At 33.4% G+C, this 60,948-nt stretch overlaps 4 protein-coding genes across 4 annotated transcripts; 3 read left to right on the plus strand and 1 right to left on the minus strand.

Annotated features, from left to right (window-relative positions):
• Positions 1-3,696: 3,696 nt before the first annotated feature.
• LOC142644015 (squamosa promoter-binding-like protein 14) lies at positions 3,697-9,712 on the plus strand. The gene is made up of 11 exons (XM_075818707.1): positions 3,697-4,236; positions 4,568-5,255; positions 5,378-5,571; positions 5,652-6,487; positions 6,626-6,700; positions 6,813-6,920; positions 7,004-7,121; positions 7,375-7,510; positions 7,594-7,738; positions 7,849-8,451; positions 8,605-9,712. The coding sequence occupies exons 2-11, from the start codon at positions 4,627-4,629 to the stop codon at positions 9,028-9,030; spliced, it is 3,270 nt and encodes a 1,089-aa protein (XP_075674822.1). The 5' UTR covers positions 3,697-4,236; positions 4,568-4,626; the 3' UTR covers positions 9,031-9,712.
• A 6,983-nt stretch (positions 9,713-16,695) lies between these two features.
• LOC142621948 (protein VACUOLELESS GAMETOPHYTES) lies at positions 16,696-18,003 on the minus strand. The gene is made up of 2 exons (XM_075795332.1): positions 17,589-18,003; positions 16,696-17,411 (listed from the first exon to the last, which is right to left on the minus strand). The coding sequence occupies exons 1-2, from the start codon at positions 17,938-17,940 to the stop codon at positions 16,921-16,923; spliced, it is 843 nt and encodes a 280-aa protein (XP_075651447.1). The 5' UTR covers positions 17,941-18,003; the 3' UTR covers positions 16,696-16,920.
• A 19,665-nt stretch (positions 18,004-37,668) lies between these two features.
• Positions 37,669-40,163, plus strand: LOC142622012 (galactan beta-1,4-galactosyltransferase GALS1). The gene is made up of 2 exons (XM_075795457.1): positions 37,669-39,008; positions 39,367-40,163. The coding sequence occupies exons 1-2, from the start codon at positions 37,873-37,875 to the stop codon at positions 39,719-39,721; spliced, it is 1,491 nt and encodes a 496-aa protein (XP_075651572.1). The 5' UTR covers positions 37,669-37,872; the 3' UTR covers positions 39,722-40,163.
• Positions 40,164-49,974: 9,811 nt separating this feature from the next.
• LOC142620388 (uncharacterized) lies at positions 49,975-50,820 on the plus strand. The gene has a single exon (XM_075793784.1). The coding sequence runs from the start codon at positions 49,975-49,977 to the stop codon at positions 50,818-50,820; it is 846 nt and encodes a 281-aa protein (XP_075649899.1).
• Positions 50,821-60,948: the final 10,128 nt, after the last annotated feature.

The raw sequence follows: 60,948 nt of genomic DNA on the forward strand, positions 1-60,948 counted from the left end.
ATACTGAGAAGAACAGCATCGAATTTAATAAAAATAAATAAACAAAAATAATTTCATACAAGGCAAGCCATTTGTGTCCTCCTATATAGGACTATACTCCCAATCCAATTATCTAATTATATTCACTGAAAAAAAAAAAAAACATCGCTTATTTGTTTTTTTTTTTAATTCATAAAAATGGTTGGTGTAACGCTCATATTTATACATTTTAATATATTGTACACAGTTTGAATAAATTCTACCTAAGAAAAATAAGTGTTTAAAGTTTAGCTTTTATATTTTTGGTTCAACATTGAAATTATTAAAACCTGGCCCTTCTGCTAAAGACATGTTTTCATAGTTTAGGGAATATGGCAAGGTATCAAATCCCTTACGCACGTTAAGAAAAGATACTACTAGGTGTTTTCTCTTTTTGGGTCCCTGATATGATATGATATGAGGTTAGATCAATTTTGAAACAGCTAAGATTTAAGAAACATCCAGTTAGCTAGCTCTGACATGCCAAACTGACATGTTCATGAATTGAGTTGTTAGGTAGGTTTCAAAAAATGAGAGAGTATTAATGAGTTTCTGGTCTATTCATGAAAAAATAATTGATGCCATGCAAGCAATTTTATTGAGCTACGTAATTGGTAAAAATTAAAATCATCTTGTAAATGGTTTTTTTTTTTGGATTGTCTTCAAACCAAATCATTAAGTACTCCCAAAGTATTATAAATGTGTATTTTTTTTTCACATGAATAGTGAGTCTCACTATGAATTTAATTAATAAGATTCACCATTCATGTGAGAAGAAAAATACACATCTATAATATTTTGGGAGTATACAATAATTTTTCCAAACAAAGTTAGTCCCATTTATGACCTACACAGTAGTTATTTTTGATAGAACATTACAGGTACATCAATTAAAGCTCCTATAAAATCTTGCAGATATTGTTTTGGTAACTTAAAAGCATAAATTTATTTTTGCCAGTTCATTAACTGTGAAGTTTTCCTCGATAAATAAATCAGAGGTTCTCTTGTTTGTTCATATATATATATATATAAAAGTTTAATTATTCTACGAGAAGTATGTGGAAATAACTTTTTCTTTTTTGATAAAATGTAGAAATGACTTTTAGGGCATAGTAATTTTTTTAAGATGATAAGTTGTACTAGTTAGTGGATAAAAAAGTGTATTGATAATGACTGTGTAATAATGATTATATATATATAAAAGTTTAATTATTCTACGAGAAGTATGTGGAAATAACTTTTTCTTTTTTGATAAAATGTAGAAATGACTTTTAGGGCATAGTAATTTTTTTAAGATGATAAGTTGTACTAGTTAGTGGGTAAAAAAGTGTATTGATAATGACTGTGTAATAATGATTATATATATATAAAAGTTTAATTATTCTACGAGAAGTATGTGGAAATAACTTTTTCTTTTTTGATAAAATGTAGAAATGACATTTAGGGCATAGTAATTTTTTTAAGATGATAAGTTGTACTAGTTAGTGGGTAAAAAAGTGTATTGATAATGACTGTGTAATAATGATTGTAGATTGATTATGATTTGAATATATAAAAAAATGTACAAAAAGCAAATCTATGGATTATTAATGCAAATAAAATTTAATAAACAAGTAAAAAGTCTCAATGCGCTTGAACTTGGGAGCCGTTTGATATAATTAAAAAAAGAGAGGATGATTTTAGAAATAGATTCCTATTATTGTAACTTGTGTATGTTTGATGCATTTATAATGTGATAAAAAATTTGAGACTTTAAAATGTAAGTGTACAAGGAAGACATTGAGAAAATATTCACATGCTGTTAACTTAAGCATTAACAGTCTTCTTCCTAAAAAAAAAAAAAAAAAAAAAGTTTTGGCCGATACAACATTGGTGTCAATTCAAAATCTTTTGTAATCTTTCATGCATCTCTTCCACAACCCCAATAGTACATGTACATCATCAATCACTAGAGATAAAAAAGAAGAAGATAGGGTATCTACTTAGATATATTTGAGAGATATTTTTTATCTTCTATTTGACTATTTTACCCGGTATCTTTTATTTTATTAATTTATCTTTTAAATTAAGTTTCAATATAATTTTATCCTTAATTTGTTCTTTTGAAAAAAAATTCAAATAATATACATTAATAAAAAAAAGAATATTAAAAAGTCCTATTCCAATTATACCTTTAGGAGAAAAATAAGTTCATTTAAGATAAAACATTTTGGGGACCTCACCTATTAATTTCTTAGGTTAGGTTGTAATTTCAACAATATTACAAACATAAAAAAATTTATAATTTTTTTTCAACAAAATTTGAGATTATAAATGGTAATTAATGTAGTATTACTTTTAGATGCAAATCTTGTACATTAACCACAACAAGAAAAACAAGTTACAAAATTTGTTGTGTGTCTTCAAGACTTAGAGTCCGTTTGGATAGAACTTATTGCTGAAAACTGAAAATACTGTACAAAAATAATTTTTTAATGTGTAAAAATTACTGTTCATCCCAAAAAGTACTGTTCATTGTCCTAAAATCACTGTTCATGGCCAATGAACAGTGACACATGCGCGTGGAAAAAAAAAAAAAAAAAAAAAAAACTGGCCAGACGTGGACGCAGCCTCCTATCCAAACGCATTCTTAGTGTCAGTTTTAGATGAATTTATAAGCCAGTTTATTATTTATTTTTGCTATTATTTGTGAGTTCCACATAAGTCACTTATTTATTTTATTTGGCTTTTATTTATTATCTACAATATTTTCAATAAATATTTAAATAAATTGTTCTCAAACGAATACTTATTATAGTATTTTCTCACTTGTCGTTTATTATAAATGTTGTTTTAAAAACTGGATAGACCATTTGGTTCAACCACAAATTAAATTAGTACAAATTGGAAAAACTAGGAAAAAAAATGTCAAAATTATGAAAAATTAGTAACAGTCTCTTTTTCGATTATTTGATCCCGTTTTAAAATCATAATTATAAACATAGTTCTAATTTATAAGCTTAAATTCTATCCTATCTTTAATCAAATTATTTTATTTTATTTTATCATATCTTATAAAAAAAATGGTAAAATGCAAAACTGACCCTCTAACTTTCTTCAGATGTCATTTCAGTCCTCTAACTTTATTTTTGTTCATTTCAGTCCTTTATTTTTCAAGTTTATTCAATCAAATCATTTCTATCAACTTTTGTTATATGTTGTGGTTAATTATTAAATTTTATAAATCTTTTTTCAAATATTTTAAATTAAAAAATTTAATTAATGATTGAAAATATTTTCCAGAATTTTTTTTTCAAAAAATTTTAACAAAAGTTAAAAAAAAGACCTTAATTAAATAGATCTGAAACTTAGAGGACTGAAATGAATAAAACTAAACTTATAGGACTAAAATAAAATCTGAAGAAAATTAGAAGATGAGTTTTATATTAAAAAAAAAAGAAAAAAGAAAAAAAAGACACACTCTTTGGAATTAGTGTGTGACGTGAGTCGGATGGGAAGCGATAAGGGTCGTAAAATATTGTCCGTAACAAAGGCTTGGTTTACTTTTACTACTCACATTCCTATGGAGTATACGGACTACTACGGACTGTTATCATGTTGTGTGTGAACGTCAAAGCCTTTTTTGTTTTTAACGCATTCTTTAATTTTATTTATTTTTCTCAAATATTTTTAAAAAGTAAAAGTTTATTTAGTAAAGGTGTTAGATTCTTCGTCTGTATTGGGCGGCCCCTACTAAAACCTCAATCTTTCATCAATTTACGGTTTCTGCCAACACCGAACGAAAAAGAAAGAGTTTGTTAGAAGGCAAGGACAGGAAAAAAAAAGTTGAAAAGCAAAAGTAAAACATAGTTGCGGAAGAGTTTTTATTTTTATGTGTTTTTGGGTGTGACTCTCTCTGTGTTTCAGTTTCTACAGTTCTACTGGATCGGTTTTTTTTTTTCTTTTTTTTTTCTTTTCTCATTTTCTGCTAAAAAATCTGTGATGGTTTCGGAGTGGCATATGAGCACAGCTCTTACAGTTTTAGATTTCAGATTCGAAGGTTATTTGTTTTAGTTACAATTTGAAAAGACAAAAAAAAAAAAATACAAAACATAGATCTGGGTTCGGTTAATACATAGGAAAAGTTTGGGTTTTTTTTTGGTTATTATGATGATGAATTTCAAGATTCCTCTTTTTTCTCGCTAAGGACATGTGGCTGAAGCTTACAATTCTGTGAAGGTAAGCAGTTGTGAGTTTCGTTTTGTTTATCTTTTTAGCTATTTATTCTCGTTACATATATATAATCCTGTACTGTAGTTAGGACTTAGAATCTTTGTGTGACCGTGTTAATAGCCGTGAAATTATGTCGTCGATTGGGTTTTTCTTATTTTTGTATTCTTAACTCTTAAAGCTCTGGTCTTTGTTATCTCCGTTTGTGTTTGCCATAATTTATTTTTCAGTTTTTTGTTTTTTTTTGTTTTTTTTTGAGGTTGAATTTGTTTTAGCAAGAACACATGTATGGATAAATTTCTTGACTTTTTTTTTTTTTCTTTTCTTTTGTAACATATAGGTAGCTCTGTGGAGGGTTGCGTTTAGAGTTTAGAGAGAGAGAGAGAGAGAGAGAGAGATATGGAGGAGGCAGGTGCACAGGTTGCTCCGCCCCTTTTCATACACCACCACCAGCACCAGGCACTGGCGAGTCGGTATACCATGGCGAAGAAGCGTGATCTGCCTAATTATCAAGCACAACAACGATTTACACAACCACCAACTGGGCTTCAAAACACTAGGGATAACTGGAATCCTAAGGTTTGGGATTGGGATAGTGTCGGATTCGTTGCGAAACCAGTCGATGCTGAGGAGTTACTGCGGTTGGGAACTCCTGCTGTTGCTGCTCAAATGGAGCAGAAAAGGAAAGAAGAGTCTATGGCGTTGACTGTGGATGAAGAAGAGGATGAGCGGCTTCGGTTGAACTTGAATCTTTGGGGTGGCTTGAATTCTGTGGAGGAGCCTGGGCAGGATGCGGCTGGGCCGGTCCCTGCGTCTAGGCCGAACAAAAGGGTCCGGTCCGGATCTCCCAGTGGCGGTGGCGGTGGCGGAGGAGGGAACTATCCCATGTGTCAGGTGGATAACTGTAAGGAGGATCTGTCAACTGCGAAAGACTATCACCGCCGCCATAAGGTGTGTGAGGTTCACAGCAAAGCTACTAGAGCCCTTGTTGCCAATCAGATGCAGAGGTTCTGCCAGCAGTGTAGCAGGTTGGACAAGGACGAGCTCCCCTTTTTGGATTTTTTGGTTGTTTATGGTAATGACTTATGAGTGGTTTCAAAATTGTTGTGTTGCTGTGTTTAATCTCTTTGTTGCTTGGCGTTTTTTGCAGGTTTCATCCCCTTTCTGAGTTCGACGAGGGCAAGAGGAGCTGTAGGCGTAGACTTGCTGGGCATAATCGACGAAGAAGGAAAACCCAACCAGAGGATGTTACCTCACGCTTGTTACTCCCAGGAAATCGTGATAATGGAACCAGTGCAAATTTGGATATTGTCAACTTGTTGACCGCTTTAGCTCGTGTGCAAGGTAAATGACACTGGTTAAGTTGATGCATGACTTTCTCGAATCTAAATATTATGCTCATTCTATGTAATTTTGAATTATAGGGAAAAATCAGGACAAGAATATCAATTGCTCTTCTGTACCAGATAGAGACCAGCTCATTCAGATTCTTGGTAAGATAAATTCGCTACCTTTGCCGGTGGACCTTGCAGCAAAGTTGCCCAATTTAGGAAGTTTGAATAGGAAAGTTCCTGATCATAATTCATTGGAACATCAAAACAAATTGAATGGGAACCCATCTTCTCCGTCAACAATGGACTTGCTTACTGTTCTATCAACTACTCTAGCAACATCTGCTCCTGATGCTCTTACAATGCTATCTCAAAAGAGCAGCCAGAGCAGTGACAGCGAGAAGATGACTAGCCGTGACCAGGCTACTGGTTCCAATTTGCAAAAGATTTCTCCTCTTGAGTTCCCATCAGTTGGAGGGGCAAGAAGTAGTAGCAGTTACCAGTCTCCTATGGAAGATTCAGATGGTCAGGTTCAAGAAATGCCAGTAAATTTACCTTTACAGCTATTCAGCTCCTCACCCGAGAATGATAGCCCGCCCAAACTGGCATCTTCTAGGAAGTATTTCTCATCTGACAGCAGTAATCCGATTGAAGAGAGGTCTCCTTCGTCTTCTCCTCCTGCTGTTCCAAAGCTATTCCCAATGCAGCACAAAAAGGAAACTACGAAGCCTGAGAAAATGTTAATAAGTGGAGGGGTTAATGCAAATGTTGTAGCTAGCAGAGCTCGTGATTGTAATAGGCCTTTTGATCTTTTTAGAGGATCAAATACAGGAGGTGAAGCTGGTTCATTTCAAAGTTTTCCCTATCAAGCTGGGTATACTTCTTCTGGATCTGATCATTCACCTTCTAGTCTGAATTCTGATACACAGGTAGCTTGACACTGGATGCTTTTTTTTGAGCTTTATAAGTACTTGGTTGCTGCTCCTTTCTTTTCTTCTTAGGGTGTCTGAAATTTAGTTTGTCAAATGTCTTATGGGTATGGAATGGTTGTATGGTTCCTCCTGCAGGATCGTACTGGTCGAATACTTTTTAAGCTATTTGATAAGGATCCAAGTCATTTCCCAGGGTCTCTGCGGACACAGGTGAGGAGTTTATGGTATATTTTTAACTTGTTCATGTTGTTATTTCGATTGGCATGGAGACTTAATAATGTTTTTGGTGACTGTTAATAATATAATTGTTTTTCTTGTTTAGATATACAATTGGCTCTCTAACAGTCCATCAGAAATGGAGAGCTACATAAGACCTGGTTGCGTGGTTCTATCAATTTATGTGTCTATGTCATCCGCTTCCTGGGAACAAGTGAGTGAACTGTTGTAATGCCAGTTATAACATTTATGTAACCACTTTGCTGACCACTTGCAGGGTGTATGTATTCTTTGCAGCTTGAACAAAGCCTTCTTGAGCGTGTCACTTCTCTTGTTCAATCTTCAGACTCTGATTTTTGGAGAAGTGGGAGGTTTATAGTTCATGCAGGGAGCCAATTAGCATCACATAAAGATGGTGAGTGCTAATGGTGGTGTTGGATAATTTTTTTTTTTGAAAGGTTATGGACTCTGCTTTTTGATAAATGTATTCCTCTGAATTCTGAAGTTGGGATTTTATAAAATGTATTTGAATTGTGAAATGATGTTATACCATCCAGATGAACATATATGAAAAAAAATTGTTTCATTTTGATGATTCATAAATAAAATTGATATTTGGATAATTTCCCTGTGATTGTTTACACCTTGATATTTATATCGTTCTGCAGGAAAGATACGTTTATGCAAATCCTGGAGAACATGGAGTTCCCCGGAGTTGATTTTGGTGTCCCCTTTGGCAGTTGTGGGTGGGCAAGAAACTTCTCTTCTATTAAAGGGGAGAAATTTGTCTAATCATGGCACCAAGTAAGTAAGATGTGCTTCTTGTGTGAAGATATGTCTGTTAATTTGTGTCTGTTTTTAGCAACAATAGTTTATAAATTGTGCAGGATTCACTGCACTTATATGGGTGGCTACACATCAAAGGAAATTACGGGATCAACCTATCAAGACACTGCATGTGATGAGATAAACTTGGTTGATTTTAAAATTCACAATGCATCTCCTGGTGTTGTTGGTCGCTGTTTCATTGAGGTAATACTCTTTAAAAATTCTTCCGTTTATGTTAGTTTTCCATTCAGAACTCTGAATAGAATCCTTGAAAAATCTCCATCCTACATAACCTACACCAATATTATGAACAGGTAGAAAATGGTTTCAAGGGCAACTGTTTTCCTGTGATAATAGCTAATTCTATCATATGTAAAGAATTGAGGCTCCTTGAATCTGAGATTGATTTGGAGACAAAAGATTGTGATTTCATTTTAGAAGACAATACTAATGATTTTGGGCAGCCAAGATCACGGGAGGAGATTCTGCACTTCTTGAATGAACTTGGATGGCTTTTCCAAAGGAAAGGGAACTCTTCTTTGCTTGGGGGTCCTGATTATTCACTTAGCCGGCTCAAATTTTTACTTACATTCTCTGTTGAAAGGGACTGTTGTGCTTTGGTGAAAACACTGCTAGACATGCTGGTTGAAAGAAACTTGGATGGGGATGAGCTGTCAAAGGAATCTATGGAGACACTATCTGAGATTCAGCTCTTGAACCGGGCAGTTAAAAGGAGGTGCAGGAAGATGGTTGATGTGCTCATCCATTATTTTATTATTAGCAGTAACGATGCCTCCAAGAAATATATTTTTCCACCAAATTATACAGGACCTGGTGGTGTTACACCTTTACATCTGGCTGCTTGTACATCAGGTTCGGACGAGATGATAGATGCTTTGACAAGTGATCCACTGGAGGTATTCTACTACTTCTACCAGTACTTTTGTAATTTAGATGGCCTGTCTTGATCACTGAACATTAAAAGAAAAGCAAAGCTGCTGAGATATATGGGTTTGCATTTTCTCTTTTGGATTCTTATTTATCCTTTTTGTTTTTCCTTACTCTTGTAGATTGGATTGAGCTGCTGGAATTCTCTTCTGGATGCAACTGGGCAGTCGCCATATGCTTATGCTATGACGAGGAGTAATCACTCTTACAACAAGCTGGTGGCTCGTAAACTTGCTGACAGAAAGAATGGTCAAGTTTCAGTAACAATCAGTAATGAGATAGAGCAACCACAGTTGACAATGGAGCAGCAGCATAAGATTTCCCAATTCAAACAAGGGTCCAGATCTTGTGCTAGGTGTGCTGTAAAGGCAACAAAGTACGACATGAGGATTGCAGGTTCACAAGGACTGCTTCAGCGTCCCTTCATTCACTCAATGCTTGCCATAGCTGCTGTTTGCGTATGTGTCTGTGTGTTTTTCCGAGGCTCGCCAGACATTGGCTCAGTTGCTCCGTTCAAGTGGGAGAATTTAGATTATGGTACACAATAGTGTTAACAGGAAATGAATATTGGATAAAGAAGAAAACAAGCAACTAACAACTCAGGGTCAGACAAAAGTGCAAGTTGATTCAGATATCTAATGCAGATTACTTATTGAAAATGGGACCTAGGAGTTGAACAGGAGCAGCATGGCTGAACTGAGAAACAAGGACATTAAAGCAGATTCAGGTATGGCATGATCCAGATGCGGCATATTTCTTCCTAACAAATTTAAGAGCTGGGATATCATAGACTGTGAACCCTTTTTTTCAGTTGAGTTGTGCTGAAAAATTGGTGATATTTCTTTTGACTTTGGAATTTATAAATCTTCAACTCTTAAGACGCTATAGACTATGACATTCCTTAGGAGAGTGAAAGCGAGGAGAAGGATGGAAAGTTTCATTGATGACAAGGTGTTGGATTGAGATGGAGGGAAATAGAGAAGTTGAGAAGATGTAAGCATGTATAGTGTCATTAGAGGTTTAATTTGGTTAATTTATGTGGTTTTTCCCCCCTTTTTTGTTTATTGTATAAGTCATGGCATCATAATTCTAGGTTTTACTATGTAAATTTGTCACTAAAAAGTTGATTGTTTGGGTCAATGTCATTAGTGACAATCTCACATGATTTAATAGTGAAATATTTGTTCAATTATATTTAAAATAAGAGGCATTTGGTCTATACTTTGCCCACTTGCTTTGGGGACTTGGACTTTTCTAAGTTGTATTCTTTTCCATTGAAAAGTGAAGAAACTTCATAGTAAGGCCTGATGATTACCCAGTCTATAGCTTACTAATTCAGCAATCGAAAGCAGTAAAACAGTCCTGGTTCTCTTGATGTGTTTGGACTTTTGGAGTACATAAATCTTAGTGCTTCACGTGGAAATTGAAGACGATGCTAGTTAGCCAGACTAGAAGATATGCTCATCTCTTTTTCTTTTTACCCTTTTGACTTTTAGCTCCATATTAGAACATGGTTAGTGAACTACTTTATTCTAAAACGTATTATCAGCTTTTCTAAAGCATTAACCTCTGGCATTATGAACTCGTTTACCAAATATTACCAACTGTTAAAACTTAGAAGGCATTTTTTATGCAGTCCACACCCAAAGTTTTACTCATTGATCCTACATGGGCGCCAATGGTTGCATCATGTATTTTTGTCGAATTCAATAGTTAGGGATAAGGGGAATTGAAACTTGAATGTCTTTATTGGAAACACTAGAAGATGCTAGCCAGTTAAGCTACAAGGCTATTGACAGTTGTATCATGTTTAATTGATTACTATTACTGGTTAGTGTACTCTATCGCGGAATTGGTTACTCAGTAAACGTGGTATTACCGACTTTATAACTAACCTAAGAATTATGAGGAAGCAACTCTAGCATGCTCCCATTTTTATTGAAAGGTTACATGTATCATGCTGCGCATTTGAATACTAACTAAAATCCTTAACAAGATGCTGATAAAATTTGTGTCTACAACTTGAGTGCTGACCTTCGGAGGTCCAAAAAAGGCAAAATGGAACTTTCAGAACCGTTCCGCATGGTTGTTCCACCCTTGTATTTCCCAGTTAATGCATTATTGTAAGGGTGAATTGATAACAGTAACTTTTGGTTATAAGATTAGACCATAGTCTCATAATGCTTGACTTCTTACACTATCAAAAACTATATCTTCAAGGATTTGAAAATGGCAATTTTGTCGCAATGAAATAAAAAAAAGAGGAAGGTCTCTTTATGCTTCCGATCTCTCAAATCATATTGGCATTTCTGCAATTAACAATTCTATTAGAATCACTCCAAAAGAAACAAACGTCACTCTTTTCTGCCCATTGGCTCGTTAATTTGAATGTTTCGGTTTGATTGGAAATTTTCTGGGTCTAAATACTGATATATAAATATATATATATAAAGTCATGTAGATCATTAGACTTTCTATTAATCATATAAAAAAATTAGTGAAGTCTCAAGTCAGATATAAGCAATGGGGTTGGGCTTTAATTTCTATTTCTTAATTAACTTGACTGTCTACTATATTTAAATTTAAGCAATTATGGCACGGGTTATTTCTTCGAGTGATCTGTCATGATTCTTGTCTGCTATTGATATATGTTGGGGGGGTCCAAGCTTGGTTCATTAGTCATTACAATTTTGGCTCCCCTTGGCCGGCACCATATTCTAGCAGTTGAAATAATAATTGGCCTTAAGCCCTTAATAAATGAAGTCATCAGTGTCAAAACTTTAGGAACTAGAAATACAAATATACAAAACATATAAATGTACAGCCATTTTAGCAACAAAAAGTGAACATGAGGGTGTAACTACCAGTACTAGGCCTGGATAGCAACGTACCGGCTCCAAACAAATCATTGCAAGTAATTTTGCTAGACATAGAAAAATTCACATATCTCTCACAAACTCACTTCATTGGTATGTACTTGTTAAGAATTTAGCCTAACTCCTAGTACCTATGAGAAGCAAAAAAATAGAAAAGAACACAAAGAATCACATGACATTCCCATAAAAAAAAAAAAAAAATACAATCACATGACACAAGACTTATGTGATTCGACAATTTGCCTACGTCCATGAAGTTACAGTGATTTTTATTATGTCACAGAAAATAATACATGAGTAATAATACAGTACGATGATACATCAAATAACTATAACTATAATTTTGAAGCGACAAATATATATCCCAAACAAGCGGTCCATGGACTAAGCTTCACAAAAAATCCCATTTAAAACCATAACTCTTCCAAGTTAAGTTGAGTCACAAACTAGATCGAATACAAAATCAGATTCCACATAGACACAAAAGACACAAGTTTCGGTGAAAAAGTTGATGACAATTTCATTGTCACCAGACTTTTCCCATTGCTTTGTGGGGGGTTTCTCATGACTGTTGCAATGAGTCAGGAGCAAGCTTTGATCACTTTAACTAGTCCATCACACTTGGACAAGTTTATTCCTCCTCTAATACTAAAAGCAAATTCAAATTTGCATCTCTTGTATGTGATAAACGTGCCTTCATGTGTGATCCTACTGGTCAGATCTTTCATATTGGGTAAATCCATGCAGCTATATGCGGCCTATGCCTTCCTTGCTGATCAAGACTCGCTCAAATTCATTGCATCAGATCCCAAGAATAATAGACTGAGTTTCAGAAACAAAACCTGTTCGCCGGTTATATTGTGAAAATAGAAAAGAACATTTGAGTTTTTCACTGTAAAAGCATCTCTATTTTTACTTTTATGTATTGTTGGGGTATATGTACAAGAAAGAGTTGACTTAGGTATCTTGATTATGTCTTGAATAAGGGTTAATTGATATGCGTTGATTTAAATCATATATATATTTTGACTGAAAAGATAGAAATTTAAATCAGAATTGAAGACTGACTATATATATAATAAATATAATACATACGTTGAATGACTAGATGAGCTTAAAGAATAACACGGAACTAAGAGACCACAACGTTTTTAGTGATGTTTATCCAACTTCAATGGCAATGCAAAGCCTTATGGAGAAGATGGATTTTATTGCAATTTCAGTTAGAACTATTATTAAAAATGATTAAATTCACAATTTTTTAATAGTTTAAATTTTTAGAAAAATAGGTAATTTAACAATATCCATTACAAAAATAATACAGAAATATGTCAAACTAATAGAGAATTCATTACAACGAGGGAATATATGCATATAGATTTTAACGGAAGAAATTTTATTCATTTGAAGTACAACTGTTGAGTCAGTGCAAAATACAAGAGGCAAGGGATCTAAAATTTGTTTATTCACCAAAAAACATTTACAAAAATGTGTGATGTTGTTCGATGTGACACAACAAACCGGCTCATTGGGAAGAAGAATTGTTTTACTTGCTACGTATAATCACAGGAAGTCCAGAGTACATAGTACAAAATTAGGAAGATGCAATGGCAATAATATATAGATGAAAAAGTCAGGTTTATTAGTCAAAATCCAAGGTGGAAATTCAGATTTATTACTCTATATAGATAGATTTGAAATTCAGATTTATTTATTATTTTTTCTTCAAAAAAAAAATTCAGATTTATTTATTGCATTCATATACAGCAAATCCAAATGGTCAGAAATCCAAAATTTTTTATATGAGATTATTTGTCAAAATCCTGAGGGTAGACAAGATATACAAACTACGTGTATTTTATTAGAGATAGTACAAGGTCAACCCTTACTACTATTCCTCTAGTGCTAATTAAGTTCTCAGCTATCTCTGATATACAAGTACAGAATCGTTTATAGCTTCTATGACATTGTTAATTTATCTCTTTCTTTAATCTTGCTTAAACCGATTTTTTCACGACACAGAGGATGTACAACTTCTTAAAGATTTGAGATCCCCATTAATGATCAATTTACTTGAGAAGGCCAACATGTGATATTAAGCAAGGTATACAATTACGTGTAATTAAAATCAAGCTAGGTTAATTGACTAGGGATGGTACTATTTCTCTATTACTAATTAAGTGCTTAGCTATCTCTGATATACGAGTACAAAATTGTTTATTGTTTCAATGACTATGTTAATTAATCTCTTCTTTAATCTCGCTTAAACCAAATTTTCACATCACTGGAGGATGTACAACTTATTAAAGATCTGAGACCCCCATTAATGATTAATCCACTTGAGAATGCCAACACGTGGTATTAAACAAGGACCCAAGTTGCTGAGCTAATTTTTCAAGCAAGTTTGATAATTTGGGATGAAGCACCAATGGATCATAGATATGCATTTGAAGCAGTAAACAGGATATTCAAAGACATATTTATCTTTAATGATCAAAGCTATGCACACAAACCATTTAGAGGAAAACAAGAGTCTGATTTGGTGGAGATTTCAGGCAATTTTTGCCATTGGTTCCTAAGCGAAGGAGGGAGAACATTATCAAAGCACCAGTTTAACAAATCATATTTGAGAAATAGTTGCAAAGCTTTCTTCTCACTCTAATCAGAGTTCAAAAAATAGAACTCAATCACTTCTACGTAAGGCTTCAAAAAATGGATCCTAGAAATGGGACTATGGGGGACTAAAAACTTGAGACTGTTTGGAGAGAGATAGTTAGAGGAGTACTGGATTAAGGCTAATATTTTTCACTTTTCCAGAACAAGAAATTAGTTTTGCCATAAAATTAGCAATGGTATTTGATGACTACAAAGTGCATTAAAAAAAATGGAGTGAAGTGATTAGCTATCAAAGAAATTGTTTTTTCACAATAGATAAGGTGACATGTTATGACTTATGATTGGTGCACAATAAAAGTTTGTTAAGATGAGTCTATATATACACACACACACATGAGAGAGCAATATTGCAACAAGCATAACTTACAACCTTACCAAGTTTTGAGAAAAATTATGTCCCAAGCATTGTTTTTTATAACTACACTATTGTTGCCGACTGAACCACTAATCCTACATATATTATTTGAGATGTAGTGCATGTGTATTCAACACACCAACTTGACAAAACTAGCCCAACTCAACTCAACAGGACATTCTGAATTGGTTTTTTGTGGATTTGGGTTGGGTTCTATTTTTTGTTTTTGTTTTGTATTATTATTATTTTTTTGAAGCTGGGATTGGGTTTAAATTAGCACAATTTTCATCCCTATTAAACCAACCCAACCCAATCCACACGCTATTAATAATTTAAGAACTGTATGTATTTTGAATTTGTTAGATTGATTTATATTAGAGTTTGAGGCTTTGTTTAAATTTGTTAGTTTAATATATTTTGGTATTTTGAGATTTAATTTTGATAAAGTTGGAAGTATAGAATATTTGGTCTAGTTGTGTAAATCCTAATTTTTTTTTTATTGAATAGTGAGTTTAAATAGTTTGCTCCTGGGCTCGAGCATAAATTTCTTAGTCCATTAGGAGTGAATGCACCTAGTATGGTGGGTGAGGTCACATGAGTTGCTCATACGTTTTAGCTACTGACTAAAGACGACTAATGGATCTTTTTTAGAAAGATTTCCTATGTTTTATATATATATATATATAAGTTAAAAAAAAAAAACTCAATTTTTCTTAAGGCTTTGACAAAATGGCTCAACCTAACAACCCAACTTGATCCCTATAGGTTGGGTTGCATTAGTTTTTAGAATTTCCGTAAATTGAGCTGGATTAAAGATTTCTTAACATGAAAATGTTGGATTGGGTTGAAAAAATATCTCAAACCCCATTTTAATCCGATCCATACACACCCTTATATATCATCATTAGGAAGCAATCTTCTATATCTTTGAGAAAGAATTTTGCTTCTAAAGGCATCTTATTTTTAATGATTTTAGCTTTTCAAGATGGTTTTCCATCAAAAAAAAAAAACAAAAAATTTAGAGTGATAGCTAGGTCCCACTGTTTTTAAGTTTCTAAGATGCATGCTAACACAATTAAATTGGATCAGTACCTAAACGCTTTTTCCGATCACCGTTGCATTATACACTGATTGATACTCTTGAGAAATGCTAATTTCTTGTACAATTATTAGCTTTGGTTCATTGAAATGGAGGCAGAACTTTTATTTATAAGAACCATAAACTATCGGTTAAATCCTGTCTTGTCACACCCTCACAATCCACATTCAAGAATGGTATGTATTTGCGGCTGAACTTAATTAATTAATCAAGTGCTACCTTTAATGAAACCTACTACGCTACCACACTTCAGTTTTGGAACTTGAAAAAAAAAGGGAGAAAATTATTTCTTAGCAAAATATCACCATGCACCTTTGGAAAACATAATATTTCTGGTATAACAAATAAAAAAATAAAAAGTGCTAAAATCTATCATTTTTTTTTTTTTTGGTGCTGAAAAGGGGTGATAATATTTAAATCTATCATATTCTTTCCTAGTCAAGGAGAGAGAAATCATATATACTTATGTTTTAGGATATTTTAATTTCCTTGGGTATAAACTTTATAGTCTGTAGTATTCTACTAGACACTGGAGCTTATAAAATTTGCATCTTCTTGAATTGAGGGTTCTCCAACAAAACCACAAAGTTGTTCTTTTATCATTTTTGAAAATTCTCTTAGAATTTCATCATGGCGCCAAGAAAATTACTTAACAAAGGAATTTTTTGGGCTTTGCTTTCTTCTGATTTTTCCCACTGCTTTAGCTAAGGTATCTCCTTGAAGTATAACTGCAACATAATCAAGAAATTTTGCTTTTGTTCTAGTAGTTTTATAATTAGTAATTATAATTGATAAAAATTGAGCCTATTCATTAATAGCTTTTATATTTGATTTTTAAAGGGTAAATCAGTACACTATACACATAACATTCATAATTTCACACCTAAAATTCGTATATCAAAAGTAAGATGTGTACGATAGATAAATAATAACTAAATAATAACGACTAACAAGTTATGAAATAATTATTGTAAAAAAATAAAACATATGGGAAAATTAATACGGTTATGTAAGGTAGGTACGATCAGTGTGGTCACACAACCGAGCCTTAGCATTGAAGCCGACGAGAGGTGGGTTTTAATTATGCATGCATAATCCGATTATAAGGAATGGATTATATAAGATAAGCAGGTATTTAAAGAACATTTTTTCACTGTCAGAGCCTAGCTTTTCTGTTCGAAATATGAAAGTTCTGCAAGCAAATACAATTAATTAAAATAGTTTTCTTGAATATATTTGCTGACTGCAAAGCGCACACAATTTTAACATACTTCAAATTAGTTTAGCAGTTAACCCTTAATAATAACAAATTAAGAAACCCCATCAGCTATATACAAGCTGCATACTATAAACAATCATAATACAGAGAACAAGCACATTGATCCATCTTAGATACAGAAGCTTAATTATAATAGAGTTTATATAGGTAACTTTAATCAGCTCTTCTGGTAGTGCCACTAGTTCCCTTTCCTTTGATAATATCTTGAGCAAAGGCTTGTCCAACACCTTCGCCAAGACCTTCAATTATTCCTCCAATGAACTCTACGAAAACATGAGATGCAAATCGAGCCGCAGTTCCTAGCATGCTTGGCTTTTCGACTCCCTTGATGCCATTGTCATGGAGCCCATTAATCATATCTTTAGCACAAACCGCGTGGAGATGGTAATCACAAACAGTGCAATGGTATTCTCGGCCTGACCTCTTCCTCTGGCACTCACCACACACAAAACCAAGGTCGCCATTTGATATCATAGTGGCAGGTAAAAGCCTAAGGGTATGTACATGGCCCGGGGTGTTAAAGGTTGTGGATAGCATAGCGCAGGAAGGGTGCATCTGGAAACTACAGGCATTGCATCTGAAAGCAAACCCTTTGATGGGCTTACTACAGATATCACACTTCGATTTTGAACTTCCACCTTTCACTAAAATGAAAAATATTAAGCAGAGAATTAACGTAGTTAGCATTAAAATCAATTTGGTATGGCAAAATTTGATAGCTATAGTTATCAAGAGCCTTGTAGCTAAATTGGTTAATATTTCCAACATGTATATGAATACAAGTCATTTGTTTCATTTTTTATTTTAATTCTTATACTTACCTGGTTTAGAATAGAAAGAAAGTTGGTGGTGGGAGTGGAAAGGGTGGCCCTTGAGAGCATCAGGAGCCCTGGCACAAAACTCATGGAGCTGAAATTCACATTGTTGGCAAGTGAACCTCATGCCTGCCCCAAACTCCTTGCAGCCCGAACAGGTGAAGAGGTCAGGCAGGTTCACTAGCGACAGAGGATGCTGTGGGTGACTGAAATGAAGTATCTCTTGCCCAAAGATTAGTTGAGGAGAGGCGGGGAATTCAATGAGAGGAGACTTTGTTGGGTGATATGTTGCGGCTTGAGGAGGGTTTTGGAAACCCATTGAAGTTGTCTTCTTCAAGGTTCTGTTATTCATCATCATGGTATTGTTTTGTTTGGTTTGGTTTAACCCTCCTGCTCTAGACCTCCTTAGCTCGTTTGAAGCTGCTATGAAAAAACGATACGGTGTTTATCGGTTTATATAAGCTATAAAAGTTCACTATTTTAGGTGTGGAAAGCAGCTGCCATGAAGCCACCTTGAATAAATTGTGTGTCCGCTAATATGACTGCAATTAGTGTTAAGCATTAATGATACTACCGATTTTATGACTTACTATATTAATAAGTTGTGATTTGAGTAACATTACTTTTACTAAAATATGTATGTCACAAATTAAATTTATTATCTTACTCTTTGCGCTCTACTTTATGTTTATAATTCAATTGCAATCTATCACATGTTTTTTTTTTCCTTACAAAGTAACTAAAATTAAAAAAATAATAATAAAAAAGGCCCAAACACAGTATATTGCAGCAGTGGAGTATAAATTGGAATACACGTAGTAAGACAGGATTTTATTTGGCTACCACTTACACAATTTTTAATAGGTACTAATTCTAATAAGTTGTATCAAGTATCGTGTTCCTATATATATTAAAATGGTATTAATTGTACTATTGTACTATTGAAAATAGGGAGGAAATTAAAACATTTCTAAAAGGAGGTTGGGGGGAGTTCTCCAAATCTATATACGTAGCTAAAAAGAGGGAATGAACCATGTGTTTCATATGAAATAGACCTATTTTTCTTTTTTCTTTTTTAGGGCTGCAATTAGTTAATTTATGTTCGAAAATAGTGATTTTTTTTTTCTTCTTTTTACGCTGACTGCTGTTGTGAAGAACCTTCAAATTTTACTTGACATGTCACTATTTAAGAGTGCTTATAATTAGAATGATAGGAGAGACCAAAGGTTTTACCATCTTTTTTACAACTATTGATCAATGTGGCAAGTGACCCACTATTACACTACTTTTATTTAGCACCAATTACAAACATGTCATCATAGTTGTTACAAAAGAATTTATAATTCTAAACTTATTGTTATTATTCATATTAAATTTTTTTTGTTAATATATATCACCCTAAAATATGTATTTATCATTTAGAAGATATCCATAAGCAATGCTCATCATGGGTATAGAACACTATAGACTAAATTGTAAATTGCCCCCTTTAAGTATAGAGTTATTTTTTATTGTCCCTTAAAATTTAAAATTTTGATTTTTAGACCTTGATGTTAAATAGCTTTGATTTGAAATATAGTCATTCTATACATACATACATACATAAAGATTAATAGAAATGTATGTGTGTATATATATATAAAGATTATATGGATTAATATAAATGTGTTGATATAGTTTAATTATGACTCAAAACGATTATATGGTTTGAGCTTAAGTTCATAAAATAAATTTTTAAAAAATGTTTTGAGCTTATGTGGCAACAGTCATTTCAACAATATACATGGATGGAAGGACTAAAATCAAAGCACTATATTAAAATGACACATACTTTGCGGGTGTCATTTACAATTTAATCAAAATGATGACAATATTAAAAGAAAAAAAAAAAGCTGAGTTTTAATAAATTGAGTCCATGTTTCTCCCAAAGCCAGCATGAGAATATAAATGGGGCCCAAGAAAACAATGTTGATTCCTGATAGGGTCGATATTTCAAGGTTTTCTTTTAGCTTTCATGAGCAAATACACTAATATATTTCTTCACTTTTCCATCTCAAACTACTGTAACCCGAATCCGTAATCCCCAAGGCAGTTCCAATATTCGATTTAAAGCGAAATCATTGAAAATATTGCAGCATTTTTTGTTATTTATGTAAATTGAATTCTGCCAGATTCATGGCAGATTGAGATGTGCACTCATATATCCGTGTCTTAAATTTCTCTATGTTGTGAGTTGTAAGGCATTTTATGACAATTTTTTAATCGGATGCCTTTCTGAATCATTTTGACTAATAGTCACTGATGCCCAATTATTAGTTCAAGTTTTACAAGTGATTCCCCATCTTCAGTACTTCCTTTTTATATCCTATGGACACCAAGAAATACACAAACGAAACTACAAAGAAAAAGAAAGATATTCGTTGATGCATCTTTCTGACATTGAATGTATTTTAAACTTTTGCAAAACGAGTCAAGCTACAGACATACTATCACTAGAATTCAACCCACCCGAGCCCACCACTGGACTTATTAACCCAGATGATAGCTCCCCATACACAAGTGGTATGGGGTTGTATATTTAGTAATTATCTAGAAAGTACAGATACTTCATTTGAGGTGTCATATCTGAGTTTGATATATAACATGTTTAGAATACTTTTGTATTTGTGGCCTAACTTTGTCTTTAAATAATAAAAAAAGACAAAAATACTTTTTTTTTTAAATTCTTTTTAGATTTAATATTGAACACTTATGTAATTATCTTTTATTTACTCTTTTAGATTTATCATTCAGTTTGTATTCTAATTATAAATAGCATATATTAGTTATGAATTCACTTTAATATTTTTTATTGCTCTTAATTTGATATATATTTAACATTATATGAAAAAAAAAAATGCTTGACATTATCTATATATATATAATTAATTAATTAATATAAGTATATCCCATACTTTTGTGCTAATTTTTCAAACATTTTCTTCTTGTTGTTGTTATACCCATATCCGTGACCGATCTTGTAAGGAAATTTTTATACTTCTAAAACAGTTCCAAAAAAAAAAAGATCCACTTATGCCCACCACAACATAAAATCAGGAGAGTGGGAAATATTCGATGAATTTCAGTGTATTAACAGTTGTTTTAGATCGCCATTATCTTAGAGCAGTACTCACAAGTCACAAGGTGACTTTGTGTACTTAAAAGTTACAGGTTCCCCGAAACCCCAAACCCCAAAAGCAAAAAAGAGAATAAGAATTGGAAAGATATTAATGGTGTCCCAATGAATTGTTGCATTTCTTTTCCATGGTCCTGTTGAATTTACATTGATATGTTTTGCAATTTTTCAAAGGCTTTTATGAAATGGGAAAATGACTCATGCTCACCTGTCATCTGACACCTCTCCTTTCTCTCTCACCCCATGATTCTTTGGCCACTATAGTCTATAGTTCCAAGTCATTTTCAACTGTACTGTGATATTGTTGTCCTTTTTTTGGGGATATTAATTAATAATCTTTGTTAAGCAAGCAAGGGATATTATCGAGCATCCACACCAGTCAATTTAAAGTTTTCTAAAATGTAAAATTTACACAATTTGAGCAAAAAAACACCCATATCAATGGGTGTAAAATCATCAACGATCTACGCGGTCACTGTAGCTCGTTTATAACTTATTCTAATATTTGTTTCTCTCTCCTTCACCTCAGCTTCTCAGACTCTCACTCTCACCTCTCTCTCTTTCTTTCTCGTTTTATCTCTCCCTCAGTCTCACCGATCTCACCTTAGTCCGATCACAAAAGCTCCGATCTCACCTAGTCAGATCACATAAGCTCCGATCTTACCTAGTCCGATCACATAAGCTCTGATAACGTCGAATCCCTTCAAAAGCTCCGATCACATAAGCTCCGATCTCACATCAGTCCGATCACATTAGCTCTGATCACAAAAGCTCCGATCTCACCACTGCTGGTTTTTTTTTTTTCTGGTTTTTTGGTTGATTGTGGGTGTGGGTTAGTGGGTTTTGATCTTGATTGGCTTGTTTTTTCTGGTTCATTGGTGGGTTTTGATTATCTTGCCGCCGATTGGGTGGGTGATGAATGGGTTTGGGTGTGGGTGTGGCTCGACGGATCGGTGGGTGTGGTTTGTTGAAGGATGGGTGTGGGTGTGGCTCGACGAATCGGTGGGTGTGGTTTGTTGAAGGATGGGTGTGGGTGTGGCTCGACGCTGTGGGTGTGGCTCGGTGGGTCTGGTTTGTTGAAGGATTTTGTTAAAGGGTGGCTGGCTGGGTGTAGGTGTGGCTCGATAGAGAAGACGCAGTGAGGGAGGGAAGGAAATAATAAAAAATGTAGAAAGAATGAATATTTTATTGAATAAATGTGTAGAATAGATAAACTGATGTGAGTTTTTTGTAAAAGTAGGTTTTTTTGTGTAAAATAGATAGAAAATTTGAACGAACTGATGTGGTTGCTCTTATATCTTGATTCTTAATACAATATTTTTTTTATAGAGAGTTTCAACTTATAGCGTTCGCTCTTGATAATAGCTCTTTATTATCAGACCAAGACACCAATCAGTTTTTAGTGTAGGCGGGGATTGAACTTCAGATCTCTTATACAACCATCAAAGACTTTACCAGCAGAGCTAACTGGAACTCACATTCTTAATTAAGAATTTTACTGTGGCAGACAAGTCACATTAATGAGAGATTTTATTTTTTTCTTTTCTTTTTTTTTCTAGATGATATCCTGTCTCTCCCAACAATATCAAGGCAATTTCCCATGAATTTTGTGTTTATTTCACATAAATATAAATTAATTGAACTGTTCAGCAACCAAAAATAGAGGTCTAAACTACTATTAAAGATGATTGTGATAATTAAAGCACTAGCAATAATGGTCTAAATAGCTATATTGCTATTTTTATGGAAGTAGTCTATGGAGATTTTTGAGGATATTCAAAACTTGTATCAGAATCAACTCTGGAGAATGGGTTATTTTAAGCTGGCAAAATGACAATACACTCAGGTTCATTCCTAATTAATGTCTTCAACCAATAGGCCAACATGCTGCTGTGTTGGCATTTACAGCTTCATTCGCCCAATTCTTTCTTTAATCAGGGTTTGGGCCCAAGACACGTAAACTCTAGCTGCATTTGACAAGACAAGACGCCACAAAATGGGTATCCTAAATAGAGTAATGTGATAGTTTAGACTGCTTCTTTTGGACCCTGTTAAGTAAAGTCAGGCTTATCTTAGCCCAACTCTTCTAATAGGGCTGATGCTCTTTGTATAGATTAAGCTAAGCCCATCGAAAATACTATTCATGAATAGTGTTTGCGTGGAGATAGGCTTCATTAGTCTAGTTGAATAGTATTTGCATGGGATTCTATAGGTTTTTACTTTTTTTTTTTGAAGTGACCTATAGGTTTATAAATTAAATTACCAAGTACAAGGGGAAAAAAAAAAAAAAAAAACTACCTAGCCAATTTGGTTCTAAATTACAAATTGTATCCTCAAATTTTGGGGTATTTTGATTTGACCCCTAAGGTTTAAAATTTTGAATTTTAACCTCAAGCGTTATGTATTATTTTGAAACAAGGTTTTCCATCCATAATAAGCCTATCATATATACTAGTTGGTTATTAAACATACCATGTCAATTAATTATGCCATTTCAATTTTTTTTCTTATGCCATTTCAATTAAATAGCCTAAAAAATAATAGAAATTTAAATAAATCTAAAAAATCTAAAAATTACATAAACTAAAATTTTCTTCTCTTTTCAACATTTTCTAGGTATGAACACAACCGTAGTTGATTATTTACTCCCAAAATAATTTCCACAATTCCATTACATTACATACAAAGAAATCAATCAACCAAAACTGTTCCAAAGTATTAGAACCCAAAAATAGGAACCAAAATTTAGCAAAGAACTAAATCAAAATTTAAATAAAATAATTAATTAAAAAGAAAAGAAAAGAAAAGGAAAGAATTAAATTTAGCAAAGTCTCCACCAATCAATCTAAATCAATCTCTTTACACAACCTTTGTGAGTCCAGTCGAACCCATGGCTTCCCTTTCCCACTTTAGTGTAGTAAACCTAAACCAGCCCTAATCGTCAAAAGCATATTTATAACATACTAATGAATAACGATTTAATCCGCGCTACAAAATGATATGATAACGTGCTTCAAAAAGAAAAGAACAACGAAAACATGATTTACCTAACATCAGGTGAAATGAAATGAAATGAAAAAAAAAAAAAAAAACCTAAAATATATTTATTGCACGTGATTACTACATTTGAATGCAAATCAATTAAATATTAGGCGTAAATGCACTTTTAGTCCTTAAATTTTGGCCTTTTTTCATTTTGGTCTCTACATTTTCATTTCACCACTTTTAGTCCCTAAACCAATTAACGCGTGTTATTTTAGTCATTTCCGTCAGTCAGCAGACAAAAACAACTGAAATGACTAGCGGAAGTATTAAAATATTATTAAAAATTTACTGTAGCATTCATCAGATTAAAAAAAAAAAAATCAAGATCTATGCACGTGATTACTACATTTGAATGCAAATCAATTAAATATTAGGCGTAAATGCACTTTTAGTCCTTAAATTTTGGCCTTTTTTTATTTTGGTCTCTACATTTCTATTTCACAACTTTTAGTCCCTAAACCAATTAACGCGTGTTATTTTAGTCATTTCCGTCAGTCAACAGACGAAAATAACTGAGATGACTAACAGAAGTATTAAAATATTATTAAAAATTTACTTTAGTATTCATCAGATTAAAAAAAAAAAAAAATCAAGATCTATGTTCATCTTTTCAACAAGAACACCAAAGAACACAGACCCAGGTCTTAAACATAAGAACACATGCTCAGATTTACTTGTATTTTCTTGCCCTGTCTTGTCAACCAAACACAAACATAAATCAATCTCCAACAAGAACACAAACACAAACCTAGCAGCATATCTTCTCAGATTTTCTCAAACCACAAAACCCAGATATACAAAATCACAACAAAACCCAAATTTTCTCATATTTCAATCAACAACGAAACCTCCAGCAAATAAAAATCATAAACCTAGAAACCAAATTCATAAACCCAGAAAATTTAGCATAAAAACACCGTTAATAAAAAAAATCATAAATTCCAAAGCCCCCATCCTCAAACCCAAGCAACACGATCTCTGATCGTGCCCAACCTTTGCCGGTCTGATCGTGCCGCAGGTTCAGGCCTTAGCCTCACTAGACTGTCATCGTTTTTGACATAGATCTACACCGCCGAGAAGCTAACACGATCTCTGATTGACCAACCCAACCAAAGCCAAGAAGCTAACACCGATCCTCAAACGTCGCCATCGCCTCCTTCAGACCCACCCACATCGCTGTCGCCTCCTTCAGACCCACCTGCCGATCTCGCCGCTGTCAGACCCACCTGCCCATCTCGCCTCCTTCAGACCCACCCACCAATTTGTGGTCCTTTACCTCTCTCTTTCTCTCAATCTATCTCTCCCTCTCCCTCTCTCACAATCAATGCTTATTTTTGAGGAAGACTGAAATTTTTTTGTTATGTTTTTTTTGTTGATGTGGTTTATATATTTAGATTTCCTATTATAATATTAAAGTAGAGGGTTTGTGTTCTTTGGTGTTCTTGTTGAAAAGATAAACATAGATCTTGATTTTTTTTTATTTGATGAGCGCTATAGTAAATTTTTAATAATATTTTAATACTTCCGTTAGTCATCTCAGTTGTTTCCATCTGTTGACTAACAGAAATGACTAAAATAACACGCGTTAATTGGTTTAGGGACTAAAAGTGGTGAAATGAAAATGTAGGGACTAAAATGAAAAAACGCCAAAATGTAAGGACTAAAATAACACGCCTGCCCATCTCACCTCCTTCATACCCACCCATCAATCTGTGGTCCTTTACCTCTCTCTTTCTCTCAATCTATCTCTCCCTCTCCCTCTCTCATGATCAATGCTTATTTTTGAGGAAAACTGAATTTTTTTGTTATGTTTTTTTGTTGATTTGGTTTATATATTCAGATTTCCTATTATAATATTAAAGTAGAGGGTTTGTGTTCTTTGGTGTTCTTGTTGAAAAGATGAACATAGATCTTGATTTTTTTTTTTAATCTGATGAGCGTTATAGTAAATTTTTAATAATATTTTAATACTTCCGTTAGTCATCTCAGTTGTTTCCGTTTGTTGACTGACAGAAAGGACTAAAATAACACGTGTTAATTGGTTTAGGGACTAAAAGTGGTGAAATGAAAATGTGTGGACTAAAATGGAAAAACACCAAAATGTAAGGACTAAAAGTGCATTTACGCCTAAATATTATTTGATATTAAGATTAAACAAGATATTTGAAGACTCAGATGCACATTTGAGTGAGCGACCTCCAACAGGTTCTTTAATAATTCAAATTTATAGAAGAAAGTAGCACAAATTAGGGGTGGCAAAATTTGACACGACCCGCGAATCCGACACGACACGACACGAAATTAGCAGGTTATGGGTTGAGGCTTAACGGGCTCGTGTCATATTCGGGTTGACACGGCTAACCCGTTTAATAAATGGGTTGGGTTAGTGTTGAACACATAGAACCCGTTTGACCCGTTTAATTAAATGATATTTTACCAATATACCCTTCAAACTCTAGGTATATAAACTTATTAGTTGTTGTGATTTATTTTCTTTGACATATTGTGATTGATTATTTGTGATATTGAGATATGTTTTAATTTTGAATGATTATTTATGATGCAGTTACTTGTTAGTTCTGAATTTTATATTAAAAATATTATTTGTTTGTTTTTTCATTAATTTTTATTTTTTATTTTGATAAAATATGATAAACAGGTCGACACTACTGACCCGTTTAATAAATGGGTCGTGTTAGGATTGAGGAATTTTGGCCCGTTTAATAAACATGTCGGGTTAGTGTTGACCTATGTAGTCGAATACTCATGACTTGACACTACACGAACCCGACACGCGAACACGAATTGCCACTCCTAGCACAAATCTCAATCATTTTCAGAGATTATCATCAAAGCTCTTTGTAGCGGAGAGGAATCATTTTCCTCCTCTGGTCAACTTATCGCCAAGGTAAAACTTTCCACGGCTTCCTTTCATTCTTTTTGTTTTTCACATATTCTTTTATATGTAATTCAGTTGCTCATAAACTTGCTAGACATGCTAAATATATTAGCGGTTTTATAATATGGATAGAGGATGTCCCACCACACATTACTTCTATTTTCCAAGCTGACTTTGGCTAGTCTTGTTTCTTTATTTCAATATTACGTGCTGTTCTTCTTCTCAAAAAAAAAAAAAAAAATCTCAATCACCAAAGAATAAGGAACTTACTTGCATTTAGCTGGTTTGATCAACACAATAGGAATCCATGGGCATTCTCACCTGAAAACCAAAATTATCATATGCGCTGCTCCTAATTACTATGTTAAGTCTATTCCTAAAATTATCTACAACAATTCTAAAGGAAAAAAAACAAAAAAGAAAGACAAAAAAAGGATAACATTCCTTTGATATTAAATCCACCAAAACCCTCCAATTTTTATTTAGATATAAGACATACGACATTTAAAAATTAAATAAATGCCATGTATCGCACATCCATTTACAAATGAGAGGAAATTGGATGAGATAATTTTCAATATATATATATATATATATAATTATATATATATATATATATATATATATATAAGACATACAACATTTAAAAATTAAATAAATGCCATGTATCACACATCCATTTACAAATGAGAGGGAATTGGATGAGATCATTTTATATATATATATATAGAGTTGGGTTCAAGTTACACCTGGTGTAACTCTAAGCAATATTACACCACTCAATATTTTTTAATTGGATGCAAATATTGACAAATCCTCCGTTAGATTACATTATCTTTGTATATTCTTTATATTTGTAAAATTTTAAGGTGATCAAAAATTAATATCTATGTCATCAATCAATTGTTAAAATTCAAATTTTTGTAGTTTAAAATAATGCATAAAATATGAGTTTATGGATTAAATGGTAAATAACATCCAATTGATATGGAAATTGGCATGCGTGTTAAGAACATGTAGATCATATAATTCAACGGTTGGATTTTCAAAATATTAATTAACTATCAAGTTATGGGGTGGTGTAACATTGCTTAGAGTTACACCAGGTGTAACTTGAACCCAACTCATATAGATATATATATATATATATATATATATATATATATATATATATATATATATATATATATATGAGATGGGTTCAAGTTACACTTTTTTTAAACCATTGGATTAAGTAGATCCAATGGTCAAAAAAGACCCTCATTAATATTAATATTCTGATTATGATCTCATTAATTATCCCTCATTTATTATATTTTATATTTCTCTCTAAACAAAAAAAAAAGTGTTAAGTCTGACTCTCTCTCCACAGCCACAAAAATCAAGAAGCTGCCTGGTGGTTCTGCACGAGCTTTCCTAGTCCCAGAACCATCCTCGACAATGATCTTGCTCTCACATGTTTCTGTTGAAGTAATACGAAGAAAGGCTTGGCTTGTGGACGTGAAATTCCATGACAAGACGTTGTGGATTTGAGTCAAATTGCCTGTGGAAGCTGAAAATTCTATGAACATGTATTCATTGAGAAACGGTGAGAGATCAAGTTGCTTAGAGAAGATTGGTTTTGTTGGGTAATCTTCATCTTTTGATCCTAAACGAATGTCCATCCAACGACGTGGACCATCGTAGGTGATCCAAGCTCGATGAACCAAACCATCATTTAGGACAATACCAACATCGGACACATTGATTATCATCATAGATTGTATTATTGTCCGTGAATGAGAAAAATACATGGTTATGTTAAAGATAATGAGGTAGACCCCAACTGATGAGGAATCTTTTGGGGTCATGATTGGGGTCCTTTCATGTGCTTGGATTAATGGTCTTGTGGTATAGGATCTCCAAGTTGGCTCTGTTGTAATTTTCCTTCTTCTGCCGGCAATCTATCAATGGAGGTGGAACAACAGTGGAGGAGAAAGAAATTGAGAGAAACGTAGAGAGAGAGAGAGAGTCAAATATAGCACTTTTTTAGGTTTAGAGATAAATATAAAACATAATAAATGAGGGATAATTAATGAGATCATAATCAGAATATTAGCATTAATGAGGATATTTTTTTTACCGTTAAATTTACTTAAATCTAATGGTTTAAAAAATGTGTAACTCTTTAGAATTACACCAGGTGTTTACTTAAATCTAATGGTTTAAAAAATGTGTAACTCTTTAGAATTACACCAGGTGTAACTTAAACCTATCTCATATATATATATATATATATATATATCAAATGTGCAAGTGAAATATTGTTTTGTAACTTACATATCTTTGACTTGTAAAATAAGCTAGATATGCATTATTTTTCACAACTTGTTGAGATAATATATTAAACATTTTGGTTCATTATAATTCTTTTTCTTCGAGGAAGATAGTAGGGAAAGAGAAGGCGGGATTCGAACATGTACAACACATATCATTATCACCTTGTGCTATTGCTTGAAACCCTTGTGCCATTTGGTTTTTTGAAGCTACAGCCGTTTAAGTTTGGCTGCGATTCTTCAGAGACCGAGAAGGAAGTTGAGTCCAGGCTTGGACTAGGGTAGCTACTTCTAGGAAGAGAGGAAAATATTTTAAGGTCATTGTCCAAATTGCAAGGCTGGCTCGGAATGGGTGAATGTCATAAAGAAGATAAAGGCTTTGGCTTTTACTAGGAGGATTGAATTTTGTTTTGGATAAAACTCAGTTATAATAATTAGAAGGAGGTATATTTTGATTCTTTAATTAAATTCAACTATATAATTGTATTTATCAAATATATTGACCAATATATCACACAGTCCAATTATCATTAGGGAAATATAATACCTTTGTTTGATTTCTAGATGAGTAATTTTGTATATATAAATCATTTGACAATCATTTTCACATTCGTTAAGTTGACAAGTTTTCACAGATTTTTATTTGGACTCATCATTGACATCATTTTTTTACTTATTACTGACAATCTTCCAATTGTTTGTGTCGGCAAACTTTCTCTTTCTAGATCAATCCAATGAGGTAGCTCTCAGCCTCTCAGACGTGGTCCTGGCGGTCACACAATGGTCTGTAAGCGTGTGCGTTTTCCCGAAAGTAAAGAAGGCTTGCCCCCCTTAAGTACTGCTGTTTCTTGTTAATCATGGAATATATATATCTGTAATTTTTCATGAAAATGGTAAAGATTTAAGATGGATGTCTTATCTACCGACAATTCTAGAATGAAAAGAATGCGAAAGCCAAGCCGACAGAAACGAAACAATTATTGAAAGCTGAGAGAACTTCACTCAAAACGTGGTTTCAAAGCAACTGCCGGGAACCTGTATAATACAATACTGAATGGGAATGGCAGCGAGCAAGACCAATAATCAAATTCAAGGGATAGTAATTAGAATATGCATGCATGGTTCCATGCTGACCCACACACACCCACAGCACAGCTTTTATTTTAATTTTGATTCATATATTAGTATATTACCCATGTATTTTGTTTTCAACCAATAGTCAGTGTCTAAACTAAATGGGTTTAAGTGATAAATTAGCTAGCGGTAATGACATTTTTTGTGATGTCATGTATCTATCTTTCGGAACCCATTTTTTTCTCGGTGGCAACTTATCTACCTCAAAAATACGAAGAAACAAAAGATAGAAACAACCCTACATAATTTTGTCCACTTATCAAAACAAATACAAAAAATAAACACAGAGAGGGACTCTATTTTTTCTTTTCTATATCAACACTTGCAATTGCAAACAAGACACAGTCCATGATTGAGTACATACAACGATACAAATCAACTCTGACCATCCCCATTTAATATTGATTTGTGCTTTCACTAATAGCCAAAAGAAAATGACAGACTGACATGTATATAAAAATAATGACAGCTTGATTTCTTTAATTCTCTCCAGAAACTAGAATTATGGCAGAATGTGGCCCGTTGAATTTCCCTTGACAATCGGGGTGTAACAACTAACAACCCACATTTCCCCAAAAAACTTAAAAAATAGTATTAATAAACCATACCCACTAATAATAATGTGCAAAATCATGTTTTAACTATAGTAAATTTCCTGTTTGATAAAATGGGTTAAGGTGTCATTTTAATAACATGATTCACTAATTAAGTGACACTAGTATGTAATCCATGCTACCGCACGAGAATGAATATAATTTAATAAAATAATGGAATTAAATATATTGCATTTTATTATTTAAGTGATATTATTAGTTTTTTTTTTTTTTTTTTTAATCATGAGTTTAGTCATGTTTAAAAGACTTAGTTTATTCATGTTTAATAAAACTTAGTATTATGTAATTTTTTAACAAATATTTTTATCATACGAAATTCTATTGAAAGAATGCTACATAGATATATATATATTCAAGGTTGATTCATACATGATACATATAGCTATGATTAAGTTGCTTTATCACAAACCATTTTTAGCAAAATATTTTAGTCAATTAAATGTGAATCTCATAACGTGCATCTCATAACACTATGGGTCCGTTTGGATAGAACTTATTGCTGAAAACTGAAAACTGAAAACACTGTAGCAAAATAATTTTTAAATGTGTGAATAGTGCCGTGGGACCCATTTTTAATGAAAAAGTTGCTAAAAAGTGAAATTTGTGGGTTCATGAACAGTGCACGGATGCACTGTTCATGAGGAATTAGTCAACAACTACGGCTTGAAAAAAAAAAAAAAAAAATTGAAAACGCTGAAACGCACAACTTGGACGTGAACGGGCTATCCAAACGCCCTCTATATAACAATAAAATAACGTGAATCTCATAAAAAAAAAATTTAATCAATTATAAATCACTAAAATTATGAGCATAAAACGTAAAGACAAACAATTAGGATAAGTACTAATTAAAAAAAACTTACAGTGAGTTGAGAAAATTACACAAATAATCTTTGATGTTTGAAGAACAATGGGATTACAATTTCCTTTCGAAATTGGGTAGAGACTCGTGCTGATAACGTGTTATGAAAAAGAAAAGAAACATGCAATATCAATGATAGGAAAATAAAATAATTTTATAATTAAACAATAAAAATTATTGACAAAAAGAAAAGAAAGTATAGGCAGATGAAACAAAATAAACCTGCAACATTAATCATAGGAAAACCACAAAATTATATAATTAAACAATAAAAAATTTACACAAAAAGGAACGACAGTATAGACAGATGAAAGAAAGTAGTAATCAAACCTTAGGAATGGTTGGAATTCGTTTTGCAGAGCATAAACCAGGACCATGAAAATTGTAAAGACAAGTACAATCAAAATATTTAGAGAACCTCTTCTTATATAAGATACAGAAATACCAAAATACATGCATCATTGATACCGAGAGATTCTTTTGAAATTCCATAGCATTGATTGAAGAAGAGGGAAGTTGTATATTAAGGTGTCTGAATCGGTGTGGAAAATGGAGGTGAACTTGAAAATATGTGAGTGTGGAAAAGGGAGATGAACCTGAAAATACGTAGGTGTGGAAAAGGGAGGTGAACCTGAAAATACAAGGGTGTGGAAAAAAAAGAAAAAAAAAAGCACATCAGAATTACAACAGATGGAGGAAAATTAGACTCCAATTTCATATTTACATTGACATGTGGCACAATATAGATTAGAATTCTAATTTAGAATTGCAATTTGAGTTTCTCTCTGCTTAACCTATTTTATATATATATATATATATATATATATATATATATATATATATATAGATTAGTAATAAATAAATAGTTGATGTACGATTTCTATTAGTTTTTATAGCTTTTTTATATTAAAGATATTGTGATCCTCTAATATAAAATAACTCAATCTCAACAGAGTTGATTTGGACTAACTCCTCGAAATTTTATTCGGCCGAATAACTCAATCTCATGAATCATCATGATCATGATATTATGCGGCAATTCTGCTCTAGAACTAGAAGGTTTTGCCCTTTAAAAATTAATTAGGTCATTATTTATTTAAATAAAATGATGTATATATAATTGGTGAAAAGACGTTTAAAAATATTATGTTTGATAGTGCCTTGCCGTATAATTTTTCACCATGACTTCCTTCAATATTGTTTTTTATTTACTAATGTGTCTTCCAGTCTTCCTTAAATAAGTTACCAAGCAAGGCATTAGGTAAAAAAAAAAAAAAAAGTAGTCAAGAATGAATATATGGTTCTCTGAATTTTCACATATTCTTGTAATAATAATGTTTTTGCTTGATATGAAATTTAAAAAGGAGATGGGAGATTCGGCCCCTTTATACATGTCCCACTATAGGGATGGAATGGACACACAAAATCGCCCTAGTGGCCATGGACACTGACTTTTGAGAGTATATATTTGGCCTGAATTGGGGAAGGGAAGATTATTGCTTTACACATGGTTTATTTAAACCTCTTCTTCCCTAGCTTCGGTTTTGTTTTTGGGTGGTTGGCTTGAGACTTGGGAGATTCTTAAAAACACTAACATGAAATTCATGCAAATAAACCATGCGACCGACAAATTTTAACTGTCCAACACATGGTTTTTTGGTTCAAGGCATATTCATCATTGTCTTTAGAGATTCTAGTTTTAAATGGACGGAAGTCACTTGGGTTAAAAAAAAAAAGCTTTGATACTGTTTTTGGAGACTATTTTTAAGAAAATGATGAATTTTAGCTAATCAAAATGAATATGAGAAGTGTGATTTCATGATTTTTCAAGAGATTTAAAGGACTATTGTCAAGACTCAAGAGTATTGTACCTCTATTAATAAACTCTTATAGCCCGTTTGGATTGAGAGAGAATGGTGTGAGAGTGGAGGGGAGTAGAATAGAGTTGGCTAAAAATAGGCTAATTCTAAGCCAATTTCACTCTACTCTACTCTTTCTCCTTATCCCTCAATCCAAACAAACCATTAGTGTTTTTGACGTAAAAGTTTAGAATTCAAATGCTTCTCCCCTAAATATAGAATTATAAAAAAGAAAGACTATTTATTTATTTATTTATTTTTCCTATATTAAGTAGGTAAAAGATTTAAATTCAAGTACCTCCCGTGAAAAGAAATTGATAATTAGTGTCCATTTGTGTTTACCACAGTTTTTGTAGATTATTTGCATAAAACTTATTAAAAGATATAATTTTTGGTAGTTTTTATGTTAAATATATGACAAAAAAACCACAAATTTTATTAAAAAAAACTTTTTGAAACAAAAAACAAAAAGCTTAAAGCTAAAAGTTTTGTATATCAAACAGATACTAAAATTACACGACTTGACAATTTCTAAGGCTATTTTATTTAAGAAGGTTTGATCTGATCATTGATGGATTGTCTCTTTTTATGGTAACCACTGACCAAAAAAACAAAAATATTAATAAAAAAATAGATAAAAGTTAATGAATGCTCTAAGGTAATTGATTTATGAAATATTATTAAAAATATTTTATAGAAAAAAAATAAATAATTAAACTTTTAAATAACTGTCTAAACCCATAATAATAGGTATATTAAATTTTTTCTAAAACGGTCTATTAATATATAACCTAACCCACTTATTAACAGTATACTAAAAAATAAATAAAAGGCATCACCGAATGAGCTATATGCTCAGCCTCTCTGATGTAAATTCAATTACCGTTAACGGGCTCTATAATTAAATCCCCACGAACCCAAATTCCTAACCATTTTATTGCCATTCCTTCTTCATCATATTACCAACAAAGCCATCCAGCTCTAAGTAAACACGGCTTTCTTTGATAATACAAAATTCAATTATGTATTCCAACTTCCGAGTATCATAACCTTTGACTATTTGACTTATAATTGGTATCTTACAAATTCGATGCTCAAAGGTATGATTTTACTCTGGTAAGAGGGAATGAAATTAAATGAAAATAAATTAAAAGAATAATTTTAAAATATTTTTTTCTTGTCATTGTAAGAAAGTTTTAATAGAGGAAACATTATTTATTTCTATTCTCTTAAAATATCAAATTCTCATTCCCTCAAAATTGGGAGAAATGAGAATGAATGAAATTAGATTTAATGAATTTTTTACTAAAACTCCCAAAATACTTCTATATATCCAACCTTTTATTTTAAAATAAGGGTCTAATAGTAATATTGTCATAAAATGATTCTATTTCATTCCCTTTATATTACTCCCAAACAAGATTACTTATCTTCTATTCATTTTCATTCTTTTATTTTAAAACATCCAATCAAGGTTATTTAATTCAATTCCATTCTTTTCTATTCATTTTCCTTACTTAAATACATTTCATTCCGTTCTATTTATTTCCATTCCTTTATGATCATTCTATTCCATTCCCTTGCTAGAGTTTGTTTGCCTAAAACTTCTAGATTTTAACTATTTTTTGTCTAAAATTTTTATAATATATATTTTAATAAAATTAGGTTTTTTTATTCTATTTTTTTATTTTTAAAGTTAACTTTTTTCCACACATTGAACATAAAAGTTACTAATTAAAATGTATATATTTTGATAAATACTGTGCAAGTAACTTACCAGAAAGTCAGAAACTAGGGGATACCCAAACGCACACTTAATTTCTCTTCACTCGGAGCGAAGAATAAAAAAAAAAGAAAAAAATTTGTAAAATCATATCAAATGGAGGACATGATATAAATTTAACTTTCTTCAACAAAAAAAAATCCCATTATTTGGGTTGTTAACTTGTTATATTTATGCAAGATCTGTACTTGTTCTTAGTCAATTTCTTTCTATTGTTTAGATCATGAGTGTGTGTGTGTATATATATATATGCATAGGCACCCATAATAATTATTCGAAGGCCAATAAATAATACTAATAATTATAAAGAATGTAAGTGTAAGGACACAAGTCGAACCTTCAATCCACAATTAAATGAGAATGTGCTTGAAAGGCCTTTTGCAATAAATTTGTAGAGAGTGGGCTTGAAATCTAGATTTTGAGGGTGGTTCAAACAACAGAAAATAAACGAGCCTCGGGTCCAATAGCACAAACAAGGAATCAACTATAAGAATATGAATGAAAAATCTCTTCCTCGGACACAATCCGAGGATAGTTTATAGTATTGCTTCTCAATGGTGATTACAATTATAGATCGTTAGATTATCGTATACTATTGTCTTTCTTCTCCAAAGAAAGAGCCTCCTCTCTTCCGAAGGTCTTTTCCTTTATTTATACTCCCTCTTCTCCTCTTTATCATCCTCCACCTCATGGTTATAACGCTGGTTTTGGATACTTGTCCCATCAAATTTTCCCGAATTCCTCTAGGATTAGGGACCAAGTTCCAAACCTCATGCTCAGGTCTCCTTCCACCATTAATGTAGTCAGTATATCAATTGCAGAGTTTTTAATATGTGGGCGGTGGTAGCAGCTTTACCTTAGATATTCCACCGCCCTTCTACTGTCTTCCACGTGTACTGTATCTTCCCGTAACTATAAGATTGTTTATAACATAGCTTTGGGGATATTAAACCTCCTTCCTATGACCTCGGCTTTAATATCCGAGGACTAATATCTTCCTCGGACTCAATTGTTCACTCTTTTATCACATTTTTACCTGGCATTTTCTTTAAAAGGTACACTAATGTACTCCTAGTTCGTTTGATGTCCTCGGATTGGGTTTTTAGCCCAATAGACTTTGTTGGGCCATCATTTATAAATTACTGGGCCCAATGTCCCTACAGTAAGAATGATATTTGAAAATTATGAAAATTAAATATCTCTCTCTCAATTTTTTTTAGATGAAATATAATGATTCTAAACTTGCCTCTCTTTTTTTAATTAAAGAATAATGAAAACACTAGACCAATCAAGATGGTTGAAAGTTTTGGTTGAATGCATTTAATCCCATGTTAATTTAGGCTTGAAATCTGTTATTCATGTTCCTTTTTCCTCATTCAAATCGTTTTATTTATACAAAATTTGAACTCATGCTTAGAACATGAGAGATTTGGGTTCAATCCCCACCTACACCAAAGCTGATTGGTGTCCTGATCTGATGATAAAGAACCATTATCAGGAGCGGACGCCATAGGTTAAAACTCTCTAAAAAAAAAGAGTATGTATATCTATACGTATGCACCCATTGCAAAAATGTATATATTTCCAAGGCCAAATAAAGAATAATAATAGTTATAAAGAGTGTATGAATTATGTTTGAAAATTATGAAAATCCAATCTGTCTTTCTCCCTTAATTTTTAAAATAAAATATAATGATTCTAACTTAACCTTTTTTTTTTGTTAAGAAATATTGAAAATACCATACCAATCAAGATCATTGAAAGTTTTGGTAGAATGCATTTAATCCCATGTTCATTTATGTTTGGATTCTGTTTGTTCATGTTCCTTTTTCCTCATTCGAGTTGGTATATTTATGCAAGACTTTGAACTCATTCTTAGTCAATTTATTTCACTTGTTTATAACATGAGAATGTATAGATATATTCATAAACACCCATTTAATAATAAATAATAAATATATTTCAGAGGTCAAGTAAAGAATCATAATAATAGTAATAAAGAATGTACAAATGATATTTGAAAATTATGAATATCCAATCTCTCTTTTCTCTCAATTTTTTTAAAATAAAACATAATGATTGAAGACTTTCTCATATATATCTTAAGGAGTAATGAAAATCCTAGACCAATGAATGAAGACAGTTGAATATTTCCAATCCTCCACATTAATTCTGCAACTCATTGTGTTTGGATTCCATTGTTAATGTTCTTCACCAAAAATATTAGCTGGGTAGGGCCTGGTAGGCCTCCCATGGTATGACAAATCATCAAAACGAAAAAGAAAGGCCCGAAACCTCATAACGGTTGAGAGTGTCAGTGTAGTAATTAAGACAAGATCCAAACCCGTTTAGGAATCCCATCACCCTCAAAATGGCTGAAAAAAAAGAGTAGCTCCCTTTAGAGGTAGATAGACGCATAGGTGTGTGTGTGGGTCTGAGTCTGACCCAGCATTTTGACTCTTCTTCTTTTTTTTTTTCTTTTTTTTAGACTAGCAATCATCGAAACCTACCCACCTATACTATATTCATCATCACCACCACCACCATCCCCGAGACACAACACATCACAAAGCAACACAAGTCGCCGACACCCAGAAAAAAAAAATGAGGAAAGAATCACCGCCGCCGTCAGTTCCCGGAGGCAAATTGTTCAGCTTCTTCGAAACCAAAACCTTAGTAGCCACATTACTTGCTCTGACACTAGTCATGCTCATGTGGAACCTCCCTCCTTACTACCAAAACCTCCTCTCCACCACTCGCGTTTCTTGCTCCGCCACCACCACCACCACCACCACCTTAGCCGCCACCGCACCCAACGTTTCCTTAACTAACTTTTCAACTACCCCAGTTGCTGAACAAAAGTACTCAACTTCAACACCCAAGAGTAACGACCCCAACAAGCGAGTCTTCCAGACTTTTGGTAGCGCCGCTGCTCTCTTTGTCCTAATGGGTGCTTACCGCGGTGGTCCTCGGACTTTTGCGGTGGTGGGTTTAGCCTCCAAGCCCACTCACGTGTATGGCCACCCATGGTACAAATGCGAGTGGATCTCTAACAATGGGTCTTCCATTAGAGCTAAAGCTTATAAGATGCTTCCAGATTGGGGTTATGGCCATGTCTACACTGTTGTTGTTGTCAATTGTACTTTTCCAGACAATCCCAATTGGGACAACTTGGGTGGGAAGCTCACAATCAATGCGTACTACAACGAGTCTCCGAGGAGGTACGAGAAATTCACTGCCTTGGAAGAAGTACCAGGTTCTTACGACGAGTCCAAGTACCACCCACCTTATCAGTACGAGTATTTGTATTGTGGGTCATCTTTGTACGGGAGTTTGAGTGCTTCTAGGATCAGAGAATGGATGGCTTACCACGCGTGGTTCTTCGGACCCAAGTCCCATTTCGTGTTTCATGATGCGGATGGTATTTCACCTGAGGTTAGAGCCGCACTGGAGCCATGGGTGCGAGCTGGGAGAGCCACGGTTCAAGATATTAAGGGTCAGGCTGAGTTTGATGGGTATTACTATAACCAATTCTTGGTGGTGAATGATTGTCTACATCGGTACCGACACTCTGCTAATTGGACTTTTTACTTTGATGTGGATGAGTATATCTATTTGCCTGACGGGAATACGCTAGAGTCTGTGCTCAATGAGTTCTCAGATTATACACAGTTCACCATTGAGCAGAATCCTATGTCTAGTGTGCTCTGCTTGAACGATTCCACTCGCGATTATTCTAGGTACTTTCCTCTATTCTTTTCTCTATGAATTGCACGAATAATTAAAATGCTTTAACAAAAATGTTAGCACTTAGCACCTAAGATTCGTAATGCTATGAAAGTTATTAAACCAAATGCGCTTGTTTTGGGACATATGATTTGTGTACCCTTTTGGGTAAAGAAATAGAAGCTTAGCTTAGAATTTTTCCATCCAGTTGGAAAAGGTGTGTAAATTTGTCGTAAGTGGAATATACAAAAAATAGATCACACTGCTTTGCTCCTATGTATATGCATTGGAATTTACTTGGAACATTTTTAGTTTTGTTGGTTCTTGTAAATTCTATGTGCTTAAATTTGGTCTCTTTTGATCAAAATTCAGGGAATGGGGATTTGAGAAGCTACTATTCAAAGACTCAATAACTGGGATTCGAAGGGATCGAAAGTACGCAATTCAGGCTAAGAATGCGTACGCCACGGGTGTACACATGTCCGAGAATGTAATTGGGAAGACATTGCACAAGACCGAAACAAAGATCAGATATTACCACTACCACAACTCCATTTCGGTACAAGGTGAACCGTGCAGGGAATTTCTACCACTTTCGGCGAAGAACAATGTGACATGGTACAACAAGATACCTTATGTTTACGATGATAATATGAAGAAACTCGCCGACACTATCAAGGATTTCGAGCGCAAAACCATTGGAAACGTTGTACAGCTCCAGCTATAGTTGTGGCTGGCTAGCGTAGCGGTGGTCGCAATGCAATGATTTTTAAAGCCCAAAAAAGATTGTGACCATATTTCACCGACATGTACATGTGATGTGAGCTAGCAAAATTGCCAGTGCAGATTGTGATAGTGGGAAATTCCCCACGCGCGTATGGCGTGCATTATCATGATCATTGATTGATGGATTAATTTTTTGTTCATAAAATTAGCTTCGGTTGCTCAATGTTTACTCCTCTTATTTCCTGGCCAGGGATTCATTTGGCATGATTGGTTAGGAACCAATGCAAAAGAAAAGGGAGAATGGCCCAGCTAGCATAGCATTGCTTTCGTTTGTCTATAAAAAAAAAGGTTAAAGAGTGAGTGAGTGTGAGTGATTAGAGTGTTTTTTATTTGTTCCTTGATCTTTTTTTTATATATAATAATTATTGATATTCTTGGAGGAATTTGTGTAAAGATGTTTAATTACTCCTTTTCTCTACTTTTAATGGGTTATTTTTTCTTTTTAAACAAGAATGATGCCATGTGATTCGTGGACAGTAATAATAAATTTTTTTAGAAAGATGCTGTTGAATAAATGATTAAGTCGCTTTTCTTTATCTTTTTGATGATTTATTCCTCCCCTAGAGGCTATTAAAGTGGTAGACGTTGATTACAAAGAAAAAAGGCAAGGATTGAAAGACATGGCAGAGAGATTAACAAACTGGTAACGCATAAATAGACCAAAAGTAAACAGTATAATCTTTCTTCACTGTCTGTTTGTTTTTTCTTTTGACCCCATGATTAAAGCGTAAGACACAATCTACATATTGAGCCCTACATGTGCAGATTACGAAGTTTCAGGCTCAGGTATTGTTCCATAAGGGGCGGAGCTATAGCATGGCTTGGCCCCAAATTTAAAATAATTATTTTATATTATGTATAAGTATTTAAAACTTTAAATATTTAGTTACAAAAATAAAAGTTGGCCTCCTCAAATGTTTGAGTTAGTTCAATAATGCTCTTAAAAATCAATAGAATTTGTTAATTGATCTAGTAATTATAGAAACAAGGTAGTTTTTGTTTTCTCTAATTCGTTTTTTGTACATGTTTAATACCAAACTAGACAGTTTTTGTATACTCATTGGAGTTTAAAAGATGATAAATTCTCCTAAAAAATTATCTTGCAAATACACACGTACGAAAGTTGTTAATTTTATATACAATATATTTATAAATTATGACTTACTCTAATATCAAAATATTAATATTTATATTTGTGTAAGTGCGTTTACGCATGTGTGCGATGGTTTATCTTGACTTGAGACTAATATATTAATACCAAAATTTGGTTCCAAACAAAAAGTTCTAACTACACTCCTGTTGCGTGGCAGAATATAAATAACAGAGTCAAGATTCCACCTTCACATTGTTTCTATATATGGTATTTATTAGTATGAAAATGAAGTATTCTATCAACATCTAGTTCGAATTTGGTGCAATTCCAGATTTTTATGTATAAAAAAAAAGGGTGCATTTCCAGATTATTATGATGCTTTGCTTGTACAAAAATTTAGGTGGAGGACTCGAGATGGTACTTTTAGAATTATGAGAAACTTCTTGTTATATGAACTAAATTGAAAGCATGAAGGAGGCGGTGGTGTGGTACTGATAGTCACTATGTTAGGTATAGAAAATTTACAGAAGGACCAGAGCGTGCTCAATAATTCAACCAAAACAACTGTCAATAATTTGTCTTGTCCTTATATGGGATACTGAAAGCGCGATCTGTGGTCACTGACAGTGAAATACCAGTCACTTGTATGACTTTTGTAGCCCAATAGGTAACTTCTTCGTTAGGAATGGCAACGGGTCGGGTTCGGACCGGGTTTTTGCATACTCGGACCCGACCCGCGGGCCAAGACCCAGAACCCGAACCCGGCCCGATTATTAATCGGGTTTTTTTCCCGGAGCCCATACCCGCCCCGCGGGCCCCGTTTATCTTCTTGGGCCCAAATCTAGCCTAACAAAAAATTTTTTTTTTTTAAGCCCATTAAATTTTTCCCCTAGATTCAAGCCTATTCAAGCCATTTAACATGGCCCAAATGCCAAAATTTGGCATTTAGGCCACATTATAGGGCAACCAAATCAAACCAAATTATAAGTTAATCATAAATCAATAAATCACAACTAAGATTTTAAATCAACAAATCACTTAAAAAGTTACAAAATAAATCCCACAAGTCTAGGAAATTACAAAATGTCTTATCCTCCAACTAACAAATGAAAAAGACTAAGAAATTCTTACAAAATGTCTTATCCTCCATAACCGGGTTTTTATCCGGGGCGGGTTTCGGGTCGGGTTTCAGACTTTTTTATAAAATCCGGACCTGACCCGAACCCGCTTCGGGTTTTTTTTAAAAAACCCATACCCGACCCTATTCTTTATCGGGCCGGGTAAAATCCGGCCCATTAGGGTCGGGCCGGGCCGGGTATCCGCGGGCCGGATCTAAATTGCCATCCCTATTCTTCGTGCTTTCAACAGATCAAGGTTGAAATCATCATTCATATTGTAACTATCAAATTTACCCAAAAAAATTCAACTTGAAAGGATTGGAATTTGGAAGAAGCATGAGCATGTGCCAATTATTTTTGGTTACAGTTCATAATGTTCATTATGTATATATGTACTTAAGGTAGAACTAACAATTTTCACCTAAATTTAGCAAATTTATCAACCCAGAGAGTAAATAAAGTGGGTTTCAATTAGTTCAATTAATAAAATCTCTAATAATTAAAAAGATATTTAGGGTTCGATCCCCGCCTATACCAAAAACAGATTGGTGTATTGGTCTGATGATTGAACTATCATCAAAAGCGGATGTTATATGTTGAAACTCTCTCTAAAAAAAGAAGGAAATAATAAAATTTGATAAAAACTCGTCGGGCAGATTGCAGGCATGTTGCTACAAATGCCTGTGTATATATTTTTGTCTCCATGGTGGAGAAATGTAATATATAATTTAAGGTAAGACAAAGTTGAGTTACAAAATTAGTTGTAATTTAAAACTGCAACTTTATTCAATATCATTAACATTATTACATATTTTGAAAATCTAATCATTAGATTGCATGTTCTTTACGCTCTTATAGTCCGTTTTGGATTAAGGGAGAGGGAGGGGGAGTAGAGTAGAGTAGAGTAGTGTAGAATTGACCCAAATTTAGAATATTTTCAGTCAACTCTACTTTACTCCCCTCCTCCTCCCTCCCCCTTTAATCCAAACAGGCCTTTGATATATGTGTCAAATTTTGTGCCAATATGATATTATTAACTATATAATCTATAAGATTATATTTTATGCATAGTTTTAAATTACAAAAATTTACAATTTAAATGATTTATTGATGACATACTTATTGATTTTTTATTTTTTAAAATTTTTACAAGCACGAGGATATAAGAAGAAAACGTAATCCAATAGTAGATTAGTCAAAATTCACCACTACTAAAAAAATATTGAGTAAAGTTATAGTTTTATTTTGCAATAAATTTTGTAGCTAAATTTTGTCATTCAAGGTAATTTTTTGTTATATAAAAATTTTTATTAATTATTTTAATATTTCATTTCACTAATATTGATGATCTTTTATTTTACATTTAAATTTTAATTAATCTATAAATAGAGGTTCAAAGGCTGAACTTGGTTGGAGGAAAAGGAATTCGATAGCATTTAATTCAGGCCCAATAGCTGTGGAATCAGTTTCATTTTCTTTTCAATTTCTGGTAGTATCACTTTTATTTTACCGTCTGATAACACAGGCTCTCTTGTCGGGCTTTTGTTCTGTAGTACCATTAAACAATTAAAGAGACCAGCCTGTCTCAATGGGTTGGTTCACTGACCAGTAGCGGGTTGGGTCATAAATATGTTGAGTATGTAATTACCCATTTATTCATTCATGGCCTATTTATATATAAATTAATTATCTATTACCAACCCAACCCATTTAATTAGTAACCCATTCATTTAACCCAATATGACCCAAATACCTTTCTGAGAGATGCTACGTCCACAACATATTTACAACATTTTCACAACAAACCATATGTGGTTAGTTATTATTGGTTTAAATTTAAACTTAACGCTAAGATTACTATATTGCCCCAACAATAACAACCAGTAACAATCTGCCACTTAAGATTTGTTGTAAAAATGTTGTAAAAATGTTGTGGACATATCATTTCTCTACCTTTAAAACTACTTAAATACTCGCTTGACCTTCAAATTACCAAAATACCCTTAAATGCCTAAAATGACGCAAATATCCCTACACTTCCAAAATTACCAATATATCCAAAATTATCTTTAAAATCTCTAAAATGAGCAAAATGCCCATGAAACCTCTAAAATAACCAAAATACCCCGATATCTCTAAAATTACCAAATATGCTCAAAAACTACTAAAATAACCTAAATATTCCCAAAATCTCTAAAATGAGCAAAATACCCATGAAACCTCTAAAATGACCAAAATACCCCGATATCTCTAAAATCAACAAATATGCTTAAAAACTACTAAAATGACTAAAATACCTCCAAAATCTCTAAAATGAGCAAAATACCCCCCAAAACATCTAAAATGTCCAATCTACACAAAACCCAAAAAATGACCAAAAAAAACCCCCCAAAACCCAAAAATGACCAAAATACCCCTAAAACCTAAAAAATACCAAAATACCCCCCAAAACATAAAAATGACCAAAATACCACCAAAACCCAAAAAATAACCAAAATACCCTTGAAACCCAAAATATGACCAAAATACCCTTGAAACCTAAAATATGACCAAAATACCCTTGAAACCCAAAATATTACCAAAATACCCTTTGAAACCTAAAAATGATCAAAATACCCCCAAACCCAAAAATGACCAAAATACCCCCAAAACCCAAAAAATGACCAAAATACCTCCCAAAACCCCCAAAATGACCAAAATACCCCCCAAAACCCACAGAATGACCAAAAAGCCCCTGAAACCTAAAAAATTACCAAAATACCCCAAAACCTAAAAATTACCAAAATACTTTTGAACCCTAGAAATTTGCCGAAATAATAAAAAAATATGAAAATTATTGTAATAACCCTAAAGCCGAAAAGATGACAGATATGCCCTCGTAACCTAAAAAATGATTGAAATATTCTTAGAATCTAAAATATCATCAAAATAACCCTGAAACTTAAAAAATTATCAAAATTCACTCGAAACCTAAAAAATTACCGAAATTCCCTTGAAACCTATTAAATGACTGAAATACTCTTAGAACTTTAATTTGTTGAAAATATCCTCGAAACATCCAAAATACGCTAAACCTCTATTTTGATAATTTTAGACGTTTTAGGTGTATTTTGGTCATCTTACACATTTAGGGGTATTTTGGTCATAATTTAGGTTTCAGGGGTTTTTATCGATCATTTTTTTAGGTTTTGGGATTATTTTGGTCATTTGGTGTATTTTGACATTTTTTTTAGGTTTCAGGGTGTTTTGGTAATTTTTTTATGTTTCAAAGGTATTTTGGTCATTTTTTAAGTTTAGGGGGTATTTTGGTAATTTTATGAGTTTACAAGTTTTGGAGGTATTTTAGTCATTTTATAGGTTTCAAAGGTATTTTGGTCATTTTTTAGGTTTCAAGAATATTTTTGGTAATTTTAAGGTTTCAGAGGTATTTCGGTCATTTTTAACGTTTAGGGGGTATTTCGGTCATTTTTTAGGTTTAGGGGGGTATTTTGGACATTTTAGAGTTTTGGGGGGGGGGGGGGTATTTTGCTCTTGCTAGAGATTTTGTAGGTATTTTGGTAATTTTTTGGGTTTTGGGGGTATTTTGGTAATTTTTAGGTTTTTGAGGGTATTTTGGTCATTTTTTGGGTTTTGGGGGGCATTTTGGTAATTTTTAGGTTTGGGGTGGTATTTTGGCATTTTTAAGGTTTTAGGGGTATTTTGGTTATTTTCTAGAAATGTAGATTTTATGTTGTTTATTTCAATTTTATATGGGTTTTAGTGGGTATTAGTGGGTTTATCCATTAAGACCCATATAATTAAATAACCAAATGCGTTTTTACCCATTTAACTCACATATTCAAATGAGTTGGGTTAAGACTAATCCAAATTAGGTGGGTAATAGGTAGATTCATGGATATGGATAAAAATTGGCATGCGTATTGACCAGTAACCACTTACGAAGCGAGGGAGGAATAAAAAAAATGGTTTGGATTTTGGATGATTAGAGCGTGGAAGAGCCTATGGATCCATGAAGTGGTGAATTTAGAAGTACAAGCATACATTGAAGTTAGAAAAATTTATGAGCATAATCAATTCCATACTCATTTCTAAAGAAAAAAAAAAAGTTAACAGATCTCTTAAAGACGTTGACGTAAAAACTATTTTTAGAAATTTTTTATTGGAAAAAGAAAAAAACAATTGTAACAACCCAATGAAAAGCACTAGCCACATCTGTGCTATACCTCAAAAGGACTAGTTACAATTGAGGCTCCTTGTATTTGTTAATAAAGCCCAGTTTAACCCAATATATGCCTGGTGTGGGACTTATCACACACCCCACATACATCACACAATCAATTAAATTGGGGTATCACAATAATTGACTTTTATTTTTTGAGAGAGTTTTAACTTATGAAATCCGTTCCTAATGATAGCCCTTTATCATTAAACTAAGACACTAATAAGTTTTTTAATAGCTTTTTTATATTTTCCATAAAAGTTGTATTAAAAATTTCTTAAAATTGTATATTAACATGTAACTGGCTGTGAGGGGATAAAAGAACAGAAAATGATGGGTTTATGTTAAAATGACAGACAATCGGACATAGTCTAAAAATAATTGCGAAAGGGAGTATGAAATTATTATACCACCGGTGGACTCTTTGCCTTTTCCCGTTAAAAGAACTATGTCTCTGATCTGTTAAGAATCCTCTTAGTAGAGCACAGGATATATCATTGGGCCAAAAAGGTGTATCAGTATATGATACTGGAAAATGTCTCATTAGGGAGGCTTGGATAAGCAACCAAGCATTAAAGCTTCATTCTGTACTTTTGCAGTGTACCACACCAGACAACGCACCACCATCATCCAACTAAGCTAACGGGGAACTTCTTTTAATTTATTTGTTTCCACTTTTTGGGTGCTAGAGAAATGATATTGCATACCCACAAATGAAATGGACTCCTGCCCATTAATATCCAGTTCAGTTATCAATTCAGGTTTTTCTAAAAAATAATAATTAAAATCATAAGGGTTTTTCTTTTTTTTTTGAGAATGATAAGGTTTTTTTTAGAAGAAAAAAAAACTTAAGTTATGATTAATGTTTTTTCTCTTAAAAAAATTTATGATTAATCTAAAATCACTTTTATATGGTCAGTTCATTGTTGATATCATATATTAATTAAATACCGATTTCAATGTGCTATCTACCAATGACTTTTAAGTTAATTGACACTTTTTTCTCTAAAAAAAGAAAATTACCACTTTCTAGTTAATGAAGGTTTAGGTCAACTATTATCTGTTGTTTTTTTGTTTTTAAATGTGATATATAAGAATTAAATTCTCAATCCTTTCGTTTGTAATATACTAAAAAAAAATTGACATTTCTGATATTTTGAACGGAGATGTTCAGGTTAGAATCAACCTCTTACATATCTTGTGAAAGAAAAAATGTTAAACAAATTGTGTGAATATAGTTTTTCTACATTTATTACTTCAGCGGGGGGAAAAGGAGACCCATACCATTGTGATGGGCTGAAGTTCTGCATTAAAGGTGGCTTGCAGGGCCCGCTATGCTGTGTGGACAAATATACATATTTTTGTTTTGAAGAAGCATATTCGTTTGAATCCAGACTAACATGCGAGCCCAACCTTGCAGGCTAAGTCGTGGCTCAATTTGACAGAATTTGTGCATTTCTGTTGGTTTTTCTATAATTAAAATCTGGGTCCGAAGTTGTTAGCCTGTTTTCAAATATGAAAATTGAAATACAAGGTCTTATAATTTAATTAGCATTTTTTAATGTTTCTAATGAAAATGTTTATGTTCCAGATTTTCTCTACCAGTTGTAACCATCAAACTTAAAAAAAAAAAAGAAAAAGAAAAAGAAAAGAGAGGCAATCTAAGCCGAAGGGGCTGAAATTTTACATAATGGCTCTTCAAGTTCGACTTTTCCCTGGCCAAATGTAGCTAAATGGCATGTGACTTTATGGATGAAATCCTGACTTTTTTTTTTTTTTTTGATGCTGAGAAAACCTTTTCATACTAGTGTTTTAGTTTCTATGCATCTAAAAGTGTGGGTGGCCACCATTGTTAGCTCATTAAAGAAAAAAAAATGAATGCAGTATCACCTAATATAAAATTTCATTATACCAAATAGGAAATAATAAACTATGTTACAAAATTTATCTTTAAATTTGTGAATTACAACATTTTTTAACTTGAAATGGCCATCTCTCAAAAGTCGAAACAAATGGAAAATATTTTCTTTTCACTTTATATACGATGATGCTTGAGATTAGTGATTGCACTTCCAATCCGGACTTTATATCATGTGGATTTCTTATATTTCTCATTATCATCGACAAGAAATGAGCCATTTAGTAAGTTTAAATTACCACACTACTTGAATCATTATGGAATTTCATGACCCATGAACTTTCACTAATCAAGTCGAACTTTGTCTTTATGATCTGCGAATTAAACTACTTGACTTTATGATTCGAAAAAGCAAGTCCAGGACATCTTAACAAGATGATGGGCAACCGATTTCACATCCAAACTGTTAAACTTGAAGAAGCAAATAACAGTAGCACTTGCAAAGCAAAGAATAAAGTAACAGAAAGAGACAAAAGGCAATACACATGTCAAGGAAAGAAGAGAGAAGAAATTGGAGACAACTGTCTATTAGGACAAATGTGATTCATGTTAAGAACATATGTCATTTAAAATTGGCTAATCCTTTGACAAAACTCACCTTTCTTGTGATTAAGTAAATCTAGGATGTGTTTAATATTTCAAGGAACAAGAGTTCAAGTCCAAGTATTGAAGCGATGCAAATCTGTCCAAGAATCAAGTGAAAAAGTGTTGGATTTTAAAACTCAACAGCTAACTTGACATATAGCATCTATCGAGGTTTAAAAGGCAGTTAGCCCGATGCTCGACAGCTGCTCGATAGATACCCTATCTATCGAGATTTATGAAAATCAGATTTTTAGTTTCGATTTCATTCCAATCCATGTGTACATGTTTAAACTTTCTTTTTTCATAACCCTAAACATATATAAGGATTATTTTAAGGGCCGTCAAAGGTTGCACAGTTGCACGAGTGTGGAGCAAAGTGCTGTTCATGCAAATTGTGACCGGAGACAAAATTTGCCTTAGTTCATCTTTGTCTTGAAGAAGCTACTACGTTTGTACGCCATTGGGTTTTGTGACCAAGGAGCTTCGTGATTTTCATTGTGTTGATGAACTGAAAAACTTTGTAGCGAACATCTTTCTCAAGTTGGTGATTAAGCCGGTACTAGGATTCGCGCATCTATTGGTTAGTCATGTACTAGGAGCCGTGCATTGAAAAAGAGAGATTGTCACTACAGAACAAGTCCAATTGTGTATTGAGGTAAGGGTTCAACTGTAAGTTGGTATAAGGTACTGTGATTCCTTTACTTGTAACCACTTGTTGTGATAATAGTAGATTCTTGAGAGTGGTAACTTTAAAATCACCTGGTGGGGTTTTTGCTTTGGAGATTTTTTTTATTCGTAAATAAATCACCGTGTCAACTTTATTTCCCGCTGCATATTAACTTCGTTGGTGATTTGTTTGTGCTATCACGCATTTTGCATGTTAATTGGATTAATTAATTAACTTGGCTAATTAATCAATTAATTTATCATAAGGGGTCAATACATTCTTGGCCTATCACTGTCAAACACTGAAGGAGCCAAGTGTCATTATTTGATTTGTTGTAATGATAAAATTCGATTAATTAGTTATTTTAGGCAGGAAGGCTAGCCTCTGTTTTTTGTGTATATATAGAGTAGTTACTAATTATCTTGTAACTACTTTTGCACACCAGAAATTAGTGATCATCAATAATGATTTCAGTTTCTTCAATCTTTCTCTCTGTTTTTCACATGGTATCAGACCAAGTTTCTCTATTTTGAGAATTTTCTTTTGTTTTCTAAGTTCCCGAACAGAGTTTGTTTTTCATTTTCATTCTCACTCATGGCCTCCAATTCCACAACCAATACACAATCTAAAACTGCACACTCAATGCCTTCTTCAAGTGCAGTTATGGCAGATGAATCTGCAAATAATCCTTTCTTTCTTCCAGCGAATGAGAATCCTGGTATCATTCTCACTTCGCAACCACTCACTGATCCAGAGAATTATATGAGTTGGGCAAGATCTGTGATCTTGGCTTTGAGTGCCACAAACAAGTTTAATTTTGTGAATGAATCAAGTCCTAAGCTTGATCCATCTTCTCCATTGTTTAATTCTTGGAGTGGGTGCAATACTATAGTGCTTTCATGGTTAACAAATTCACTTAGCATGGATTTGAAGGCAAGTGTCGTGTACATCAACAATGCAAAAGATTTGTGGATTGATCTTAAGGACAGGCTATCTCAAGGCAACACTCCAAGGCTTGTTAAGCTTCAAAGGGAGATATCTCATCTTTCACAAGGTTCACTCTCGATGAGTTCTTATTTCACAAAATTTAAGACTTTGTGGAATGAATTTGCCGATTACCAGGCTTTCACAATTTGTACTTGTGCTTGTACTTGTGGATCTAAGTCTTCTCAACTTGATGCTCAGCATAAGGAGCATGTATTTTGTTTTTTGATGGGATTGAATGACAGTTATGGAAATATAATTGGTCAGATTTTGTTGCTTGAGCCTTTTCCCTCTTTTAGCAAAGTGTGTTCTCTGATTTTGCAAGAAGAGAAAAGAAGGAATATTGGTAAAGGTTTTAACATGATTCACTCAGGAGAAGCTGTTGCTATGTGTGTGAATAATAGCAAAGGTTTTCATGGCCATCAAGGTCATAATCATGGTGGAAAAAAGGGGTAATGCTAAGAAAGATAGGTCTGTCTGCACTTACTGTGGTCTTACTGGACATATAGCAAATAAATGCTATAAGCTTCACAATTACCCTCTAGGTTACAAACCAAAAAAAGGTAACAAGGCTATGGCAAATCAAGTTTCTTCAATGCAGCCCTCAGGAAATTTTGGAATGGATATCTTTCCTTCAACAGTGAAATCTAGTTTTATGCCTACTGGAGTTTTACCAAATGGTGTTCAACTTGTTGGTTCTTTGCCTGTTGGTATTTTGCAAAATGCTTTTATTCAACCAAACATTGCTTCACAGAACCATGGTGGTCATTCTTTTGGAGGTTCTTATGTGCAAGCTGGTCCACAGGTCCCATTGTCTCAGGCTCATTGTGAGCAATTTTTGAATATTCTGAAGAATTATATGGCTTCTGGATCAGGTAATGGTGCTCAGACTGCTCGTCAAGCTGCTTCTGTCATGGTACCAAATCCTTCCATTCCACAACCCTTATCTTCCACCTCCACTTCACCCTCTTGTTCATCAAATTTTTCAGGTAATCCCTATTGGATTTCACCCAATCTTTCTGATTCCATATTTACTGCTCAAGTTGTTGATAGGCATGCCTATAAGTCTAATACTTGGATCATTGATACTGGAGCAACATATCAAATGGTTCATTCTGTTGCTTAATTGACCACAATTACTTCCATAGTCCATACTTGTGTCTATTTGCCAAATGGGGAACAAGCTTTAGTCACACATATAGGCATAGTGCAAGTTTCATCCACATTAACCCTTAATGATGTTTTGTGTGTGCCCTCTTTTACTTTCAATTTGATATCAGTTAGTAAACTCACCAAGAATCTTTCTTGTTGCCTCATTTTTTTTGGTGATTGTTGTTTTATTTAGGACCTTGCTCAATGGAGCATGATTGGTCTGGGTAAAGCACGGAATGGCTTGTTTCCGTTGCAAGATTCAGATTGTAGACCTCATGCATCTGCTCTTGCTGCTGCTATTAGTTATATCTCTTCTTCAAACTTATGGCACAGTAGACTTGGACATCCCTTTCATTCAAAACTTCTCTTGTTGAAGCAATTTGTACATGTTGATGTTACTAATAAAACACCTTGTTGTGACATTTGTCATTTTTCAAAGCAAAAGAAGCTTCCATTTGCTTCTAGTACTCATGTATTAAATAAACCCTTTGATTAGATTCATTATGACCTTTGGGGTCCATTTTCTACTAGTACTATTGATGGTTTTAAGTTCTTTTTAAAAATTGTGGATGATTTTACTAGATGTACTTGGGTGTATCTTCTCAAGCATAAGTCTGATACTCAATATTATCTTCCACAATTTGCTTCTATGGTGAATACTCAATTTAATTGTAAAATCAAGTCTATTAGAAGTGATAATGGTACTAAGTTTTTCCTTAAAGATTTCTTTCAATCTCATGGCATCTTGCATCAGTTATCATGTGTTGATACCCCTCAACAAAATGCTGTTGTTGAGATGAAGCATCAACACATTCTTAATGTAGCAAGGGCTTTAAGCTTTCAATCACAGGCTCCTTTGTGTTTTTGGGGTGATTGCATTTTAACTGTTGTCCACTTAATCAACAGACTTCCTTCAAGGTCCATAGAAAACAAAAGTCCATATGAACTTCTATTCAAATCTCCACCATCTTATACTCATCTTAAATGTTTTGGTTATTTATGCTTTATCTCTACTTTACCTCATAATAGGGACAAATTTGCACCTAGGGCTAAGAAGTGTGTATTCTTAGGCTATCCCTATGGCATAAAAGGTTACATGGTTTTGGACCTTACTTCGAATTCTATTCATATTTCTAGAAATATAATTTTCTATGAGCATATATTTCCTTATGTTCTTTTCTCTCAACCTTCAACTTCCTATCTGGATGACATGATTTTTCCTCATTGTACTTCAGACACTACTTCCCATTCCTCTTCATATCCTTTTGTGGTTGCACCTTCTTCACCCCTTACTACATCTAGTCCTTATGTGTTAGACACCATTTCCCCACCTACCGCAGACACTACTGTAATTCTTGCTGCAGATCCTACTGCAGAATCTGTTGCAATTCTTGCTGTAGATCCCAATGCAGAATTACCTTCTTTCATTTCACAACCTGGCCTTATTTCCCCTTCCTCTTCCTTGCCTATTGCACCTTTACCAACTCTTAGAAGGTCTACTAGACCTCATCAACCTCCATCTTATCTTTCTGAGTAATCTTGTAAGTCTGTTAGCACCAAGCCCAATTCTGGTTTGCCATATGATATTTTTGCTTGTTTGGACTTTGGATTATTCTCACAGTGGCCCTATCTTTCACTCCTTTGTCATGGTAGTCAATGCTACTCTTTTAGAACCTGCCTCTTTTTATCAGGCAGTTCAATATCCTGAATGGAGGGCTGCTAATGGATAAGGAGATTGAGGCCTTGGAGGTTAATAACACTTGGACTTTGGTTCCATTACCTCTTGGGAAGTGTCCAATTGGTTGTAAATGAGTTTATAGAGTTAAATACCTTCTTGATGGCACCATTGAAAGGAATAAGGCTCATTTAGTTGCTAAGGGATTCACTCAAAAGCTTGGTTTGGACTATTCTGAAACATTTTCCCTTGTGGCCAAATCTGTGTCTGTTAGGATTGTGCTTACTTTGGTTGCAGTGAAAGGGTGGTTTTTTCACCAAATGGATGTTAATAATGCATTCTTGCATGGTGATTTGGTTGAGGATGTCTACATGTGCTTACCACTTGGTTTTCATAGCAAGGGGGGAGAACATTGTTTGCAAATTAAACTAGAGTCTTTATGGTCTTAAGCAGGCATCAAGGCAATGATTTGAGAAGTTCTCAAACACCATTCTATAGATGGGTTTTGTTCAATCAAAATCTGAATATTCATTGTTCACTCACACTCACGGGTCTTCTTTTATAGTGCTCTTAGTGTATGTTGATGACATACTACTTACAGGAAACAATCCTACCTGTGTTGATAGTTTAAAGAAGGTTCTTGATGACAGGTTTGGGTTGAAAGATCTTGGTTCATTAAGGTACTTTTTAGGCCTTGAGGTAGCAAGAAATGATAAGGGCATAAACTTGAATCAAATGAAGTATGCTCTTGAAATTTTGAAGGATACTGGTTTCATTGGTTCTAAACCAGTCAAATTTCTTATGGAGCAGAATTTAAGGCTTTCAAAGTATGAAGGAAACCTACTTATAGAGCCTGGACAGTTTAGAAGGCTAATTGGAAGGCTATTGTACCTAACCTTGACAAGACCTGACATTACCTATGTTGTGCATAGGTTAAGCCAGTTTGTTTCAAAACCAAGGGAACCTCACCTGCTTGCTTGCTTGCAGCTCATAGAGTTCTTCAGTATATTAAAGGGTCACCAGGAAAGGGACTTTTCTTCTCAAGCACTTCAGATTTGCACATTAAGTCTTTCTGTGATGCAGACTGGGCTGGATGCCCTGACACAAGAAGATCTCTAACAGGTTATGCAGTCTATTTAGGAGAATCTCTAATATCATGGAGATTAAAGAAACAAGGGGTGGTCTCAAGATCCTCAACAGAAGCTTAATATAGAGCAATGGCTAGTGTAGCATGTGAGATTACTTGGGTGCTTCAATCACTCAAGGACTTGAAGATTGAACACCCTAAACTAGCTATGTTGTTTTGTGACAATCAAGCAGCATTGTACATAGCTGCTAATCCAGTATTCCATGAGAGGACTAAACATATTGAAGTAGATTGCCATCTGGTTTGAGACAAGATTTCGGAAGGGATGATCGAGACTTTTCATGTGGCCACAAATGCTCAAGTAGCTGATATTTTTACTAAGGCTGTAGGCTTTAGTTCTTTCACAAGATTGACAGGAAAATTGGGACTAAAGGATATGTTTGTGCCAAGATAAATGAAGACTAATGCTAACTTCAAGTCACTAATCTTGCAGCTCAGGACTTGAGGGGGAGTGTTAAACTTGAAGAAGCAAATAACAGTAGCACGTGCAAAGAAAAGAAGAAAGTAACAGAAAGAGATAAAGGCAATACACGTGTCAAGGAAAGAAGAGAGAAGAAATTGGAGACAACTGTCAAACACTGAAGGAGCCAAATGTCATTATTTGATTTGTTGTAATGATAAAATTCTGTTAGTTAGTTATTTTAGGTGGGAAGGCTAGCCTCTGTTTTTTGTGTATATATAGAGTAGTTACTAATTATCTTGTAATTACTTTTGCACACCAGAAATTAGTGATCATCAATAACGACTTCAGTTTCTTCAATCTTTCTCTATATTTTTCACACCACATTTAAGTAAGAGAGCTAAACATAGCTCACTTAGAGTGACAATAACGTTGATCATTTTTCAAGTCTATGCTACTCTATGCAACCACACTTCAAGGCCAACTGTTGAATCAGGCTATGAAACTTACCAGTGAATGATAAAGTAAAGTCTACCACTATACAATGGAGCTTGTCATTGAAACATGTAACTTGGCAGAATTTCGAATTAAAAGATTATCATTGAATCAAGAGCTTATTGCAGCTTATTACTGAATCCTAGTGTCTATAAGAATTTATTACTGAACCCTAGTGACTATAAGAATTTTTTTTTAGAGCGGTTATTAAAAAACTTAAATTATACTAAATCAGAAATCTAATAAAGAGATAACTAGAAGGACAAAATTTAGCTACAAAATTGGTTGTAACTACTCAATATCTTTTTATTAAAGGTGAATTTTGACAAATGCATTATTGGATTACATCTTCTTCTTATATTCTCCATACTTGCAAAATTTTTAGAAAAAATTAAATATCAATAGCTATGTCATCAATAAATTGTTTAAATTGCAAGTTTTTGTAATGTGAGAGACCGGGAACTTGGGTGCTCTCAAAAAAGAGATTCGGGTGCTTTAAAGCACCTCTCTTTTGGGCAGTGGTGTGGAGTCGCCACTTATTTTTTATACAAAAAAATAAGAAAAAAATAAATACAATTACATATTCAAAATACATCAAATGTCATTGATTGGATAAAAAAAGTACAATTTGGTAGATTAACCTTGCAAGGCTTTGGTCCTAGTTACAATCTATGCAAAAAAAAAAAATACAAAATACAAAACTTTGGTCCGAGTTAAATCTACCAAAATTAAAGACAAAACACTAATATACTAACCAAAATCCTAAGTTTAGGGGCTAGGTTACGAAATGGGAAGGTGTTAGGTATCCATTCCGCTCAAACAAAGTCTAGTCTTCTAAACTATAATGACCATTATATACCCTTTTTGTATGATGTTGAATGATATGTTATAATACACATAACAAACACTTGGCAATATTAATTTAAACAAATTTGTCTTATGAATACGCCCTCTTTTTAAAAAAAAATCAGATACGTCTTGAAAAAAGAAGAAGAAGAGAGATTTGATTTGTAAAAATCAGATTTGTTTTTGTAAAGGGTTAAAAGAAAGATTTTGTTAAGAAAAATCACATCTATTTTAAAAAAAATGAGATTTGATTTGTAAAAATCAAATCTGTTTTTGTAAGTTAAAAAAATAAGATTTTTAAAAGAGGATTCATATTCATGATACAAACTTATTATGCATGCATCACATATTAAAAAGAAAGACTTTAACCTAACTCTTAATTCCTTCTTTGAAATTTCAAAATCTGCAATTTTATAAATAAATAAATAAATTTTAGAAATTTTTTTTAGTTCTGTATTTAATAAAAATACAGATTTGTTTTGTGGCCAGAAAAAATACGGATCTGTATTTAATGAAAATACAAACCAGTTTTGTGATAAAAAATACAGATCCATATTTAATTAAAATACAGATCAATTTTGAGACCAGAAAAAATTTAAATCTATATTTAATGAAAATCTAGACCAGATTTGAATTAAAAAAAAAAGGTTCTACTGATCATTATCGGATTTTGAAATCAAAGAAAAAAAATTAGAACAAACAATCAACTAAAGAACATGTCAAATAAAATTTCAACTAAATATCTAAACATGGCAAACATGAATTAAAAACAAGGCACAATAAAAATCAAACATATTAACTGCATTCATGCAACGAACAACCGCAACATACTAATTAATGGAAAGGAAAAACAGATAGAAGAATATAACTAAATACCTTTTGCATGAGCGTGCTCTTCAAATAAAATAATATTTTAGAAATCAAAGAAGTTTTCACTTCTTTGAGGTCTAAAATACTTTACTTACAAAGAAGAAGTTCTTAAAGCAAAAACCTTCAGAATGTCTTTAATGTAAGGGGAGTAGAGAAGTCAGAAAACAAGAGCCCCTAATTTTGATCTTTTTCCTTTATTTATAGAGGTTGGGATGCTTAAAAAAAAAGCTAAATGAGATTAGATACGAATTGAGACACATCCTTATCTCTAAAAAGTTGAAAAAGATAGGCTTTATCTCAATCAGGATGTTCCCGGGCCGGGTAGAGCATTTGGGCCAATCGGCACTTGAGAAGTGCTGATCGGCACTCCAAGAGTGCTGACAAACCCTCTTGGGTGCCAGGCCCACATTCAAGTTTTAGTCCGATTTAGACTAATTTTTTGAGGATTTTTTAGCCGAAAATTGCACCTAGACGCGTTTTTTATTCGTATTATAAAAATAAATTCCTTTTTCTTGATATTTAGGTCTTTAAAGTGATAAGTATATGATAGATAAATATCCTAAAAGACTTGATTATCCATAATTTCTTTGTTATCTGATCATCACATTTTATTCCCGTGCAAGTAGGCTTATTTTTTTACACTAACCAACAACCAATTACAAAATTATTTAATTAATTTTAATTGTTGAACCAATCATAATTAATTTAAATTAATCGTGCATGATTAGTTCCACCCAAACAGAATGCATGTGGACCGTGAAAACTTGATCATGTGATAGCTTTCATAGGAATGACAACGGGCTGGGTTCGGGCCGAGTTTCTTTATACCTGAACCCGACTCGCAGGCCTGTACCCGTAACTCGAACCCGACCCTTTTAATAAACAGGTTTTTTTGTTGCACCCAAACCCGCGGGCCCTAGCCCAAAATCACAAACAAAGAAATTGGTAAAAACCCAAAATCACAAAACAATATTTTCTTGGCAATTTTCTTGGCATCCAAATGGATGCCAAGATCTAACAAACCCAGAAATTTTGCAAATCCAGAAATAAAACTAGCAAATCTAAAAATCCCACCAACGAAACACAAAAAAAAAAAAAAAAAAAACAACAACAACAACAAATTTGGCTCACAAAAACAAACCCAAATCCAAATTTTGCTAACAAAAACACAAAAATAAAAAAACCCAAACCCATTCGGTTGTGGGTTTGTAACGGGTGAGGGGTAGTTCACGGTGGTTGTGGAGATTTTCGTGATTGTTAAGAGTTTCGACTTGTCGGCGAGGTGCTTGATGCTTGCTTATGGCTGGGCTTGTCAGCGAGAATTTTCTTGGTCGCTTAATGGAGGGCTTGTGTGGGGCTTGATTGCTTGAGGGAGGGCTTGTGTAGGGCTTGATCAATTATCACTTGAGTTGAAATTGAGAGTAAGAGTGGAAACTGGAAACTAAGGTTAAGGCATGAGAGGCAAAGAGGGGCGGTTGCTGAGTGAGGGCAGAATGAGAGAAGAGTGAGACTTAGGGTTAGATATAGGGTAATGTATATAGTTAGGTTTTTTGGTAATTTTAGCTAAACTAAGAGGGTCAGGTCAGGTCCGGGTTCGGGCCTGGTTTTTCTCAAAACCCAGACCCGACTCGGACCCTCTTCGGGTTTTTTTTTAACCCAAACCCGACCCTATTCTTAATCGGGTCGGGTAAAATCCAACCCATTAGGGTTGGGCCGGGTACATGCGAGTGGGGTAGAAATTGCCATCCCTAATCTTTCAATCTAACGGTCTGATTTGGAAATCGGACTGATAAGGCCTTAAAATGTATACTTGTTATATATTTATGTGGGCGTTATCTCCTTATTACTATGATTAATTTTTATAAATTAAGTCATGATTTGCATTAGTCCCTATTATTTATCTTTACATAATTTCTTGAATAAGATGCCATTCATTGTGTGTAATTTTCTACTTTCAGGAAATTATGTGAGAAAGATGAGTTTACAGGAATTTGTGAGAGAATGGAGGCCAAACTATAATTAAGTGGAGCTAAAGGACCATGCTTAAATGTTTAAGGAGGTGCAGCTGGAGTGCTCGGATCGCCTACCATGATTGGAAGCTTCAAATAAGGAAAGAAATCAAAGAGGCAGAATCTGAAAAGGAAAAATCTGATCTGAGCACCGATTAGTGTTTTGGGCGTATCTCTCTCCTCAAAAATCCAATTGACACAAGGCCAATGAGTTGGAACCGTGACTTAAATATCTACAACTTTCTAGTTTTGAGTTTTTCGTAATTCTCAAGTTTTGAAGGCCGAAATTAACTCACAAGTTACCGCTGTAAACCTGAACAAAAATTAAAATAGTAAAAGTTTTATTTTCTTTGGACACTTTTATATTAGGGTTTTGAAGGGAGGCAGTGAGAACGAATTCTGGGGAGAGAAAACTTGTATTTTCCTTTCTCTAATGACAGTCTAAATTCTTTGCTAGGGCTAGGGCTAGGGCTAATGTTTCTTCTATACGGTATGAATATTCAATGTGATTTTTTTTAGGACTTTATCAACGACATATTTGATTGTTCAATTAGATTTCTTTTGATGTATTAGTTCTTCCATGCTTTCAATAAGTTCAATAATGTTTTTCTTATTGTTTAGATGAATTTCTAATAGTTTCAAATAGAAATTAGATTTTAAAGTGAATGGGTTTTTCTGAAAAACTTTTCTAATTGCATCATTAATCGAGGTTATCATGCGTTCTTGAATTGTCTCAGTTCAACCGAATCATAAGTTTTTAATTATATAATAACAATCAATTATGAAATAGATATTTTCTTAGATCACAAAGAATTTCATATCGATATAGGGACCCCGATGCCCTAGTATTTACAGTATTGAATTAAATAAGTTTTTATTATTATTCTTCTTAACAATCACCTAGCAAAAGTACTTTTCTTTTTCACCTAAATTGTTGTTTAATTATATTGTCTTTGAATTTACCCTGCTCCTTGTGGTTTGACCTCGGTACTCCGAGAATTATATTGCTACAATCTCCTGCACTTGGGAGTGAGCAAGCACGGACATACAGTCACGATCTTTAGAATCTCAATATCATTTTTATGACATGCAATGAATGAATTAATGCAACTCCAAATTTCGGGTATAGGAACGGTCACTTTAGTCATATTTCAATATTAAATTATGGGTGCAAAATTGAGTGTCTACATGTAGTTTAAAATTATGCATAAAATATAAGTTTATAGATTATATAATAAACAATACTGATTGACACAAAATTTGACACTTGTATTGAGAACATAAATAATATGCAATTCAATGGTTAGATTTTCAAAATATGTAATAATATTTATTTTATTGAGTAAGGTTGTAATCTTAGGCTACAACCAATTTCATTACTAAATTTTGTCCTAACTTGAATATATCGAGCTCATAAAGAAAATATGCAAATATATGAAGTACTACAATTTGTTTCTACTAACAAAGAGGGGGGAGGGGGGGGGGGGGGAAGACTGTTAAGTGATATGAAGTGGGACATGGAATAGTGAGATGAGAGAAATAAAGTAGGAATGACAATGGCTCGAGTTTGGAGCGGGTTTGACGGGTTTCTATATGCCTGAACCTGCCCTGTGGACCTGTCCTCATTACTCGAACCTGCCTTGTTTAATAAACAGGTTTTTTTGAACCTCCCAAGCCTGCCCCGTTGGGCCCCTGCGGGCCTCACGGGCCCTATCCCATCATGCCTGGCCCAAAATCACAAACACAAACACAAATACATAAATAAAAAACACAAAAATTTCAACTTTATGATTTTTCGCTTTCAAAATTACAAACACAAACACAAACATAATCACAGAAATCACAAAAATTTTAGATTTTTTATTTTTCCTTTGAAAATCATAAACACATACAAAAACACAAATCCTAACACAAATACAAACACAAAAATGTCAGATTTATGATTTTCCTTTTCAAAATTACAATTACAAACACATAAATCCTAACACAA

The sequence above is a fragment of the Castanea sativa genome, chromosome 1 (genome assembly GCF_040712315.1).
Source record: "Castanea sativa cultivar Marrone di Chiusa Pesio chromosome 1, ASM4071231v1".
Classification (NCBI taxonomy): domain Eukaryota; kingdom Viridiplantae; phylum Streptophyta; class Magnoliopsida; order Fagales; family Fagaceae; genus Castanea; species Castanea sativa.

Bases quoted from the DNA above. Each gene is read 5' to 3' on its own strand.
- LOC142621948 (XM_075795332.1), bottom strand. From the start codon at position 17,940: ATGATGATGAATAACAGAACCTTGAAGAAGACAACTTCAATGGGTTTC. The intron at 17,412-17,588 runs GTAAGTATAAGA...TTTTCATTTTAG, and splicing joins TTCTTTCTATTCTAAACCAG to TGAAAGGTGGAAGTTCAAAA.
- LOC142644015 (XM_075818707.1), top strand. From the start codon at position 4,627: ATGGAGGAGGCAGGTGCACAGGTTGCTCCGCCCCTTTTCATACACCAC. The intron at 7,122-7,374 runs GTGAGTGCTAAT...ATCGTTCTGCAG, and splicing joins ATTAGCATCACATAAAGATG to GAAAGATACGTTTATGCAAA. The intron at 8,452-8,604 runs GTATTCTACTAC...TTACTCTTGTAG, and splicing joins TGACAAGTGATCCACTGGAG to ATTGGATTGAGCTGCTGGAA.
- LOC142622012 (XM_075795457.1), top strand. From the start codon at position 37,873: ATGAGGAAAGAATCACCGCCGCCGTCAGTTCCCGGAGGCAAATTGTTC. The intron at 39,009-39,366 runs GTACTTTCCTCT...ATCAAAATTCAG, and splicing joins TCCACTCGCGATTATTCTAG to GGAATGGGGATTTGAGAAGC.
- LOC142620388 (XM_075793784.1), top strand. From the start codon at position 49,975: ATGGCCTCCAATTCCACAACCAATACACAATCTAAAACTGCACACTCA.